This window comes from Artemia sp. Qi Xiang Cuo, chromosome 19, assembly GCF_049724085.1.
Source record: "Artemia sp. Qi Xiang Cuo chromosome 19, ASM4972408v1, whole genome shotgun sequence".
NCBI classification, from domain to species: Eukaryota; Metazoa; Arthropoda; class Branchiopoda; order Anostraca; family Artemiidae; genus Artemia; species Artemia sp. Qi Xiang Cuo.
Genome location: NC_142812.1, coordinates 9,625,085 through 9,697,173, shown reverse-complemented (window position 1 = coordinate 9,697,173; position 72,089 = coordinate 9,625,085). Strand labels below are relative to the sequence as shown.

Below are 72,089 nucleotides of genomic sequence, written 5' to 3'. Positions count from 1 at the left end.
TGGTAGCTTCCTTTTTCATAATGAGCCCTACTCCATGTTCCCATCCTTCCTGCCTGAGTAAATATAATTCTATATCACCTAATTTCATGTTTTCTACTCCTGAAATACAAGTTTCTGAAACTTGTAATAAGTCCAGTTTGAAGCATCTAAATTTTTAGTCAGAATGTCAATACAATAGTTGTGTTTTTAATGCTGTGACATACCAGTTGCAATTTTAATATTCTTTAAATCGTTGAAATTATTTTGGTCTCAGGAAAAGCAATGATCCCAGAACCAGTGCAGGATAGGAACTAACACATCTTTTCAAGTCTACATAAAGCACTTGAGCCAACTTAGAATTGAACAGCAAGAAGTTTCTGGGACCTCTAGTTGAATGGAGGCTTTGCACAATCCTGGGCCCATCTTGGTCAAAGCATGGTTTTCAGCATTTAGTGATGCTCTTCTATCAACAAGAGTCAAAATCCATTACAAACAATCTCAAGCCTATTATCTCTGACTCATTATACATTCATGCCTACAAATATTATGCTACTATGTGGAGGCAACCCACAGTAGATAAATTAGCTACAAAGAGGTTTTTCAGCCCCAAAAAACCTTCCAAAATAGACCAAGCCCATAAGAATTATCCATTAATCAGAATCCAGTGCAAATGATGGTTTTTTACTAGGTTATGATTTCCTCAAGTGGCCCCAAAACCAGAAAGAGTCACTGCTTGTCTAATTAACTTCAGATGGGGTGAGATGAATGCCAGCAAGGCCAAAATTAAAGTTGCTTTGATACATGAATTGAACAGCCTTCCCATTGCAACAGTTACAATTGATAATTGAGCCAAGTTACCAACAAATAAGCACCACAATCAAGCATATACAAATGCATATAATACAAGCATAAGGGTAATAAAGCACAAGCAGGGAAGCATAAGCACAGCCTGATGTTTCATTTTCCTCCTTTTGTCATTGGAACAGCCTGCACCTCTCTTACCCAAGTACATAGCAATAACTGAAAAACAATTTAGCTGGCTTAGAGACTGATGCACTACTTTTGTAAGTAAACGTGCAAAAAAGGGTACTCCTAAAATTCACTATTACTCATTTCTTATCTAATCTCATCATAAATCAACTCTACTTACAGGTTAAGTGAGTTGCTGAGCCAAACTGAGCTGGTTAACCGCTAAGTCAATGTCATACTACTTTTGTAAAGTATATTAAAAAAAAGTTCTAGTCTCACTCTATGCATTTGTTACTGCTCACTTCTTATCTAAAAGCTGAACTTTTTTCTAAAATCTTTTCAATAGTTTTTTTTTCATGTCAACTTCATTGGTAGATTGAGCCTATTTGGTGGCTCAGGTGGCTGGCTTGAGCTTGGTGGTTCAAGTTCTTCCAGTGGATTTTTCACTGGTTCAAGTAAGTTTCTAACACTGTTACAGGTGCTAGGGTTAGGTGTTGGCTCTGAAAGTCTAACAGGCACCCTGGAGCTTTCATAGGGGGTTGAATATATTGTGGTTGGCACCAGTGGCATCTAGGATGAGATGGAACAATTGAGTTTATGCTATGACACTAGGAAAGATGTTGGATCTGTTCCAGAAGGTCTGTTGGGTGACTCTAATTAAACCCCTTTATAAGAAAGATGATAAGAGTGAGTGCGGTAGTTATAGATGCATTAGCTTGATTTCTGTAGGAAACAAATTGCTTAATATGATGATACTTTTTAAACTTAGAGATGTTTAAACTCAGACCAATTTACACCATTTGATTCAGCCAATAGAAAAGCTTTAATGAAGATCCTATCCTTGTATGGTATACCAGATAAATACATCAAAGTAATGAGTGATATGTACAGAAACAACATTGCTGCAGTTAAAGTAGGAAATGTGATTAGCAGCTGTTTTCATATTGAATCAGGAGTTGAGTGGGGTTGTATTCTATCCCCATTTATATGGATCATTTTGATGGACCTTGTCCCAAGAAAAACATCAAAAACCACTGAAGAGCATCAAGTCAATGTGACTCCATACTCCATGTCACAGTGAAGGTGAACCTCTTCTAGATTTATGCCAAAGTATAAACACATACTGAAAAAGTACTGACAAAACTCTCTAGAAGTGACCCCGCGTACCTCAGCGCCTCTAGAGGGGAAATGTTGTACTACATAATTGCTCCGAGCCAATAAATTAAATTTAATACAGCTTTTATGGAACAAGTATAATCACCTGAGGAACTTGAAAAATTTAGGCGCCAGGTTCGCATAGGTATGGAATTGTCTCTGGAGACGTGGACAAAGGGTCACTTTTTTTGTTTGGAGAGGATAGGTTTTGTCAGTACTTGTTGTATGTGTTTATACTTTGATTTATGCTGATGATTTCAGTGGCCTAGATGATATGTTGGCAAAATAAATGATTTTCTGGAAGTTTTAAATGTTCAGGGTGCAAGGTTAGGCTTGAAAATTAATGATAAGAAGAATTTATTGTTTAGACTAAGATTAAATGAGAGTTAAGAGGTGATGTTGGGTAGCAAGAATATCAATGAAGTGGATAGCTTCACTTACCTGGGCAGTAGTATTAGAAGACAATGAATGCAGTGACGATGTTTAAAGTAAAATAGCCAATTGCCAGGGTGCATTTTTAGTTGGAAAAAGCTTGGAACAAATGGAAGATAAGTCTGCAAACCAAGATTGGAATTTTGGAAGCTATAGTGATGACAATAGTCAAGCATAGTTCTGAAATGTTGGTGCTTTGGAAGATGAAGATGAAATATAAAGCATCAAGTGAATCAACACCAAACTACCAAAAATGCACAACCAAAAATGCAATCCCCAAATATATGCTTATTCATTCTAAACTGTAATGCAGTTCAGGCCATGAACATACATCAACTACAGAAAACAAAAATTATTGCAGAATTGGCAAAAATCTACATCCCAGATGATATGCTCATTCAAGCAAAAAAAGATCTTGCTTTACTTTTAACAAAGCTGAACATTGATAAACAGTCACATGAAGAATAAATCAACAACAAAACATATATCAATACTCCAATGGAATGTAAGATCACTCACAGAAAATAAGCTAAATGAACTAATATCATTTATTAATAATAATTCCATTAATATTGCTTGCCTCCAGGAAAATCATTTAACCCAAAATCAACAAATTAAGTCTCTGGGATATACTATCCTGAGAAAGGATTGATCTTCAGAGAGAAAAGGAGGTGGTGTAGCTTTATTAGTTAATAATATTATAAAATTTTGTGGCATCAATTTTCCAGATTTTGAAAATGATGTTGATGTAATTGGTATAAGTGTTTGGCTGAATAATTTAAAAACCTACATAATAAGCTTTTATAACCCTAATGGCCAAACTTCAGATGCCAAGGATTTCTTTAATTATATAAATAATTCTAATATGTTAAAAAACATCATTATTTGTGGTGATTTCAATGCCCACAGCCTTTTGTGGGGGAATAAACCAGCAAATAAAGCTGGTAAATTTATTGAGCATATGATTTCAAATAATAATGAATTAGCTGTTGCTACCCCTCAAAACCTAAATACATATTTTAACCCCAAAAGTGCCAAATTCTCCACAATTGACCTACAAATTGTGTCTTTGAATTTTTTGAACAAAATTTACATAAATAAAATTGATAGTCTGTGTACAGACCACTTTGCTATAGTTTGCTCCCTAAATGAACCTGCTGAAACTTCTTCTCATACTTCCAAATATATCAACACTAAAGCAAATTGGTCTATTTTCCAAAATAAGCTAAATGATGAAATTACAAGTTTCACCCAAAGTTCATGCATTTCTAACACAACAGTTGACACACATGCTGAAGCCTTGACATCTTTACTAATAAATACAGCTAATCATGCTATCCCCAGGACAACACCTAAGAAAACATTCCCTAAACAAATTCCTAAAGCATGGTGGACAAATGAGTGCCTAAATAAATGGAAGATAAAAAAGGCAGCTAGGACAGAATTCATAAAAAAACCAACACCTACTACATATTTAAAAAAATTACAAGCAGAATCTAATCTAAAAAGGACTATAATAGATGCTAAATATAAATACTGGAATAATTTTGCAAATAATCTCTCCAGAGAAATGCATGAGCCAATTATACATAAAGTCATAAGCCACATATATGGGAAAAAGACTTCTCCCAACCCACTCCTGTATGAACTTATACATAATAATACCCATTATGACAATGATATTGAAAAGGCTAACCTATTTGCAACTCTTTTTGTTAATAAGCTAACATCAAACAATCAAAGCAATCTGTCCACAATTCCTATGAACCCTAGTTACCAACCACGCCCAGGATCCGAGTATATAACTAATCCATTTTCAATCCAGGAATTGAATAATGCAATACATCATATTAGGTCCAAAACTAGCAGCAGCTATGACAATATACACCCTACATGGATAAAGAATCTCACACCTTCATACAAACAAGAACTGCTAAATTGTTATAATCACGCTTGGGCATCCTCTAGGTTCCCCAATATATGGAAATGTTCGTCCCTCCTACCAATCCTAAAGAAAAATAAACCAAAAGATAACCCTGAGTCTTATAGGCCCATAATGATTACACCTGTGATGGGGAAAATAATGGAGACAATGATTTATCACAGACTCCTCTGGTTTGTTGAGAAAAATAACATGATCCCACACACTCAAACTGGATTCAGGAAATACCACTCCTCAACAGATGCTTTCATTTTGCTAACAAATGCAATAAATGAATCTTTCTCAAAAAATAATATCCTAGTGGCAGCTTTCCTTGATTTTGAAGGAGCATATGACAATGTGAACCACCAAATCCTTTTAAATAAACTTGCAAACCTTGGAGTACCTCCCAAGCTAGTATCCTTTATTAAATCCTTCATAGAAGTGCGAAGTTTCATTGTTTGTGTTGGTTCAGCCTCTTCACCCCACAAGACAATATCCAAAGGCCTACCTCAGGGAGCAGTCCTCAGTTGCCTCCTATTTGCCCTATATCTCTGGGACATGAACCTACCCCATACGAATCTACAATATGCTGATGATCTGGTGCTATGGTCATCTGGCAACACCTTTCAGATAGCACAGTCAAATCTGCAAAAGTCACTTTTCCAGTTTGAAAAATTCTCTCAACATTCAGATTTACCCATTGCACCCACCAAGTCAAAAATAATCCAATTTCACAGGAAGCGAAACCATGTTAATGCAAAACTAACTCTAAATAAAACAACTATTCCAGAAGATAATATTATTAATTACCTAGGTCTCATGCTTGACCAAAAACTTAATTTCCACCTCCACATTTCAAACACAATAAAAAAATGTTATAGAAAAGCAAATATACTAAAAAGACTTCTTTCCACACCCTGGGGTTGTAAGGAGAAAACCTTACTCCAGTTTTATAAATCACATATAAGACCCCATATTGACTATGGGCTCATTGTCTATGGTGCTTGTGCAAAGACCCAGATGCAAAAAATTGAAACAACACAAAATGATATATTACGTCTCATATTTGGTCTTAGGAAACCCACAAGCACCAAGTTTCTGCTTATGGAGAGTGGATTAACAACAATAAGGGAGAGACGTAGCTTTCTCTTGATAAAACATCTTACAAAAATTGAATCAAATAGCTCACACACATTACATAATTGGTTAAGAAATCCAGCCATGTATAGAGGTATTGCAGATGAGTATGCCAATATTCAAAAGAAGTTCCCTGTACCAGCAAAGTCTATTGCACCTACTTTCCCCCAATCCCCTCCATGGAATTGGTCATTTCCCATAATAAATACTGACTTTTCAAAATGGAATAAAGATTTAACCCCCATTGCTTTTGTTCTGAAAAAATTTGCAGAACTTAATACAATTACCTATAAAAATCACTTCCAAATATTTGTTGATGGGTCAAAAATGAATGAGAAGGTTGCTAGTGGTGTTTTCCTTCCTGACCTGAAAATTGCAATGGGCGAGAGATTATTTAATAATTTATCTATAATGTCTGCTGAGTTAAATGCCATAATCATGGCATTAGAACACCTTAAGCAAAACCAATCTTTGATTGAAAATTCGAATAATATTATCATTTATTCCGACTCTTTATCAAGCCTTGAGTTGCTGGACTCAGCTCCTCAATATAAGTTGGACATTGACACTTATCATTGTCTCAGTATTATTGATAATCTTGCTTCAAGTGGCATAAAAACTTACTTTCAGTACATTCCTAGCCACTCTGGCATAAGTGGTAATCATCAGGTTGATGAAATAGCAAAAAATGCTATAAATATTGACCAGCCAAGTGGGAGACCAATCCCAATTAGAGATATTTACCGATGGAGGCTATCAGATATTAATTTTAATAAGATTAATCCTATCCTTTCCCCTTTCCCAATAAGTATCTTTCTAAAATTTATCATAGAATTCGTTCTGGAACAAATGGACTAAATTTCCTTGCATTCTCATTTAAGCTTTCTAATTCAAGTGGTTCAATTCCCCTGTCCCCTCTTTGCAGACATTGTGATATGAATAATGAAACAATTGACCATTGCCTATTCGAATGTAATATGCTGACGTCTGCACAACATACCTTGCTTTCTAAACTGTTAAAATACTTCAAACACCACAAAATCCCACTATCAGCCAAGAGCCTAGCCAACTATACCTGCACACAGAGTATAGAAATCGACATCTATCATCTTATATTTGAACTCCTAGAGTCGAAAGATCTGCTGAAAGATATCTGAATATATCTAATAAATATGAGGCAATCAAGCCAGTAGCTCTGTAGCCCACAGAGTGAAGCAAAAGGAAAAGGGCTAAATAGTGTTACTGAAAAGCCCGCCTGCTGTTAAATAGAAGAAGATCAACATGAGAAATATACTATTTATGGCTATAACTTGAACCATCAGGGGGGGGGGGGATATAAGAAAAGTGAATACAATATTTGGAAAGGACATAAGACATAACAAATCTGATGTTACAACTTGTTATTTTGTAACAAGTCCAAAAGTGCCTGGAGTCTTATTCACCACTCAGCTTCTTTTGGAATATTTCTAGTTCAGGAGCTTCACAGAAGGACACATCTTAAGAAAAATTAAAGTATGATAGTACCATCAGATTCCCTATTTTATACTCTTTCCAAATATTATATGCACATTTCTGGCAATGAGCCCCCGCCCCCCTCCCTGAGGATCTCCTATAGCCCAAACAACATATTTCTTTGTTGTTTTTCAGTTGGTGATACATTGTATAACAGGTAGTTCTAGTCTTGACTTAATGAAATCCACTTCACCTGAGTGATTACAAAAGAATTATCAACAAAATATTATTTGAAATTAATTTAAAATAGGGATAACAATGGAAGGAGACCTGATAATCTGATTAATAGAAACATGCTACAAATTTTAAGTAAAAACTCCATTGTTTTTTTAGTCTTTATATACTCCTAGGGCAATATATGGAACAATCAGAGGGGGGGCCAAAGCAGTTATGCTTAGATAATCTGCTGAGCATAATTATGTGCCTTCTCCCGAGATATTAGAGCAAGATGGCCACAGATTCAAGAGACCAAGAGATAAGTTGAGAAATCTAGCCAGAAAACTTTACCAAAATCATGAAGCCACATTAGCTAAAGAGAGCAAGCACAGCCAAAAGAAATTTTGGCAATATGTTTCCTGTAAAAGTCCTGTTCAGCAATCAATATCTAAACAAACTACTGCTTCACTAATAGATGTCAAAGATATTGCAGATTAATTGAACTGCCAGTTTCTGTCTGTTTTTAGTAGGCCTAGTACAGCAAATACAGACCTACCCACTATTGAACCCACACAAATCCACCATCCAATGGAACCTATTGAGATTCATAGTTTTAACATCCTAAAATAACTTAATCTGCTAGATGTCAACAAACCAGTTTGACCAGACAGGTTATATCCATGTCTTTTAAAAGAAGTTGCTGAAACCAATGCCAAACATCTCTCCCAATAATTCAAAGTTTCCCTATGTACCAAGGAATTGCCAACAGATTTGAAAACAGCATTTGTCACCTCTTTGCTCAAAATGAAAATGAAGCCAGAGCAGAAAACTACCATCCCATAAGTATAACTTCTGCTTTTACTAAAATCCTGGAAAGAGTGGAACATGACTGTCATGAAGAATCTCCAACTTGACAGAGTACTATTGCCTTGTCAACATGATTTCAACCAGAAAAGTCAGTAGAAACCAATTTGCCAGAGACTTATGATGTAATAACAGATCTGATTGACCAGGCCTACCTGAGGATGTCTGTTACTTGACCTTGCTAAAGCATTTGACAAAGTTCCACATCTGCACCTGAAAATAAAACTAAAATGGCCCTAAACCAGCCTCCCGCTAGATTTTTTGTGAAAAATATGAACTTTTGACCACAAAAATTTGAACTTTATGAACTTTTGATTGCACTTTTTATGAACCTATTATGAACCTAAATTTAAGATATGTGCACCTCAGAAACTGTCCATGGACACAAAAAGTGGCAGTTGGTGTTTTCATCACTGGTGCACATATTCTTCTTGTTTTTTTGTTTTTTTTTTCATGAGTTCACTTAAATGTGTTTAATTTGTATAAAAGTACAAAATACAATAGTAAAAAATAGTCCAATCTACTTGTTCCTTTTTTGGCAAAATATGACGAAATTAAGGATGACTTTCATTTGTTTACCCTGCTCTGTATCTGCTCAACCTCTCTGGCTGCCTCATCTTCTTCACGCATCTTCCAGCTCAAAGCCTCAATCATACTTTGTGCGAGGCTTTTTTCTACAAAGTCTTTGGCATCGATGGCCTTTTTTCAGCTTCTCATTAGCTTCTTGAAGAAGCCTTTCTGCTACTTGTCTCTTCTCCTTTTCAACTGACTTCTTCTCAATCAAATCTTTTTTCAGGTGTTCAATGGTCTTCTTCTCAGATAATATCCTCTTTTTTTCCTCTTCTTTTCTTTTGGACTCCTCTTCAGCCTGTCTAGATTGCTCAGCTTCCAGGTACAGTTTATAGCTCTGGCATGCATTTCACCCCAAATTCAACAGCTCTCTGGTAATAGGGACTATCTCAGGCCTGTTCTCAAATTTCTTTAGAGCATCAGAGACTATCAGTCTAGCATTGAGCATTTTGACTTTCATCAATGATTTTTCCTTGGTCATGATCAGTCCTGACCAGAAAAAATCATGTTCAATGTCTGCATTCCCATGCAACATGCAGAGAGCTGCTTTTACTATCTTTGAAACAAGGGGATATTTTGTCTGTCCTTGATGGTTTTTCAGACTAAAAACCGAGTTCCATAAAACATCAATCCTTGCTGAAGTCATGTTCTTAGGCAAACTTGGTTCCAACTGGAGCAAGTTCCATTTGTCAATGGCAGCATCAGTATTCACATGGAAAGGCATAAATCCAATGATTTTCACAAAGTCACTTGTTCTTGTCTCAGGATTCAAATCATCCAGCCACAGGCACTGGAAATGCTGAAGGGCACTTTGACCTAGTGATTTCTCTTCAATATGATGAGGCCAGGTAAGCAGTTCTGACACTACTTCTGAAGTTCAGAGCATCAACTTTTTGTACCTTTGACAGGCATTCTTCCACACCATCACTGCATGCTACTTTATCAGATTGAAGAAAATCCCCACTTGAATTGGAGAGCTCAGAAAGTTTTTTTTTTCCCTTCTGAATATTAGTCAAAGCACTTTGCTTGACAAAACGGCTGGCAGAAATCATTACTAGTTGATGCATTTCATCATACAGAATGTGGATAAGTGGTTCTTCATGTTGAAACAACTCTGTGAACTGACCAAATAGCTTTCTGAAAGATATGACAAATAGGCTAACGCTTTGGTTGTTGTACAATGGAGATTGCTAGATATCTCTTGGTATCCGCTAGACTTCATCAATTCTGGTCTTTTCTTAGGGATGAATTTCAGGAAATACTCATTGAGAGCATCCCATTGCTCATCAAATCTCTCAGCTGAAACAACAAGGGTTAGCCATTGACTTGGCACATGTTTCAGAAAACAATGTGGAGGAAGCTTGAGATTTTTCTGGATGGTACCAAAATCTTCTAAATGGGCAGGCCAACCACTAAAGAAGTAGAAAATTTGAATTGCAAAATTGGAAACTTTTGATCCATGATGGTCCAAACCTTTCAAAAAAGCATTGTGGACTATGTATATGTTGCATGTCCTAATGTCAGCTAGGCCTTGGTTGCTATGCACAGTTCTAACTTTGGAATCAAATAACCTCCAAACTTTCTTGTTGACATTAGGTCCATCACTTCCCAGCATCAAGACTTGACAGAGATCAAGGTTAGTATCCTTTAGAGCTTGTAGTAGGTGCTGGTGTAAATCTTCTGCTTTTGCCTGTCCTAATGAAAAAGGACTGTGGGGTACAGAGACTCTTTCTTTGGTCTCTGACCAGTATCTAATCATGATATTCAACTCCTTTGCACATTTGGCATTTGTAGTCTCATTGTAAAGCAACACCAAGTAAGAAGATTCAATGTCACATAGAAGGTCCTTGCAAAAATGGGGTTAAAGCACCTCTGTTATGAGGAATGATACCTTGGTCTCTCCAAGGCTGAGTTCTGCTGACACTTCACCAGGGAACATAGCTTCAAAAATGTTTGCAATGCCATTGCAGGAAGCAGCGCTCATATCATGGATGACATTATTCATGGCCCAAATGAGCTCCGCCTGTAGGACCTGGTCCTTTCTAGAAATCAAATTTATTTTGGGATTTGACAAGCTAGTTGTCTGCAAGACAAGCTGGAGCCAGTCCAGTTTCACTCTAAGATTTGAAACATGCTTTTTGCCCTCTGAGTGTTGGATTATAGAGTTCCATCCTCTAATGCACATAAAGCTCTTGTTACACACTTTGCAGAAAGCTTCTTCATCACTATTAACACTGCCTGCACACCAATCACCAACCAAGCACTTAGTATTGTCCTCTTTTTTAACCATGTGCTATTAAACTTGCATCTGCCCATTTTTAGCTCTTAAGCAGCAACTAAGCAACCATTGGCAAAAAACAAAAAAAAGCATTAATATAGCAGCAAACCTTTCCTAAGAAACAGAGAAAAAGCATTAGTGTGAATCCATGTAAAAAAAAAGAAAAAGAAAAAAAAAAGGATAATCAATCAACTTATGATCTTCTGCCAAGAAGTTATGTTACAGCTCATATGCTTAAATCAACTATTTAGGAATATTACTACTAGAAAACTCTATGAAGGTAGCAAAGACTCAAGCCAGAAAAAGGAAAAGACTAAAAGATAGCTTAGTATAAGAATTAATATCTATATCTATGTATACTATATCTTCTTAGAAGATATAGGGGCAATATAGGAACCAAGCTAGATGTAACAATATCTTTTTGAACAGAAGAAAATGTATGTTCACAAAACATGCAGTGTTACAGTTTGAAACGTTTTAAATAAAACTATTGCACAAACATTTGCTTTGCTTGTCCTTTATAAGGAAAAAGACAGCAACCGCAAGTGCTTTCCAGCTGATGACAAGAAAAATATGAACTTTATGAACCTTTTTTCTAAATTATGAATCATTTATGAACCTAGGTTAAAAAAATGAGCTTTTTTCATAATTATGAACCCAGTGGGAGGCCTGCCTGAATCTCCAGCTGTTCTGTATTTGCAACTAAATAATCCCAAACTTCCAAAAAATGAAAATGGAACTAGGCTATTATCATAACTATAACCAAGAAATGGCAAAAAAAAGAAGAATCTTCAGCCAGAAAAATAAAACAACACAGAAAGCAATATTCCAGCAAATAAAATAATGTAAAAATTAAAAAATAACAATAAAGAAAATTATTTGGAAAGTTTCTTACATGAAAAGCAAAGGTCCTTTTTTAAGTAGGCCCATTGAACTTTTACTTACCCCTCTTCTGATTTTCAAGTCTTAGAACTTTGCCTAGCCTGCTTGACAGATCTGTACCTATTGGAATTTTGACAAAATAACATTATAGGCAACCTTAATGTTCAATTTTCAGTTGCTTTTTCTCTGGTTTTAGTTTTGAAAATGTAACTCCTGTTATTTGAGAAGAATTTTTACCTATATCAATGGTTTTTTTTATAAATTCAGGAAATGTGTTTGCAGATCTTTGAAATCTCATTAATTGGGAGTGAGGAAAGTTGTGAAGCTGAAAATATTTTTTTTTGTTCTTCATTTAAGCAGGCAGTCTATTTTCCAAGGTTGTATTTTAAAAAAACAAAGATTTTTAAAGATGATCAATGATCACAGCCCTCTAGAGGGAGGAGTGGAAATAGGTAGGCCTACTTCAAAATAAATTCCTGTGACATACTTCAGTCTTTAGATCCATCCCTGAAAGTTTCATTTCCCTAACCTAAGTCTAGAATTTTACCATTTCATTTTTTTAACCTAACTACTTTCCAAGATAGCAAAAAGGGTAAATTTTTTGCAGTTCATATTATTGACTTATGAACAAAGTAAACATACCACTTGATGCCTTTTTATTTAAATTAGAGGTAAGTTTAAACTTTACCTCTACCCCCCCCCCCTAATGTGCAAATATAAACCCTGAACTAGTATATATAGGGGTGGGGTAAAATTCATTTCCAGCAAATATGATAATAATAATTTTTGTTGGAAATGAGTTTTACCCCCACCTCTATATACCAATTCAGGGCATATATTTACACATTAGGGGGAGGGGAATTTTTTTATTCCTATTATTGATTTATGAATAAAGTAAACATAGCACATGATGCATTTTTTTTACTCTTTCCAAATATAATAATCATTTTTATTGAAAATGAATTTTACCCCCACCTCTATATATACCAATTCAGGGTATATATTTGCACATTAGGGGGTGGTGGTAAATTTTATTTCTGGGGTAAATGGGAGGTAAGTTTAAACTTTCTCCTCACCTCCCTAATGTGCAAATATATACCCTGAATTAGTATATAGGCTATAGGAGCGGGGTAGAATTCATTTCCAACAAAAACAATTATTATATTTGGAAAGAGCATAAACAAAGACATTAAGTGGTATGTTTACTTTATTCATAAGTCAATAATAAGAACAACAAAAATTGGTAAATTTTTACCAAATCATATTATTGACTTACAAATAAAGTGAATATACCAATTGATGCCTTTTTTTATGCTCTTTCCAAATATAATAATCAATTTTGTCAGAGATGAATTTTACCCTCACCCCTATAGGCTATATATCAATTCAGGGTATATATTTGCAACATTAGGGGGATAGGGGCAAATTTTATTTCTGATGTAAATGGGAGGTAAGTTTAAACTTTACCCCACCCCCCTAATATGCAAATACATACCCTGAAATGGTATATAGGCATTGGGGTAAAATTAATTTCTGACAAAAATGATTATTATATTTGGAAAGAGCATAAAAAAGGCATCAAGTGGGGTAAAGTTCTACAAAATCATATTATTGAGTTAGGACTAAAGTGAATACACCATTTGATGCCTTTTTTATGCTGATTACAAATATAATAATCATTTATATTGGAAATGAATTTCAGCCCCCCCCCCCGATATAGGATATACCTAACCTAACCCTGAATTGACCTATATAGGGGGGGGGCTGAAATTCATTTCCAATAGAAATGCTTATTATAGGCCTATTCGTAATCAGCATAAAAAAAGGCATTGAATAGTGTATTCACTTTAATCCTAACTCAATAATATGATTTCATAGAACTTTACCTCAAGTGGTATATTCACTTTATTCATAAGTCAATAATATGATTTGGTAAACATTTACCAAAAAATGTTTATCTGACTTGTAACAAAATAACAAAAATGGATATAGGCCTAAACAAATTTTGTATGCATTTTTTAGGTTTTTTGTGTAACCCTCCCCCTGAAAAAATCTTTGAGTAACCCCCCTCCCCCCCCCAAAAAAAAAAGAAAATCCTGGGTACAGCCTTGCTTCCTGGGACATACCTTAGCATGTAGATCCATCCCTGAAAGTTTCATTTTCCTAACCTAAACCATTTCCAAGATAGCCAAAAGTAGCTAAAGTATAATTTTACCAAAATTTTACCTAATAAGGATTTACAGAGATCTAACTGTTAAAGAAGTTATTAGCTGTTCAAATGCTGGGTATCTTAGGCTATTGTCAGTAGGCTATGCCTAGCTGATAAGTCTAGGCTACTTTGCTTTCAACCAATTAGCCTTGTCGACTTACCTTTGAATCTAAGTTCATTTTCTGCCTCAACTGCAATAAGTGGCAGAGTATGAGACATGTTGTCGGCTTTCAATTAACCTAATCCTAGGACTTTTCAAGAGGTAAATATTTCTTTTCTTTCTAGAACCCCAAGACATGACGGTCTTTAATTTAAGCCCCCAGAACGAAATATAGATGGTAGTAACAGTAGACTAACAGTGTAACAGTAACAACAGTTCTAAAGCGATGCCTAAATACCTGAACCTGTCTGGTATCAGGTCTAGAAGTCCAATTCTTGAATTTTTGACCAATCAGGTTCACAATCAAAATCGACAAAACTTAAAACGACCTTCCAATTTCACTTTTTAATAAAGACCAGAAAGAAAATCAGGAAACTAAAAATTTACAGGGAGAAGATGGGTAGGAAGTGAATGCGTGGACACGGATTTACTTTATTCATCCTGCTTATTATTGCACCAAATCTGGACATTGCTCGTTTTTATTCAAAATCACTACCTAGTTTTTCTCAATGAGTACCATGACAATGAAAAACTCTAAAAAGGGAGTTTTGATAACTATATACACATACGAAAACGGCTTTTTTGCTGATTCCAAATATTTAAAATTCATCAGGTTTAAATCTACACACCCAAAGCTGAGAGCCTGAGAAAATTTGGCTGAATTTCAACACAAGTGAGGAAAACAACCTAAAAAGGGCAAGTGATCTTAATGAAAATTACACCATCAAATTCAACCAGACAGCCTTATTGTAGAAGTTTCAAGCTCTTATCCACAAAAATATGGACTTTAGCTTTTTTGTTCAAGAAGTAAGATCCCGGAAGTCTGCTTATTTGTATATTTCTTTGTTGTTGTTTTTTCTAGCTGGCATTGAATCAGATCAATAGTCCTAGAAAATCATGAGGGGGTTTATTCAAACCAAAATTAAAAGTTTTATTGCTCTGTTTAATTAGCCAAAAAGATCATAGCACAGCAAAGTGGCGTGTTTTGCCATTTTGTATCACAAAACCGAATAGCAGAAAATCGAAAATTCTAGGACAGCCAATCGACTTAAAACTATTTAAAAATTATGTATTGAGCTTCTCAGATTATGAGGCAGCAAGGCCGTACCCAGTATTTTTTTCGGAGGGGGTTTTACTCAAAGATTTTTTTTCGGGGGGGGGGGGGAGGTTGACAAAACCTAAAACAAAATTCAAAATTTTTTAATCCATTTTTGTTACGTTTTTACGAGTAAAAAAAAACAAATAGGGAGGGGTTCAACCCCTTTTTGGGTATGGCCTTGTGAGGCAGTAATGTCGTGCGGTAATGTATTCGTTCCTAAAGACTCGCGTAGTCATCATTCTGAGTCTTAAAAAGGGCACTAGAACTTCTCATTACAAACCTAATGAGTCACCTCCAAAGTTTATACGATCACCCTTTCTATATTCCCAGCTTATGAAACAGTAATGTCATGCGGTAGCGCATTCATTTCTAAGGACTCGTGAAGGTAATGTAAATTTAACCAATTAATTTAAAACTAAGGATTGAACGACGAATGTTTTTTGACAAATGATTATTGATATCGTGAACGTTGATAAAAAAGAAGAAAAACCAAATTTATGGGGATTTCAAAAAATAACTTGAAATCACAAAAGCGGTGTCAGATAAAAAAGGAAAACTGTACTAATGGAATCAACATATACAAAACCCCCACATAGGTAAATTTGAGTCCCATCATGAGCAAAATGGAAAACTCTTTTTCGTGTCTCATTGTATGAGAAGCAGAGATGTGTCCGTTTTCTTTTGTTTGTTTTTTTAACGCTAATGGCGCACTTAAACATCATATAGAGATGTTTAAGGAATCATTTGAAAGGAAGTCGCTATATCTACGTGCTTTGTCAAAGTAACATAAGATAATATTAAAACAAAATCCAATTGTAGACAAAAATTACATCTTCATATACCAGCTAATGTAACACTCGAATATTTTGACAATATAATGTAACACACTTACCTTTTGAAACGTTGCTTCTCTGGGATATGATGTCAGAGAGATCATAAGTAGGTAAGCATACCCTATCAGCAAATTATTAATTGAGGGTAGGCGCCATTTAAAGCTGATTCAGGAGTGGTGACGGTTTTTACAGAAATGTTATTCAAGGACAATGCTTCATAAATGCTTGGAATTTTATCTGCAACTTTTCAAAGATAAGTTCAAAGGAAATAAAAACAACTAGTGCCGCTGACGGCTTAATAGTACCGAGTGGACCGCACCGCAATTTTTATCGAAAAGCAATTTTAAGCATACCCTACCAAAAAACTATCAAGCGAGGATAAGCGCTATTTAAGGCTGATTCAGGAGTGGTAACTGTTTTTATAGATATGTTATTCAAGGATGATGCTTCACAAATGTTTGAAATTTTTTTCTGCAACTTTTCAAAGATAAGTTCAAAGGAAATAAAAACAACTAGTTCCACTGACGACTCAATAGTACTGAGTGGACCGCACCGCAATTTTACCAAAAAGCTTGACAAAGGCTGTGTTAGAATAAGATTTCAATTACAGGTCTAGTTTTATCGGTCTAAGTTGATCTAAAGTTCTAAAATTATTTTTAAAGCACCAGTATTAAAGGCATGATTAATAATATTCTTCAGAATCAGGAAGGATCAGAAATTAATTTCTACCACCACCCCCCCCCCCCCTCTAAAATGCCTTCTATATTTATCTGAAGGCTCAGATAGTTAGGAAAGTGGGGCATAGAACCTTGCCTTCTGAGGCTATCTATTCAAAGATCCATCAGCTCTCCTTCATAATGGCTTATGTGCAACTACATACCACTGTGCATAACTTTATTAAGCCTCAATTGGACAAACTTGGTTACGTGAAGCTTCAAATAAATGTCTGTACTAACTGTTTTGTGTGGAGTATGTGTGCCTTGAGGAAATAATTCTTCACCGCGAGACATTTTTGTCTCTGAAACTGAAATTCTTGGTGCATTGTTTTTTTTTATTATTTTAAGTTGATTGGCCATCTCAAAGTTTTCACTCGATAACATTTTGGCACCCTCTGGGCCAATATTGTCGTTTGTACCACAAAATGGCCAGAAACACTACTTTGCTGTGGCTATATTTGTTGCTAGTTAAAGATTCGATAAGACTTTCAAAGTCCTTTCTATAGAGCCTTCTTCTGATATTATAGAACTATTGGCTGGATACGATCACCCTGAGAAAAAAACAACAACAAACAAACCAATACAGAATTCCGTGATCATCCTAGACACAATAAAATAAATCAAAATCTCACATTTGCAGATTGGGCTTGAAATCACTAAAATATTTATCTGATATGCTGAATTCAATAGTGGAATTTTCATCAAAATCACTTACCCTTTTGGGTGTGTTTCCCCGTTTTTTGTTTTTTTTTGTAAATGGAGCAAATTTTCTCAGGCTTCTAAATTTTGTTGCATTAGAAATCAAAATAATGTGTCGATTGTTTCGATGTATAAAATACTATCAAAACTTCTTTCTTTCAAAGTTCTAATATACTATTGGAATGAGTTGCTTCTAACTTACAGTTCATTGCCATGAACTGTCTAGTACACACAAAAAAAAACTTACAACACAATGTTCTGTTTAAACGAGGAGTTAGAAAATTTGGGCATAAAAATACACTTTTCGAGGCATCAGAGATCCCCTCCCTACACAATGACCCTTCCAATAATATTCGATGCGCAATTATACGTTATAATATCAAGTGAACGAAATTGCTTAAATCAAGCTTTAAGAAAATGTCTATATTGACCGTTTATTTTGTATGTACTACGTGACTCTCCTTAAGAACGAGTGCGTCACCGTATGTCATTTCCATCTTCAAAGCTGGGAACCTCAATATATAGCTTTCTTAAAATTTTAAATCGACTGGGACCTTTTGTGACGTTAAAATATGAATGAAATATTTTATGCTACCATGAAAACATTTTCTCTGAGTATGAGCAAACTTTCACCCTTCAGTACCCATATTCAGACTTATCCCAAGTAAAGAGAGATTAGAGATTAATTTCTACTTCCACCCCTACTCAGACCCTTCTCTGTATTTATTTGAAGGCTCCTGAAAATTTAGAAAATTTGTACACCCCCCCCTCCCCCACCAAAACAATGAGTAAATGCCCCCTTGATAATTGCTGATGCGTATTCATGCATCACACTGCATAATTTTATCAAATATCAAGGGAAACAATATTGTTAAATGAAGCTTTGAAATATATGTCTATGCTAACTGATAATTTTCTATGGGAGCATATAAGGTTTATATAGAAAGGGTGATCAAATAAACTTCGGAGGGGGCTCATTGGATTGGTAATCAGAAATTCTAGTGCTATTTTTAAGACTCGGAGTGATGACTACGTGGTTCAAGTCAATTGGATGTCTCAGAAATTTCAAACTTCGTGATACTCAGCTATGATGGTAACCCCCCACACACCTCGTATTTTCCCGAAATGCATCTGATAGAAATTTGAGAAGGCCATTTTTTGTCGTAGAAACTACGAAAAAGGCTCATTCGATTAGAAATTAAAAGGGCTAGTGCCCTTTTTATTAGTCAGAAATGATTGGAGGGCACCCCCCCCCACGCCCATCAATTGCCAAAATACATCTAATCAAAATTTGGAGCCATTTTGTCAGTGCAGTTGAAAGGTCTGGAAATTATGTCTTTGACAGTCCCCATACCTTCTCAAGACCAGAACATAATATGCACTTTACTAAAAAAAAGCTGTGGATTGTCAGTTTATTCTAAATATACTGATATATATTCCTTAAAATTTTTAATTTATTAAAGTTAAAAAGGTAAAAACATCTTAAACGCATTCTGTTTATTCAAATCACACCATAAATAACCGAGTCAAACTCAAAACGAGCAAAAATTAACATGAATAGGGCTGACAGAACATAATTTGCACTTTACAGAAAACACAATACATTTAAAATGTTTTCACTTTGTTTTTACTTGTTTAAAATGTTTTTGCTGGATATATGAAGGGGGAAGACCTCCCCCTTGCACTGTAATGACAGTGCGAGACTCTGGTGCCCTTATTAAGAATAACAAGAGATTGGAGGACAAATAGCCCTCCCCTCAAGCCCATTCATTTTCCAAACGCATTCAGTAAAAATTTTGAGACTTCCATTTTGTTCAGAATAGCAGAACGGTCCAACAACTATATCCTTAGGGATATTAGGCATCTCAACCCGCACAATTATGCAATTGGTCCATTCTGCTCTTTAGCTTTCTTTGAAAAACTTGTCTTGTGGAATTTTTTTTTTTTTAATTAATTGCTAAAAAATTAGAGTTGGAAAATGACAATTCAGGTCAGATGGACAAAAAAGGCCACCATTTTGTCAAAACTTGAAAAGATGATTGGTGGTATTCAGATTGATCCGTACAAAAAACTAAACAAAGAGGTTGCCTCAATTGCAAATGCACTATCCATGTTCTATAGATCCCCAAAAGTGAAGAAAAGATTCAGATTACGGGTCGATATAATGGATGCTATGCGATAGACAAATTCATTTAAGAAAAATTGAAAAAGATACAAAAGCCAGATCGTAATAGGCTACGTGATTTATATGGAATCATATCCAACTTTTATTTTCAAACAGCCAAATTGAGATCAAACACAAGAAACGTGGAAAAAGAAGTAGAAAAGATGCAACAAGTAGAATTTGGAAGTTCAGGCTTGAATATAAGGAAATTGCACTGTATCAAAGGCCAGAATTTGTACGAGAATACAGGAAAAATGAGACTAGAGAAGAAGGTTTAGATTTGAGTGGAAATAAAATTGAGCCCCTAGAACTGAACGAAGTGAGTCGGGATCAATATGAAGTAAATCAAAACACATTATTCGATTTTCACATGACTGTCTCGACGAATCAAACAGATGTGGTGGAATTTCATCTAAAAAATGGAGTAACCCTATCCTGAATGATAGTTTCCAGAAAACAGCTTTACATTATGCTGCTGATAAAAGTATATTATATATTTGTCAGCTACTAGTTTCAAACGGGGTAATTACAAATGCATTAAATTCTAAAAATCGTACCCCTATACATTTTTCTGCCAGACGAGGCGCATTAGATATTTGTCAGCTACTAGTTCCAAATGGTGCTCTTATAAATGCCTTAGATTCTGATAATGACACACTTCTATATTGTGCTGTGAATTCAAATGCGCTGGTTGTGGTTAAATATCTTGTAGAAAAGGGAGCAGACCCCCATTTAGACAATTGTAGAAAGGTGACAACCTTAGATACAGCTGCTAAACAAAGCTCACTGGCTATTCTACTTCTGAATGGTAAAACCGAAGTTGGCTCTTAGGTAAAAGATATCTAAAAAAGAGCTGGGACTGAAACAACTATTCTGATTACCAATATCTTAAAAATATAAGCGTCAAACTTGTAACTGATGATTGTGTGAAATTAGGCTGGTTGATTTTTCCATTTCTCTTAAGACTATAACCTGATTTCCACTGTAAAATTATAGATGTTTCCAATACACATTGGCTGCAGCAAAATAAAAATAATTTGAACAGTGAATCCAGCTGAAAAGGTTAAACAAGACTGTAAAGTCAAGTTGCCAAAATGTAGACAAGTGGTTCAAGTCAAGAAAATGACATATAGGGGATAAAGTAATTGGAAGTTTTTGTGAAGGAAAGTTCAGGTGTATAGTCTAAAAAGTTATAGTTGTGCATACATCTGTCGGTGTGCCTTACGCAAAATAAAACAAACTCAGAAATTGTTCTTACTCGCTTCATACTATTTCAACTCGCTGTTTATTTATCTTTTTTAAGTGAGGATCAGATATAAAAAAGGAAACAATAGTGATAGTGTGAACGCAATCTTACTTTATAATTCAATTGGCTAATTACTTATAATTACTAATGATAATAATTACATTACATAATAAAAATGGTAGTAATAAAGCCACAATTTCATCAAAATGATTTTATTTGTGCAATTGACATTGCTGTGTTATTAGGTTTGACCCCCCCCCCCCCAAAAAAAAAACTTTTTTGAACAGCTCGTAAAAACATAACAAATAATTTTCAAATATAATTACAAATAAATTAATAAATAAGTTATTTAATAACAAATAATTCATTTTTAAATTAACAATAAATTGACAAATAATTTATTAAAAAGTAAAATAATTAACAAATATAAATAATTTTTTATGCATTTGTCAATTTTTTGTGCCTAAAGAGTCACGTAGTCCATACTAAATAAACCGTAAATATAGACATTTACTTAAAGTTTGACTTGACTAAGTTTATTCAGTTACTATTTGATAAAATAATGTACAGTGACATAAAATTGCGCATCAGCTATGGAAGGGTCGTTATGTAGAAGGGGGGGGGGGCTCGAAAAGTGTATTTTTATGCCTAGATTTCTAACTCCTCGTCAACCTTAACATAAATATAGAAGAGGGTGGGGGTGTATAAATAAATCTATAATTTCCCTGCATTTGGATTAAGCGTGAATATAGGGGCTGCGGTGTTATAGCTCCCTTCTTTCTGCCGGCTTCCTTTAATAATATAATAATAATTTATTTATTACCCACTATGAACAAAAGAAGTGGAGTACATCAAAAACAAAAAAACAAAAAACCAAATTGCACACTAAAGAATTATTTACATAAAACAACATAAATTATGGTGCGCAGTAAGACCTGCAGATTCCGAACGCTTTCCCGCAAGCACAGTCACATTTTTCCCGTAAATCAGGGAGGCCGAGTCGCGATATTAGATGCTGGTTCTTTGTAGCATAAAAGGTTAGACTCGTATACTTACTGGCACAAAAAGTGGAGAGGAGAAGGGGGGTCGTCTTCAGGGAATTCCCATGGAGAGGGGCACCAGTGTAAACGTGAACTTTGCTTTTGTAGACGTTTAAACTGAAAGATTGTGTTCTCAGTTTAATTTTTTATATGCTAAACAGTTCATGGCAACGAACTGTAAGTTAGGAGTAACTCATGCTAAAAGTAACCAGAACTTTAAAAAGGGAGTTTTGATAGCAATATATAAATTTAAAGAATCGACTTTTTATTTTGCTTCTACTCTTAGATGAATAATTGTCAAGTGCCTGAGCCATCAAGCACCTTTAGTTCTAAGTTTTATTACGAGCCAGCGTTTGATTCAGCTAATAGAAGAGCTTTAGCGAAGGTCCTTGTAGAGTTAATGTAGGAAATGAGGTTAGTAGCTGGTTTCGTACAAATCAGGAGTTGCGTTCTATCCTTGTTTATATGGATCATTTTGATGCACTTTGTCATAACGAGCATAGAAAAGGCTATGGGAGAACACGGAATCAAATGGAGAAGCAAAACTCTCCTGGACTTAGATTATGCTGATTAATTGGCGAACATAAATTACAATAAATATTCAAGTCAAACTTAAAAACGAGCAAGAACTACCACAAACAGGAGTATGGCCAACGCCCTCTAAAGACCAGAACATCATTTGGGCTTTACTGAAAACAATTTTTATTTCGAGATGTTTGTTTTTGTTTGTCATAACATCATCAAAAGAAAGAAAATCGCAAGATTGCTGAAAAGAATAACAAAATGTAGATTGGCAGTTTAATATATATTAATATTCATTCCTGAAAGTCCCTGCAACTTTGGATTTATTAATGTTGTAAAAAAAAAAATATTAAGCTATTGATTTCTTTGACCACACTGCCTTTCTATTTTCAAAATTTAACAAATGAAAATATAGAGAAAACGAGAATATACAATAATTTAGAGAATTTAAAATATTTAAATGCATTTCATTTTCAGTAAAAGTGTAGATGACGTTCTGGTCTTTAGAGGGCGTTAGCACTACTCCTGTTTGTGGTAGTTCCTGTTCGTTTTTTAAGTTTGACTTGATTATTTATTCTGATTTATGTTCTTTTTAGGTTTTACTTGTTTTTAAAGTGATTAATATAATTTTATGTATCTTAAGTTTGATGTAGCTCTTTACTTCTCATTGAAAAACTTTTTTTTGTGGGAAGCTTTTTTTTTTTAAACAATAGTAAGAAATTAAACATAAAGCATAGATGAAAGAAAGATAAATTTTATTATAAAGTAAAGATGAAGGGTTACTCTTTCATCTACTAAAGATGAAAGATCAGCGAAATGAAACCATATTTATTGTGTGAAATAAAATCGTATTAATTCCTCGAGGTTTTAGTATATTTCTATTTTCAATATTATAAAAATTTATTAGTAAATAATAAAAAGAAATTTATTCAACATGTATTTCGTTTTCAGTAAAGCACAAACCGAGATCGCTAATTATGGGGATCTAAGGGAAAAAATTGTCCTACTCTTACTTCTAGTAGTTTTTGTTATAAGTTTGACTCGATTATTTAATTGTGTTTTCGTTTCTTTTAGATACATTATCAGCTTTATTTACTTATTCAGGGAAATGTCCGATGTTTTTGCTTTGAATAGACTATTCAGTTTAATTTAGATCTGTTTAAGGTCTCATTTACTAATTCATTGTTTTTGTTCTTTTTAAGTTTGACTTAGAAAGAACCCCCCCCCCTTCGAGAATCAGGTGACATTTTTTAACTTTTATTTTGGGTGACAAACCCTATAGCCTATCTACCTTTAACCCTATAGCCTACAAACTTCATAATTTTTAACTTCAGATCAAAGGGAATGGAAGAGCAACCCGGAAGCATAGCATACGTAAAAGCAGATATTTTTTAAATCCTACCGGACATAGATACTTAAATGGCACACGAGGTTTTCCTTGCAGGAATTTGCCAGAAATATCATGATTTTGCAGTAATTTCATGTTCAAATTTCTTGAAGAATCCCCCTCCCCCAAAATAAACACGAATATGTTCTTAATACACCATCATTCCATTTATTATAAGATTGCCTGATTGCTATAATGTTCTAAAGTGTTTCATTCTTAATGGGATCGATAAATTTCCAAACATTTATTTAATATTAACTTGTATATACATAATTTATCTAGATTTATTCCTCCTTCCATTCAAATGTATAATGAACAACTCCAGGGGTTGGACGTTGGGGTGCCACCTAAAAAAAGAAAGAAAAGATAATAGCCTAAACAAGAACCGACAGACACAAATGATGATAAAACATTGAAGCGTCCAGATAACTATTTTTTGTTTTTAATTAACTAATTGAGTTTTTTAAGATGTCATGGCAGGAAAGTACCAATATTTTGGTGGAGGGGTGGTGTTTCCAAGTTATAGATGGGTAATATTGTCACTGTACAAGAATTGAATAATTTCCAATCCATAGATAAACAGTAAATGGTTATAGCAATTGTACTGATTTGATTTTTTGAACCAAGTTCCCACCATTGCAATTTTCCACATCTATAACAAATGTATTATGTTTAAATCGAGGAAGACCATTGATAATCAATAAATCTTTTTTTTTTTAATATTATTGACAGGCGTGTCTATTGTGAAGCTCATGTATTAGTAATAATACACGGTTCCTTTGGTCTTGGGTAACGAGCTATGATAAGGAGGGTAAGGAAGGTCTGGCATGGTGAGCTGTGGGTAAGAAGGAGTTTGGTAACAGTATTTTCAAACTAAAATCGGTTTTTCTGAATCGACAGAGCTGTAATTTGTGTCACAGATTCATCGGTTTATTGCAACAAGTTAACCCTGAGTAACTTGGAAATGGAATAAAATACAGGGAAGCAGAATAAACCAACTGAGCCAGAGGGGTCAACAGAACTGAAAAGGGCGTAAACCCCTATATAATATAAGTGCGGTGCTTTCAGTAGCCCTGTGGAAGCACGGTAGGATTGATCTCTACTTGGTAATTCGGGACCAGGGGATAAATCTCAACTGCAACAGGGCATGAAGTTGCATGAAGATTATGCATTAGCACCACCAAATAATCAAACAGGAAAAAGTATAAGTTTTTCATTTGGTAAATATATTCACTGTTATACGGGAATTGTTTGTCGAACCAAGTAAATTTTTCATCAGCAAAACCCATGACTAAAAAAAAAAAAAAAATTATCCATAGCTTGTTAGAACCAAACATATTAATGTATAATTGCAGTACATAATACCAAACAGGTATAACGTGGTATAATATCTTGTAGGTATAATAACTTGTTAGTATATAATATCAAATATAATAACAAAGTATAAAATCAAAGTATAAAAAAAGATCATGGTGTCAAGAGTAATGTGTAATATTCCTTGTATCTTATAAGCAAAGCTTACGAGACCAAAGTCTTCCAGTTCTGGGAGAAGGTTACATTCACTGTTACTAGTAAATTTTTTATCCACACAAAGTTCCATATAGCACTGAGCCAAGGGTTAAAATAAAAATACCATCAAAAGAATAATTTTAATACTATAATATATTGTAGCATCCAGTGTCAAAATCAAAAGGAAAAAAAAACTATGGTATCAGGAATATCATCATCAAAGAAATTTATCTACACAGTATACAAAGGTGAGGATACGAAAAACGTAGGAAATCGTTGGGTAACTGTGATAAATCAGGCCGACCCGGGCCTGGAGCCCCACTTTTGGGGAATATGCCAACCTCTGAGCACTTTGAGGAAGAATTAAGGTATTTAAAGCCGAAGTAGACATCTTATGTAGAGGGCTTCACTTGGGAAAGGAATGTACATCTCAAATTGGCCATATATTTCGAATAAAGCAAAAAACTATATACTCAGAGACAGATATAACCCATTTTACTTCCAAACGCGAAAAATAATTGCGTCCATCTTCTTCTTCTTAAAGAAGAACATGGTCTAGATTACCTAAATTTTGCATCGTTCATAGAATTTTTATGGGGGCATTTTGGAAATTTGTACCAGAATCTTCCTTGTGTCAAGTTGAACAGCATCACTACAGGCTTTCACGAATTGTACTTGACCTCCTTCGCTTTTAGACAACGCCTGCTGTTTGGGGGATTTCTACTTCACTCTGGAAGCCTTCTTAGAATTGACAATGAACCAAGATTTATATTCACATACCAGCTTAGACAGCATGAGGCATTCAGTAACATCTTGATGTGATTCGCTTACATGTGTAGCTTGGAAGCCTTCTTACGATAGACAAAGAATCAAGATTTATATTTGTTTGAAATATTTATTATGTATCAGCTTATATAGCATGAGGCATTCAGCAGAATCTGATTCGCTGATATAGATCCACAATTTTTCAGAACCATCCTTAAGAAAAGCTTCATAATCTTAGAAAGCGAGTGCTGCCAAGAGGATTATTTTGCAGGCCTTGACACGCCAGGTGACCCACTCATACTTAATCGGTGGATGAATCCGAGGGTCTCTACAGGCACACTGTTCCTTGAAAAGGCACAAGCAATCAACTTGAAAGATTCAGGAGGGTCTAATACGAATAGATCTAACAAGCCCAATTGCTTCCTGATCAGTAGCTTTATTAGAAAGCCAGGTTGGAGGTGAAGTAACCCCGTGGATTGATGGTGGATTCGGGAAATCTTTCTCTGATTTATTCGTCAAAATCATCAAGATAAGTGGTTATCCTATAGCTCAGAGAATTATATACCATCACCGACGGATTTATTCCTAAGGTTCACCTTTGTGTCCAGCGTCTGTCAATCCCCAGAATATATTGATTTTCCGTTGATTTTTGAATTAAAATCAAATTGCCATCAAACCACTAGCCAATTGGAGACAAAGCCAAGACAGGTAGTCTGAGTGAGAGGCAAAGCTGGCATTAGCCTTTTTCAGGATTGCATAAAAAGTTATGTAATTTTCACTTGTTGTTAGATATTGTCTATCATCCTTCCATCCAAGGCCGTACCCGGAGAGAGGCTAGGGGGGTTTCGAACCTCCCCCAAAATGTTTTTTTGACTCGTAAAAACGTAACAAAAATGGATATAAACAAATTTTGTACGTGTATTTTGAGTGTTTTTTTGTGTTCCCCCCCCCCCCCGAAAAGTCTTTGAGTAAAACCCCCTCCGAAAAAAAATCCTGGGTACAGCCTTGCATCCATCGATCCTAGGGTAGAACCAAGGTAGATAGCTATAGAACTAAGGGAGGAGGGAAGAACTGTGGGAAGAGAGACGAAAGTATAAAATAGAGTTGTAATTATAAACACTAACAGTCACTATCACTAAGAATTGTCTTAGTGACGCATATTACGATTGACTTTTCTCTATTGGCCAACGGAAGGTATTCAACAAACATCAAGAGGAGACATTGTGCATTCCAGGGGGCCACAGCAAGCAAGTTAAAGCAACTCCTTATCGGCTTATAAAGCGACATAAAGATACATAAAGATATAAAGATACATAAAGATATATATATAAATATACATATCTGAATGTAAGATATTACCACCACCACCCTTGCGCCTGATTTTGAAAATTAGCCCCTTAAGATTTTTGAACACTGTTGCATTGTTAGGAGACTAACACTTTTTCCTTTACTCATTCCAGCTCTTTGTTTGTATCTCCTGTTGAACACTGTTGTACTTCTTAGCGAAGGATACTTTTTCCTTCTCGTGTTCCAGGTCTCTGTTTATATCTTCTGTTGAACACTGTTGCACTGTTGCGTGACTAATACTTTTTCTTTCTCCTGTTCCGGCTCTCTGTTCGTATCTCCTATTGAACGCTGTTGGGCGAATAATACTTTTACTTTACCTTGTTTCAGTTCTCTGTTTATATATCCTGTTGAACATTGTTACACTGTCAGGTGACTAATACTTTTTCCTTCACTCGTTCCAGCTCTCTGTTTATATCTCCTGTTGAACACGGTTGGGCGAATAATAATTTTTCCTTCATTTGTTCCAGTTCTCTGTTTGTATCTCCCTCTTTGATTCTCTTTAATTCCGTAGCCAAACGAGCCCCTGCTATAAATTACAGGCTCTTTTCTTCCACAAACCCCTAAAACAAATGAAAGCTGAAGATGAAGCAGGGAGTATGAAACTTCCCAGACAACCGACGATCTAAAATTTGAATTATTTTAAAAGGAAGAGATGGGGGCTAAGTTGATTTGTAGCAAAGCTGTCTGGAGGCTCTAGTTTATCACGCAACGAAAATGCTGTCTTGATGCCATAATAAAATGCACAGATTTATTTGGAAACGACAACTTCTTTAGCGTACGAACTTAGTTTCTTAATATTTACTATAAATATATAAATTACTTACTATAAATATATAAATTATTAGTACTATAAACAATAAATCATTATGTGCAATATTTCATTCCAGTACTGTACAATCCAATCGTAAAGAGTTTTTATGTTTGTTTATTTTAGTTACGTTTTTCCTTCTTTTTTTTTGAAAACCTTTGCCCAGAAATTGAATATTATATTTAGTTGACCTTTAGTTCCTAAAAATTCATAAATAAAAACTGAAACTAGAGGTCAACAAAAGGATCTTACTACTTTTGGTATTGGGCCATACTTAACATTTTTTCCTAAAATTTATTTCTAATTTTTTTTTTAGTTCTTAAAAATGCACAAATACAAACTGAAACTAGAGGACAACAGATGGATCTTACTAGCTTTGGTGTTGGGCTATATTTGACATTTTTCCTGTATTTTCCTTCTAAATTTTTTAGTTCCAAAAAATGCATAAATACAAGCTGGAACTAGAGTCAACAGAAGGACCTTACTAGTTTTGGCGTAGTGACATACTTGACATTTCTTCCTTAAAAAGGACCTTACTAGTTTTGGTGTAGTGACATACTTGACATTTCTTCCTTAAAAATTTTTTAGTTCCTAAAAATGCATAAATACAAGCTGGAACTAGAGGTCAACAGAAGGACCTTACTAATTTCGGTGTAGTGACATACTTGACATTTCTTCCTTAAAAATTTTTTAGTTCCTAAAAATGCATAAATACAAGCTGGAACTAGAGGTCAACAGAAGGACCTTACTAATTTCGGTGTAGTGACATACTTGACACTTCTTCCTTAAAAATTTTTTAGTTCCTAAAAATGCATAAATACAAGCTGGAACTAGAGGTCAACAGAAGGACCTTACTAATTTCGGTGTAGTGACATACTTGACATTTCTTCCTTAAAAATTTTTTAGTTCCTAAAAATGCATAAATACAAGCTGGAACTAGAGGTCAACAGAAGGACCTTACTAATTTCGGTGTAGTGACATACTTGACATTTCTTCCTTAAAAATTTTTAGTTCCTAAAAATGCATAAATACAAGCTGGAACTAGAGGTCAACAGAAGGACCTTACTAATTTCGGTGTAGTGACATACTTGACATTTCTTCCTTAAAAATTTTTTAGTTCCTAAAAATGCATAAATACAAACTGAAATTAGAGGCGAACAGAAAGATCTTACTTGCTTTGGCGTTGGGCCATATTTGACATCTTTTCCTGTGTTTTCCCTCTTAAAATGTTTTAGTTACTAAAAAATGCATAAATACAAAGTGAAACTTTGGTGTTGGGACATATTTAACAGTTCTTCCTAAAATCTTTTGATTCCTAAACATGTATAAATACAAATTAAAATTAGAGGTCAACAAGGATCTTACTAGCTTTGGTGTTGGGCCATATTTGAAGTCAAGACAGAGCAATCCTACAAAGAACCCAACGAAGCCAAGAAACACAGCGCATTGCTTCCACACAGAAACGCGCAATCTTGAGGTATCCATACGCTCACCCACGTACATATTGAAGTCTTTGTGAATCTGTCGAAAAAAAAAAGAATTAGATAATAAAAATAAAATATATCACTTGCTACTCAATTAACAAAAGGATAAGAAAAATCTAATCGAGAGGGGATGCCCCCAACCCTTAGAGGGGATGAGAGGCAGGGGCGAATCTAGAGCCAAAACCTGGAAGGGGTTAATGTGACAAGGGTGCCAATGACAAGGGGCATTTTAGGCTACTATTTTCGTAATTTTCCATGGGATACTCAGAGCAATCTCAGAAAAGGAAATACCTATGAACGCCCCCCCCTACTCCAAAAAAGCAAACTGTATATATATATATATATATATATATATATATATATATATATATATATATATATATATATATATATATATATATAGAATATAGGGGACAATATAGGGAAAGGTAGGGGAAACCTGCATACCACAGAATGTAAACTCTGAATAGAAACATCGTTGATTCACAATACCAGCCAATTTTGTAATTCAAGGAGAGAAAAAAATTAACTCAGAATTATTTATGAGAGTTTGGAGTATTATTGACAGAATTTGCTCTTCACTTACTGTTCATCATCATGAATCATTCGAAACTTTAGTTTTGATTATAACCCTTCCATATTACCCTCCTATTATTGAAAACTCATGGTAGCACCAAATCACCTGAGACCAATTTAGGTAAGCACACTCCTTCTCAACTCTATTGAACAAATATACAGTTATTGAACAAATTGAGAAAAACGACAAATTTGCACCTTCCCCCAAGATTTTGAAAAGTACATTTGCCCCCCCCCCCCATTCCCTTAATTTTCGCGAACTGATATAAAAAAAAAACTTAATTAACCATCCTAACTGTTTTATATTTTTATTTATAATTGGAAACTACTTCTTTACGTAAATCTGCTATTACAAGTGTTAAGTCAAGGATATGTATTCTACTCAGCCAAATAATGGGACAAGAAAACATGAAATGTCTGCAATAAAACCCAATAAAACATTGTTTTTTCGTCTCCAGGATGAGCCCTTAGATACTGATCTGAAAAAATTCCTTTCCACCATTGTATAGACCCCCCCCTTTTCTAAACACTCTTGATTATTTAACGTCTCTCAACTTCCCAGTTTTTTGCCCTTAGACGTAGAGACCAAAGCCCCCCCTCTCCCCCAACTTTTTTGGTATTCGGAAAAATTTTCGCTGACGGCGAAAATTTTTCGCCTTCTGACTGAAAATTTTCGCCTTCGGCGATAAAAGTCCTAGAATATCGTGAGAGGGCTCATTCGAACGGAAATTAAAAGTTCTAGTGCCCTTTTTAAGTGACCAAAAAAATTGGAGGGCAACTTGGCCCCCTCTCACGCTCATTTTTTTCCTGAAGTCACCCAATAAAATTTTGAGTTAGCCAATTTGTTCAGCATAGTCAAAAATCTAATTAATGTTTTTGAGGATTACTTAATCCCCCACAGTTCCCAGGGGAAGGGCTGCCAGTTATAAACTTTTCCCATTGTTTACATATAGTATTGGTTATTGGGAAGTATACAAGCGTTTTCAGGAGGATTTTTTTTTCTGGTGGGAGGGGGGGGGGGTCGGAGTAGGGGTTACGGGGAGAATCTTTCCATGGAGGATGTTTCCTTGGGAAAAGGGACATTTCTATGAAGGGGGCGCCAGATTTCCCAGCATTATTTAAAAAACGATCAGAAATTTAATAAAAAAAACAAGTTTTTTTTAAACTGAAAGTAAGGAGCGACATTAAAACTTAAAACGAACAGAAATTATTGCGTATACGAAAGCTCTCCCCTCCTCGACGCCTCGCTCTTTACGCTAAAGTTTGACTCTGTCTCACAACTTTATTTTTTAAAACAATAAAAAACTTTAAGCGTAAAGAGCGAGGCGTTTAGGAGGGGACAGTCCCTTTCATATACGTAATAATTTCTGTTCGTTTTAAGTTTTAATGTCGCTCCTTACATTCAGTTAAAAAAAACTTGCTTTTTTTAGTTAATTCAACGAAAAAAACAACAACTAAACTTATCAGAACAATTAAATAAAATAAAAGACAAAAAAAAAAAAACACAGGCGAAACCCAAAAAAAATCACAGCTGACATATTGAATAATATTTATATCTGAGTTTTTTTTTTGGTTTTTGTGTGTGTTTTTGTTTTTATTTTTGCCTTTCATTATATTTATATCTTCCGTTTAATTTAGTTGTTTTTTTTTCACTGAAAAAGGGTGCTGGACGCAAAGTCAACATATTTGGACCTTTTTTATTATTAAAAGTTTGTTTGTTTTTTTTCTCTTTTTTTGTCCACTGTCTTCTTAAAAATATTATACCCGTTTTTCTATATATACTAGTTGTTTTTAGTTGTTTTTTTTTCTATATATAAAACTAGGAGTCATCCTAAGAGGCAAAAGCCTCATCCCTGACGAGTCCATTTTGTATCAGACCAGTCAGGGAATATGCATGACCTCTTTTGACTAGCACCCCAACTAGCCATATCGCTCCTCTTTAACGTCCAAAACTGAGCAGCTCGCGCAGCAATTTCTAAAAACTCTGATGCCAAACCCCTGCAGTCGATCCAGAATCGATTTGACGTGGCTTCAATGTCGGTGTTCTACAAATACATGCATTGCCCTCCATGAGAGGAGGTATCAAGACTTGTTCCAGATAGAATAAAGACTTTGCGATTAACTCACAAAAGTACAGCTCGATAGGACCACCTAGTGTTGGGCATACCCCAACAAGAATACTTAGACATGTTTCGCTCAACGACACGCTGCCATATGGAATGGTCTACCAGGAGGGATAATCCCGGAAAATCCTTCTCTTGAGACGCTCAAGAGAAGGTATAATAAGTATCTTAAAACCAGGACTAGCAGCATATCATCACTTGTGAAGAAGCCGTGAAGCCTGTATATAATAAAAAAGAAAAGCTGATCTGGTTACCTTTCATGACTAAAGAGCACAACTTTGTTTACATTTACGTTATACGTTACAACTTTGTTTACGTTCTACCAAAAGTGCTCTCCATAGCCCCTGAACAAACTTGTCTTTCCTTAGTCATTTTTCCCTCCTTAGACCTTGCCTCTCTTGTTCTGCCTCAGCAAGGTCCCTCTACAAATATTCCACAGAAGTATATAAGAAAACTTTTTTCTCCTATATAATTGAAATGTTAAATAAACCCTTTTATTCCTATTTTTTTTTACTAGATTTGGACATGCTTGATTTGTTTGCAATATTTAAATGATTTCTTGTAATAATATAGACCATTTTGTGCATAACACATTTCGTTTTAAATTGGTTTTTGGAGTTTTTTGTTTCTACTTTTTTTTCAGCATAAGAGCTACCTTAGCTCTGTTAGAGCTTATGACAGTCTTTTTGAAAAAAAAACAACATTATTTTATGTGAACTGTGGCATAGAGTAGATCAATTAAACAAATTTTAAATTATAGGGGAACAGTTAAACTATACTAAAATTTAACAGGGACAAACCGGTTCTCCCCAGTTTCTTCTCCAGTAGCGATCATCCCATTGTTCATAACCACTTCTTTCATGAGTGCCAACAAGAGGAACCTCTGGATAGTCACCACCTATTTCGGGATCAGGCTTGTAATCAGCTGGAAGCAATCCATATTTCTTTGCTGCAGCTGCAATCTGAGCTGCATTTTTGGGCACCTGAGGAGCAGGTTTCCAATCTTTGTTCCATCCTAGAACAAAAGAAAATAAAAGTTTATAATCTATAAATCAGCTCATCGAGAGAAGAATTTCGATCTTTTAACGGGTATTCTTGGCCCTGGGGGGAGTCCTAACAACAAATCTTGAAATTATCGGCCCCCTCCATGGGCAGATGGGGCAGCTTCAAAATTTGGGAACCTTTCTAAGTCTTTCACAGAAATGACCACAAAAATATGTAATGCCAGCGCCCTCAACGCATTCTAAAGGCCAGAGCATCACTTTCACTTTACTGAAAATGATCTGTAGTTCAAGCATTGTTGTCATAACTGTTTATTACTGAGCGTTTTTATGTAATCCAATCCACATATATCTTTCTTTTCTCTTGCTTCATTTTTAAGGATTTCCATGGACTCTTAAGTATTTCTTTGAATTCTGAACTACGAAAGGAATCTTGTTTCTTTTTCTCTTAGAAATGACATGAATATTTTTATTCATAAAACTAAAACCATACGATCAGATTTTAATCCAGTTGTACGTTATACCTCCATGTGGAATTCCCTACCTATTAAAATTCGGCCTATTAAATTGTCATTCCTATGGACAATTTAAAAAAGAGATAACTGACCACCTCCTATGCCTAGATAGTTAGTTCTCTCCTCTCTTCTCTTTTTCCCCTCTATCTTTCCTGTTCAATTTGTTTAATCCATTTATTTTGATTGGTATGGTATTTTTAACTTTTTGTTGTTGTTGTTTAGTTATTTTTTTCTTTTTTTTCTTCATCTCCTTCTGTTTGATTTTAGTTCTATTATTCAATGTAATGTTTAGTATTTTAGTATTTATGCTTTCTATTCTACTTAGGTGTTCAATCATTAGCCAATTGGATGTCCTGTAAAAATTGAGACAGGAAAAGAAATAAGTGTTGTATACGTGAATAGTAATTTCTGATAGTCTGATAATAATATAGGACCAAAACTTTCAAAGACAACCTTTTTGGGAGGGGGCAGGGCTCGGTGGTAAAATTCACAAAAAAGTGGAGGAGAATAGGGCTAATATATTTCCCATAACCTATGGGGGGGGGCAAATTTGTTGTTATTCAACGATAGTGTTAAAACAGGCATTTTTTTAGATGAAAACACTCTTCCCCCAAAAACGTATTTTTCTAAATCCAAGGGAAAGGGCAAAACAATCAGAGGAGGAGGTCAATGCCTACTTAAACCCCCTCCCTTTAAAGACTAAAAGTTGAATTAGGCGCACTTGAAGTCACCTTTTTTCAGGAAAAGTCAACACTGACAATTAAAAGGTTTTTTCACTGACACAACATACCTGCTTAATAAAAAACAGCAAAGACCAATCATAGTGCAGTACATTACTTTCTTAGTTATACAATAATTACGTGCTGTTTGAAATAGTTAGGGCTGGACGATATGAAAACCGAAAATTAGCTATACAGAAGAGATTTTACTGCGCAAAAATGGGGCGGTTATCTTTTGATGAATACGAACGGATTTAGAAGGCGGTCCTTAACTTGACTGCAAAATTTGAATAGCAGGGCTTCAAGCTCTCACCTGATTTTAAAAGACAAAATCGCGGAAAAAGGTAAAAAGCGGACAGATATGTAGAATTTTGTTTCCCTCTCAGTATTAGCCTTTAATCAAATTGAGAAAACTAGAAATTTAAAAAAGAAGAAGGATCAATTAAAGAACAACGTAAGGACGTTTGATAAAACGTTGACAGGAAAGAATACACTTATTTAGCAAGGGCACCGGCAGAAAATATTCCAGGGGGGCAGAAGGCAAAATACAAGGGGTGGTTGGGGGACAGGAAATATATTTCAGGATATTTATTTTTGTAGGAATAAGTTTATTTTTAAATACTTTTAGTCAAGGGTTAATTTAAAGCTGAAATATTGGAAGGGAAACTACCTCCCGGGAAGTTATGATGTTGGTAGACTCCAGGATGAGAATTTGAGAGAAAATTTCAGGAACAGTTGAATACTAAACTTCAGAGTTTAAAATTTGATAATGTGGAAGATGGTTGGAATAATTTTGGAACAATAGTTTGTGAAGTTTCTGAAGGTGTATTAGGGAAGAAAGCTAGAACTGCAGCTAAGAATATTAGTGAAAAAGCTTTATGTTTAATAGAAAGGCGAAAGGACTTGTACAAGAAATATCTGAGTGATAGATCGTATGAAAACAAAAGAAATGTAAAGAAAGTGGAGAAAGCAATAAAATATGAAGTAAGAAGGTGTGAAGTGGAGGCAATGGATAAAATTGCCGAGGATCTGGAAGATGCAGCTAGACGGCATAATAGTAAAATATTGTACTGGCACGTTAACAAATTGAGAGGGAGTAGTCAATCCGGACTTATCCCAGTTAAAGATAGGAATGGGGTCGCAATTAGCGATAAGGAAAAAACTAAAGAGAGATGGGCCGAACATTTTGAGAACTTGCTTAACCGAGATAGAGTTGCAGGAAAAGATATAGAGGAAAATGAAAAAGTTTGTGATACCTTGGATGCGAAGGAAGATTTGTTTTGTGAGGAGGAATTAGCAACAGTACTAAAAGGATTAAAAAATAATAAGGCTCCAGGTGCTGAGAAGGTGGTAAATCAGTTTCTTAAATATGGTGGCTCTGAGGTTTGAAATAAGTTACTGAAGATTATGAATATGATTTTTGAAAAAGGGGAAGTACCTGAACTTAATTAAGCCACTTTATAAGAAAGGTGATAAAAGTGAGTGTGGTAATTATCGAGGCATTACTCTGGTCTCTGTAGGTAGCAAATTACTTAGTAATATGATACTTTTTAGACTGAGAGATGCCGTAGACAAAGTTTTAAGAGAAGAGCAGTGCGGTTTTAGAAAAGGTAGAGGATGTGTCGACCGAATTTTCACTCTTAGCCTAATAATTGAAAAGTGCCTGAGTTGTCAAACACCTCTGGTCCTCAGTTTTATAGATTATGAGCAAGCGTTCGATTCTGTTGATAGAAGAGCTTTAGTAAAGGTTTTATCCTTGTATGGTATACCAGAAAAGTACGAGAATAACACTGCTGTGGTTAAAGTAGGAATCGAGGTTAGCATCTGGTTTTGTATTAAATCAGAAGTTCAGCAGGATTGTGTTTCATACCCCTTTGTAGGGATTATTTTGATAGAATTTGTCTTACGGAGCATTGGAAAGGCAATGGGAGTCCACAAATTCAAATGGGAAGGAAAAACTCTCCTGGACTTAGATTATGCTGATGATTTAAGCATCCTAGATGAAAGTGTGAGCAAAATGAATGAAGTTTTAGAGGTTTTGCGAGTTCAGGGTGCTAGAATTGGTTTGAAAATTAAGGTTAGGAAGACCAAGTCACTAAGGCTAGGAATAAGTGAAGATGAAAAGGTGACGTTGGGTGATGAAAAGATTGAGCAGGTGGGCAGCCTCACTTACCTTGGTAGTATTAGTAGTAAATATAGTGGGTGCAGTGAAGATGTTAAACATAGAATAGCCAAGGCTCAGGGTGTTTTTTCACAGTTAAAATAAGTTTGGAAAAACAGGAAGATAAGTCTGCAAACCAAGATTAGAATATTAGAAGCATCCGTAATTACAGTGATTAAATATGGCTCTGAAGTATGGACGCTCCGAAAAGAGGGTGGAGATTTGCTCGTCGTTTTCCGGAAATATTGCTTGAGGATTGTTCTGGTTACCCGGCTGACTGATCGTATTTCAAACAATAGGCTGGACGAAAAATGTGGCTCAAGACTGCTTTCGAGGGCTATAATGAAAGAGTGGTTGAGGTGGTAAGGGCAAGCTGTGCTGACTAAGTATGAAATATTGCCAAAGGTACCTCTTTTTGGACAGCCATTTAGAGCCAAATAAAAAACACGTCATTCGCGTCTGGGATGGGAGGACGTCATAAAGAAACATTTAAAGGAAATGGGCGGGTGTAAAAAGGGAGGCTTTGAATAGATTGGGGTGGAGGAGGAGCGTGCGTAGCTGTGTTGGCCTCAGGTGGCTTGGTGCTGCGGTGAGTTGCTAGTAGTAGTAGTAGTAGTTTAGTGAAAAACTCTCAAATAAAAAGAGCAATTAAATTCCATATTTAGCCAGTCATGATTCATTGCTCAACCGGTTAAGACCGTATTGCTTGCTATCGCCCACTCTATGAATCACGTAATGAAGTGAATGACGATGGATTATTACTAAATTATCTATATGCTGTGATATAATGAAAACTTTGTACAATCTGAAAATACAAGCCTTTCCCTAAATAAAACTCAACAACAGAAATCTTTAGCTATTATTCCTCCAAAGTGATTTAAGGCTCAAAATATTCGTGATATGAGATTAAAGGAATAGTACGGTGGATAAAAAGGACTGAATCAGAACTGGTGGCCTCTTCTTTTGCCAGTAAGTCAATTTTAGCTATTACTAAGTTAAGATAGGCAAGAAAAAAAATAAAAGGAGTCGTCCAGATATTGATTCTAGCGAGGATATTGCCACAAGTACCCCAAATACGTCAGGAAATCCAAATATTCGGAAGCCAGTGACAACTCAGGTTTCGTTAATGACCCTATCAGAGGACTTTGCGAAGATGATGGACATTATGCGTGAAACTCATAGCTCAGTCCAATCAATTGAACAGCGATTGATTGTAGTAGAAAATAGAATAAAAGCAATTGAATCAGAGCAATTAGCCTTAAGGGCTGATTTCTCCGGGATTAAGTCTTGTACAAATGCTGTAGAAAATGACATTTCTTTGTTGAAAAATGATAATTTTAACCTGCAGTCAGAAGTTAAATATTTTAAAGAAAAGACCCTGAGTACGTCTGATAGGCTTATGGCTGCAAAATATCAGCCTAATGAAAATAGTGTGGTTGTATGTAATGCACTCTATGAGGATGAAGATCAAGCCGAAGATATGTTTACCGAGATGTGTACGGATGGACTAAATTCACCAGTGATACCCCATTTTTCAGTTGTTGCAATAAAAAAGCATAAGATATTTTTTAAGGTTAATGTAAAAAACCGTGGAAACAAGATTGAAATCCTTAAAAATGGGAAGAAGCTTAAAGGAAGAAATATAGCAAACCAGGGAAAAATTTATGTGAGTGATGATGCCCCATTTTCTGTGAGAGAGGCAAGAAAAAAACTATATGAAAAAAAATTGTGTCTTAAAACGATGGGTATCATTTCATGGGTATCAAACACAGTTCCACCATATCTTCAGTTGGAACGTCCGGGTGGTACGAAAGTGAAGTTTACGTGTGATGAATGGATTGAGGAACTACCACATAAGCCTCCTCCCTCCACAGCTTCCAGAGGTGCTAAAAAATGAGTGTTTTATTGAATGTGTTTAGTTTACTTATTGGTTAATTATCTTTTCTTTTTCGCTTGGGCTAATCAAATAGATATGTAAAAGTCAATAGTGATGAATTTGAAATGTTTGGGTTAATGATAATTTTTATTTTTGAGTAAATAATTTAAAATGTTTGTTAATGTGAAATTATTTTGAGTGGGTGGTAGAGGGCTGATGTATTTTTTTGAATGGTTTTGCCTTGTGCCATGAAGCTTGCAATAATGTGTTATTTTAAATTGTATGTCCGCTTTGCCGGAATATATTTTGTTATTTTTTTTTGTATTTATCTAGGTCTAGATATATGTTTAGTACATAATGATTTTTTTCGCCACCCTCTACCGTCACATACATTAACTTTTATTGATGATGGTTAGAGATATCGTTTTTCCTCCTGGGAACAGCAATGTCCTGCATCTTGAAAGTCGAAGGGTTGATTTTTCCAGCAAGTTTAATGAAAGGATAAATAGAAATTTAGATATTAATGCCACTGAGATTTTCACAAATGAACCATCAAGGTATATTTTTAAAGAAGGGGCACTACCCTTGTATTGTGATAGGGGCCATTTTGGCCTTAACATTTTTCATTTGAATTGTCAGGGATTGAATTCTGCGCATAATTTTTTATAAGAATTAATAAATGCTAATGTCTTTCAGGTGATCGCTTTAACTGAAACGTGGTTAAATGATAGTAACTCGCAATTACTACATATCCCTGGTTATAATTTATATGTAAGGAATCGCGAGTATTACCAACATGGAGGCCTAGCAGCTTACATTCAGGCTGATTATAAGGTTTCGATAAGAGATCTTACAATATATAGAGAGAAAGTTTGCGAGTGTTTTGTTTTACATATAACTAGAGAGAATTTGAATTTTTGTATTGTTGTAGTATATAGACCTCCACAGAGCCTGCTCCAAGACTTTATGGACCTATTTGAAGAACAATTAATGAAACTTCTAATTAACTCTATGCCATGTTTTATTATAGGGGACTTTAATCTTGACCTTATAGATTAGTCATCTGCTAGCACTGAATTTATTAATAGAAGTCTTTCTACTGGGTTTCATCCTTGTATAAACATCCCTACAAGAATTACGGGAACATCAGCTAAGCTTCTGGATAACATCCTTTCTAATGTACCCCTGAGTCGTCCCAGGGTCCTTATCAACGATGTATCTGACCACTTTGGGGTTTCAGCTAGCTTTAGAACTGTCACGAAGGTGGTTAAAGGCAAAACATCAAGGATTCCAGTGATCAGTAAAAGCGCGATGGTAAAACTTAAAAATGATATAGAAAAGGTGGATTGGTACGATGTTCTAGGCGATGATCAGGACGCTAATTCAAAGTTTGTTTTATTTTATGAAAAGTTGCAGAGTTTGATAAGCCAAGTAGTCATATTGAAACCGATTAATAGAAAGCACTCAAGTAAAAAACCTTGGATTAGTCCTGTGATTTTGAAAGAAATAAATGTAAGAGATAAATTGTTTAGAGCTCAAATAATTAACCCGACACAAGAAAATAAGCAATTATATCAAATTTATCGAAATAGGTTGAATTCAATTTAAGAAATGAAAAAAAGAAATATTTTGAGAAAAAGTTTAAGGAGGTCGAAGGATGCACTAAGAAAACCTGGGGACTAATAAAAGAAGTGATTGGATTAAAAATAAATAGTGTACCTGATGAATTAGTTAGTGTAATGGGAGAGACATTGAACTCTGAAAAGGTCATATGCAATAAATTTCAGAGTTATTTTTCGAATATTGGTCTGAATTTAGCTATGTCAGTTGTACCTGAATGTGGTGATCCAACATCCGAGTCCTTACTGAGGGACCCCATTGATGTGTCTCTTCACCTTAGACTTCTAGCAGTTGATGAAATTAAAAAAACTATTTATGAGTTTCGTAGTAATTCTTCTGGTAGCGACCATATTACTCTAAAAAACACTTAAATGTATTTTTCCTGTTATAGCTGAAGTTTTATGTGGGTTAATTAATGAGTGTTTTCGTCAAGGAAAATTCCCAGACTGTTTTAAAGTTGCCCGTATAACCCCAATTCATAAGGGTGGTATTCAAAATGACCCAGGAAACTATAGACCGATATCTGTTTTACCCATTATTTCCCGTGTTTTAGTATTAGAATGATGAGTTTTTTGGAGGATCATAAGTTACTGGTAGAGACACAATTTGGGTTCCGTAGAAAAAGGACAACGGAACAGGCGATGATTTATTTGACAACTATTATTAATGATGTATTAGATAAAGGTTTCAAAATAGGTGCTATATTTTTAGATCTGATGAAAGCTTTCGACACTGTGGATCATGAACTTCTACTTAAGAAGTGTGAGGTGTATGGTTTGAGGGGTAAATCATTAAATTTTTTAAGAAGTTTTTTTAGTAATCGTTATCAGTATGTCCAACTAAATAATTTTTCTTCCGAAAAAAAGCGTATCGAAATAGATGTTCCGCAAGGATTAGTTCTCGGTCCTGTATTATTCTTGATATTTATTAATGATTTACCAAATTGTCTAAATCATTTTTTCTATAGAGTAAATGAAGTAACGGTAAACCCGACTAATGAAACAGTTTTACTTTTTGCTGATGACACAACAGCCATTAACACAGCTAAGACAGCGGAGCTGCTACAGATTTCCATTAAGGAATCAGTTAATAAAATTATATCATAGCTGAGGGTAAATAAATTAAAGATTAACATGGCTAAGTCTAACTTGATTATTTTCTTGCGATCTTCAAATTTTTACCAATGGATCAACGAATGGGATATGTCCAATGGCGTTATAAAACGGACTGCGTCTTTTAAATACCTTGGGATTGTAATAGATGAAATTCTATCTTTTAAGGAACATGTTACTTTAACTAGCAAAATTCTGGCAAAAAATCTCGGTATAATGAAGAAACTCCAACATTGTTTTCCCAAGTCTGTTCTTCGCCATCTTTATTTTTCTTTGATACACCCGTATATACTTTATTGTTCAAGTATTTGGCTCTCTACTTTTTCTTCTACCCTAAAACCAATAAGAGTTCTACAAAATCATGCAGTAAGAATTTTAGCCGGTATATCTCCACGTATGTCTGTTCGAGAAATTTACCCAACTTTAAAAAATTTGCCGGCTGCAGGCCTTCGTGAATTCTACGTATTGTGGTTTATTTTTGGACTGAAGCAGGATTTTAAGCCTCGTTGTTTTGGTGATATATTGTCCATTAGGTCTACTGTTCATTCTCATGATACAAGGGTTAGCGCGGACTTCTGTGTACCTAGAGGTATATCTTCCCATTCATGTTTTTCTGTTCTTTATAGAGGTACAAGGAAATGGAATAGTTTGAATAGTGATATTAAGACTATTGGTGACCCCAATATTTTTAGAAAAATCATTAAGGAACTGCTTTTTGCTGAATATGAGTTTTGACTGATTAATTGATTTATTTATTGTGGGGGTTTTGTTGATATGATGTTCCCAGAGGATGTATAATACATTATATTATTTTGTATTTATTGTTTAGTGTGATGGTATTAGTGGTGTCGGTGGCCAAGTGTTCTTTGTTTTAAGGATTTTGTTTTCTCTACCTCCCCCACGGACAAGCTTTGCTTTTTAGGGGAGGCAGCAATAATTTTTTGTTGATATGTTTTTTTTTTCAATAAATCCTTCTTCTTCTCTTCTCCCATACAAAATTAAACAAAATACAGTAAATTTTAAATAAAAGTTCCTGGCAAAGGATTGCTTTTATTTAACAAGTAATATATGTAATTATGATGTATTTAATCTTAAAAGGAAGTCAGACTCAAACAAAAGTTACATAAAGATCTATTGCTTAAGTATATTAGTACAGATATGGACTTATCTTCATACAATTTTCCACTCTTTAAAATAGTTTACAGAAAGAGTAGAGAAACTCAAAAATCATCCTGCCTGCATAGATACCATGTTTCGATTTTATACCGGCCATGTAAAATGTACCTCATTCATAACAGGACAATTCTCCACCTCGAACTTTTATATTCAGACATTTCCGAATCCCTTTTATATTCAGACATTTAAAAACTTACAGAAGAGCGAAAGAAAAAACTAAATTTAAACTTACTATCCAGCTGTCAAATTGATCCTCTTTCTTTTTATTAGCCTATTCAACTAAATAAAATGAACAGGTTTTAAAATTTTTGTCACAGGAGAATCTTATCAAATAGTTTGTGATAAAAAAAAACTGGAAGTAAAAAGTGACTTGGGCCAATATCCACCAAAACTAAAAATGAAGTTCCCTTGTCAATTGCTAAACAGACAGTATTGGCTTTTTGTGCTGATTCTAAATATATATAATTATTTCAGTATATTGTAACCCACCCACAACAAAAAATTTGAGAAAATTTGCCTAGTTTTTAAAAAAAAGGGGAACCCTCCCAGAAATGTGAGCGATCTTATTGAAAATCCCTTAATAAGAAAATCCTGTCAGAGAACTCTACGATAGAGGTTTCAAGCTCCAATCTTCAAAATGTGGAGTTTCGCATTTTTTTTTTCAGAAGAAACATCGTCGATGCATGTTTATTTGATTTGTTTTTCTCCAGGGGTAATTATATTAAAGCGAAGGTCCAAGATAATTGGAAGGGAGCTCATTCAAACGTAAATTGAAAGCTCTTTTTTAAGTTACCATACACGCTGGGCCAGATGAAAGTCTAGTTTTCTGCCATTTTATGGCACCAAACTACCACTTTACCCCAAAGAGGACACATTTGCAGTCAATTTTTTCCAATTGATTCCTAAAAAAGTAGATATTAATGAACACATTGCTTACTCTTCATGAGGCTTCAGATAAATGTTAAAAGAGGTAGCGAGGAGTCGGAATTAATTAAAATGTTTCTCTATACAGCTAAAATATTAAATTCCCATATCTACCAGCACAGAGGGGGGGGGAAAGCAAGGCAGGCCATCATCAGCCCCGCCAGTAAATTTCTTTGGGGTGACAAATACTGCTAGGAACTTAGTTTTCAGCAATTTCAAATTGTAATATATTTCTTTTTTCTATTTATATGAAGTACTTCAATGTATTTAAACAAATGAATGCAAACTATTTATCGATAAGAAATCCTATTGCAGAGCTTGTGATGGCTTCAGTTATGTAAAAGATCAAAATTCTGTCTCATCCTGAACTCCTTACTCTTTACTGTGTAGTATGGCTTTTGTCCAAATTTTTAAAGAAAATTTGCAATTGAAAAAAAAGATTATTCAAAGCACTAAAATACTTTTGTTTAATGAGCAAGTTGTTGAAAAGGGGCAGTCTCCCTTATATACAGAGTAACATCAATCTGTTATGAGTTTTAAACTTGCTCCTTACTTTAGTTGAAGAATATTTTATATTTATATAAATACATTTCATGAGATTGTAAAGAATTAAGAATGCAGTGCCTTTGGTTACACAAGATGAAGATCAACATTCCAATTATGTCTGCTTGGATTTTGATGTTGATCAGACAGTTTATGATAACTTACGGTAAGGATAAACTAAAACGTGTGTGCGGGGATTTACCCCCTCCTCAACATCTCGCTCTTTAAATTGTGTCCCAATTCTTTCCATTTTGGAAAGAAAGTGCCTAATTTTGATCAAATGTCTTTGGAAGAAGGGTAGCAAAAAAAAAAGGCTTGGGAGAGAAATGGGTTGGCATCAGTCCCTTTGACTCTTATAAAAAGCACTAAAACTTCCAATTTTCAGCTGAATGAGAACCTTCCAAAGTTTCTACGACAACTCCTTCCATGCCGAAAAAGATTAATAAATTGAAACCCTATTGCTCTCTACTAATATTGCTTTTCATAAATTCTTATTGAAAACCACCAACAGTTTCATCATTTCAACACAAAATTTAAAAAGGGCTAATTAAATGGTAATAAAAGGATTTATTCTGGTACGCAAAAATTGAACACAGTGAGTGGAGAGAAACGACACACCCCATAGAAATAAAAATACGTAAATCAAACATACTGCGCAAAACACATCTTATACCTCTTTCCCTACATAGCATGATCAAGTAGAAAAAAATGTTGGCAACTTAAAAGAAAAAGAAATACTTTGTTAGTATTAATTATTCGGTATGGCATGAAAAAAAGATATAGAAACAGTGCAATTCATCTTTTCTTCTAATTTAAACACTTTACCAGGAAAAATCTCATTACACTTCGAAAATTTATATAGGCCTATACTGAGTTTTTAGAGTTGCTTCCAATTCAGCTCTGTCCAAAACAATGTGAAAATAGGGGTACGCAAGGATTCTACAGTTGAAAGTATCCCAACAGAGTTAGCTTTGGGAAAACATATGAGTAAATATAAGTATTCAGCAAAAAATATGCTTTATGAATGATGATGAATTAAAAGAATGGTTCCTCCCCAAGGGCACAAGTTCTTTCCCATTCTTGGCCTTCTTGAAAGCTTTGCCTCCCATGAAATGTTAGTGTCTCCTGAGGTAAAATTCTGTTAATGTCCTCAAGTGAGACCTATCTATTATGTTTATCCTCTTTTCATACTGAGGATCAGGATAAAAACTAAAATGTCAAAGTTGGCTGTGAAGATAGCTTAGTTATTAGGCTTTTAGGTTGAAACTTTCAGGGCATGATGAGGGGGATGTTCAACTGATATAAAGGCAATACTTAGGCTACATACAACTACACTTAAAAAAAAATGTTTGAGCTTCGACAAATATTGTTGTTATGATCATCAGCAAATATCGCACAAGGGTTCTCGGTATTAGTTAGAAAAACATTGGATTCAGAGAGTAAAATATGTTGAGAATTTGTATTTTTAAGGATAGGATAGCAGCTTTAAAAATTTTCTAGTTAAGGAAAATCACAAAACAAATGTATTACAAAACAAAATCGCCTATAAAAGTTTTATGCAAATATAATATTTATTGACAAAATTTTTGGGTAAGCACTTTCTAGACGTGTAAATTAAACTTTTTACAACTCATATCAACCCAAATTTTATACTCTCTTTTTTACACAAAAAGACAATTAGCTTCTTCTTTTCTGTTGTAATTCTAACCTTTGATTTGGATTACTATATAACATACTAATTTAAATGTTACCTTAATCAAATTCAATATGATATTTTAAAAAGTTTGATCTAGCATATAAATCCAAACAATATGGATTAATAAAACCTATTTTCGTTGGGAATTGCATTTTTTTTCTGCTGAAAAATACATAAATCTTAGTAATTTCAAAAATTTGATGGACCCAAAACACAAATCAAAATTTCAACGAAAAAATTGACCGGTTTAAATTCCAGCCAAAAATTAGTTGGAAATCAAATTTATTTTATAGAGTGTACTACCACTCCTACTGTCGCTACTCCTACTAATACTCCTACTGCTACTAATTAGGCTATTACGGTATTATAGTGGTATAAAGGTATTACGGTGAAAGTTTCAGGGAATATTGAGAAAAAAGATTGAACTAAATCCAAACACACTATTTGCATGCAAGCTGTCAAAGGAGCCTATCAGTAATATCACGAGACCGATGTCGTTTATTTAATTAAAAATTTATGGGATATGTTGAGGGAGAGGTTTGACTTACTCAAGAGCACTATGTACATGCTGCAACTGCTTCTTCTACTGTTATTACTATTACGAATACCAACTCTTCTACTACTACTGTCAACGTCTCCTGATCTTGTACATAACCTCCTTTTACCCTCTTCCCCATTCAGGAGCCCTGTATATGTGTGAAAAATAGATCCCTAATATGTATATGCGTTCGATATTCCCTTTTAATAGTTATATTAATCATTAGAAAAAGTGTACTGAACTGCAGCCTAAAGCATTGTTAAAAAAAAAAAAAAACTACAAAGAGGTACGCGATACTATCATTAATTCAAGCTGATAGTAAAAATGCTTTATATGATAGTAAAAATTGATTCAAGCTGAATTCATTGAACAAAAAATCATTTATCTATACAAAACTAAGTTAATTGCTTCAAAGAAATGGTTCCCGAATGTCCATGCTTCTTAGAACTCTACCATAAACTATTTCTGGCAGATATGCTTCAAAGAAGAATCTTTCTAGCTTTGGTAGCATTTTCTGTGACCAAAACTCCTTGCCACGAATTATTCGCTCCGTATATATTGAACCTTTACCAAAATATAAAACAAAATATGCAATTTCGATGTCTGAGCACTCAAGTTGCATCTGAATCTGGTAATAATAATTTTGGTTTCTCTTTAGTCTCATTTCACTGCTGTCAATGATTTCAATACAATGGACTTCTGTGATTCCAACCATTCAGTGATACATAGCTCTTTGGCGGTTATGGGACATTTAACCTCTATTATGGCTTTTTCACCAGATGGGAACAGTACTCAACCGTCAGGACTAGCAGCCAAAAATTAAAAAAAACTCGTGTGGATGTTTAAGCCAGCAGAAATAATTTTGTAGTCAAACTTTATTTCAAAAGATAACTTTGCCTTTGGTTCATTGGTATGACCCTATTCCATTGCTTTAATTCCGTATTGTTTAGGATACAGAAGTTGTTTCACTACTGGAGCTACTGTCTTAACACGCCGCTTGCAAATAAGCCCTGCTACTGAAGAAGTAATTCTATTTCTTCTCTGCAACTGCCAACTATTCTCGATTCAGAGTCCCTGAAGGTGTGGGGTTAATTCAATCTGGCAAATCTCTGACTCTGAACACTGTAAGCGCTGCAAAACAACCGCTTTGGCATTTTCAAAAGATTCTGCGTCAAGATCTGGAGCAATGGCGTTGGGACCATAGTTTTTATCTCCTCGGCTAGCAATCTTTCCTGAAACACTGCCAAATAGGCGCTTTTTGGCTTTGCATTTTTTTCCTTAAGCTAGCCATAATTCTTTCACGTGTAAGTTTTTTCAATTGACGAGTTGGGGTTGCTCCTATGCTTTTTCTAAAAATTTCTTGGCGACCTAAATGCCCCTTTGCATACCGTATTCCTGCAGCAGTAACACGGGTGTTAGAACGTCCGCTTTTGCTTACCATTATATTTTTTCCGCCTATAAACCTAGCAACAATGGACATAAAATACTCCGCCAACTTACTTGTGCCGTTCCGATCAGTAAGCGAGCTGGTCAAATGACGGTGTCAAACGCTTCATATATATGGCTAATGAACGCACTGCTTGGGATTTTTTCAGTTTCCAGTTCCACGATTTTTCCGGATAACTGACAACAAGATGGACACTGTCTGTGTTCCCCACGAAAAAAATGTAAAGGAATTGCGTTTAGCTCTCTAATCAGATCTTTTGACGACATGGTATTCGTAGTGATTCGCACAATTGCTTTTCTTGCAAAATCGCACAATTTCTTTATTACTGGACCACTGAGAAATGTCCTAAACTCTGCGCTTTCTTTGCATTTGTTATAAAGCCTCTTTTTTAAATACTTACAAGCATGATTGGCGCATTCAATTTTTTCCACTATCCTACCATATGAAACCTTTGTAATAATTTCTGAATGGGTGCTTGAATCACCATCGGCTATAAACTTTGTATATCTTAGTTTATGCATAGCTGGTGCAACACGAAAGGCCTCTACCAGTAGGCTATATCTGATTCCATCTCAGTGCTAGAACCACTCCAATTCATAAAACATCTATGTTCAGGAACTGAAGTAGATTCTTGCCGTCGATTTGCCATGCATATGCAGCAATACTTGTTTCTAATTACTACATGAAGGAGTCTTTTTGAATAGAATCCAATTACAACACCACAACCAGATAATGCAGTGTATCTATTACCATAACTTCGTGTGCACCAACTTCCATCAACTATAACACACGTATCGACTATTCCGTTGGAGTCAATCTTTCCATCAGCCTTCAATGCCATTCTGCGCTCTATTTTACTGTTTTATTTTTTTAGCAAATAATCGTGAAGGATTTTCTCTATGGACTCCCCGATAATGCTTTCGTACTTGGTAAATGTTTTTTGCGATGGGCAGTTAATTCCAATTGTAGAAAAAAGTTCTTGAATCTGGGCATGAGTCATACTGGCGTTTATAGCAGCAACTACAACTTCTTTGTTGATATTTCTAGACCCCGTTTCTTTGTGTTGCCTGTTTTTGTCCATACCTCTAATTGACCAGTCGATTTTTTGCCGTTTTAGGCTGAGCGGTGGTTTATTTGACAGTTAGTTTTTTTCCTCTTGTGTTATGTTACTTCTGCTAGCTTTCGTATACTTTTGTAATTTAACTGGAATATCAGTATGAAGCGTAGCTTTTTCTTGGCAAGATTCACGTTTGAAGATAAAGCGGGAGCGCAAACCAACAATGCACTCTCTGTCGAACATTATTTTTGAAATAAGATTGAAGTCTTGACACCTACAATAAAAACACAAATCATCGGTACAAGCTCCTGTAAATTAGAAGTGCCCAAGCATTCTAAGGCTGATAATCATCCCAACCAAGTAAGCTATGGGAAAAGTTTGTGTAAATATTTGCATTCAACGGAAAACACGTTTTACAAATGATTATGATTTAGAATCATTGTTTCTGTCCACGATTACCTATCATTCCCCTATTTCTGTTATTATCGGAGTCTCTGCCTCCCACGATACATCACCCTATCCTGCGGTGAATTTCTGTACCCGTATTTGAGTGGTACCTAGCTATTTTGTTCACCTCCTTTTATACTAAGAGCGGAGAAGATCCCTCGGACAAAAAATCAAGAAAAATCCCCTCCCCCCTCCCGCGGCGGGGGGGTTCGACACTACTTTCGACTTATAAAAAAAAGACTAGAAATCTCAATTTCGGATAAAATGAGCATACTCCAAAGTTTCCACAACCATGAGGCGGAGGAGGGAATGATGAAGGGGCAGTCCCCTTCCTATAAGGAAGAAATTCTGCTCATTTTGGGGCTTGATATCACTCTTTACTTTCATAATAACAGAGTAGACGGAGGTATCCCCAGAAATCAAGAGAGATTAAATATAAGTTTCACATTTTTGATGTGAAATTTTTTTTTTGGGGGGGGGGGGGGAAAACCCCCCCCCCCCCCCCCCAAAAAAAAATTGAGGCAATATCCAAACAAAAGTCCTGAATACGGCCCAAGGGATTATACATCAATCTCTACCCCCCTTCCCCTTGTCTCGTTCTTAGAACTAATGTTGTATTTATCTGAAGGCTCAATGAGAGTTGGGATCTTTTGGCATCAGAAAACATCCTTTGAGGCATGTCCCTCTATCCCTAACTAGCCAAAATATTTTTGAGGTCCAATTTCAAATTTCAACACAAATTTCACCGTCTTAGGTAAATTCTCTGTTGTTTTACAATTCCACACTCTATTTTAAGGTCATACAATATCATCTCCCCCTACTTTTGATAAATAAAAGATTTATTTAACCTAGATTTAATACACTTTCAAGCTTGTTTTGACTAGCGACCTAATGAGAAACCGAAAGAATTGTAAGTTCCAGGGCTATTCCTACGTAATATTATTTGTGTGTCTTTTAAATTCTGACAAAAAAGAAGTTTTTTGTTTTAATTTCCCGTCTCTGTTCATTTTTAGATATGTTTGTTGAAAAGGCTATCATTTGAATGACGTTAAAAGGAGAGAAATGTGTGGGAACAAATGGTGTATGAATTATTCGTGAGTCCAACCCGCCAGCGCTCCATGTCAGTTTCATCTAGAAAAGTTCACTAGAAAATCGAACAAAATTTATCTATAAAACAAGTTTGCAAATCTTCGACAAATCATACAGCACTTGTTTTCAACTCCCCGTAAAAAAAAGAAGAAAAAAAAAGCTATGCATTAGAAAATATATAGCAAAACTAAGTGACGAAAATTGTGAGCAAAGATGTTCATAACATTTTATTTGTACTTATGAGCAAGAATTTATCCTGTATTTTTGTTTGGAGGGGGGAGGTAACAAAAACTTTAAAAATACCAAAAAAAAAATTTTGCGCATTTTTGCTACAATTTTTGGAGGGGGCGGGGGGTTCAAACCCGGTATATACCCCTTCCCTGGATACAGCCTTGCTTGTATAAGACTCGAGTTTCTGTTGTTACGACTGCAAGAAGTGTAAGGCCTTAACAGTAGAAACAAAAAATGTGTCAAACGACACTACAAAACTAATTAAGCAACACCTATGAAATACTACCATCGCTTTCTTCACTTCTTGTTACGACATTTACTTTTTATTTACCAGATTAAATAGGTCTACACATAAAAATTTTCTTTGACCTCTCTACATTTACATTTACAATAAAACAAAATAGAAATAAAACCCTTTTTAAATTTATTTTCGTTTCATTTTATTGTAAATTTTTTTTTTTTTTTTTTTTTTTTTTTTTTACAAGGGATGTGAATTGAAGAAACTAAACTCGCTGCTTTTATTTTAAAACTATCTGTTGAACTTTACGACAAAAAGTCGACGACCTGAACAGTTTCTAATAATAAGAATGAAATTTATGGCATATAAACCTAGTTTTTGTAACTTCAACCCCCCCCCCCCTTCCCTCACACACTCGCATTAATTTTACTTCCCCGTCAAAATGTTAAGTGAAGCTATAAATAGTCCTGCAAAATGTTATATAAAACAATACATTAAGATATATAAGGCAAAAGAAAAAAAACTATATGGAAAAAATCGTTGATATCACTAAGCGAACGGTCATGAATCATGGTCTAGTTTTTTTTTAAATTTAAGAAACAAAATATACTGAATGAAAGTTGCATGCCTAGAAAAAGTGTTATTCGTTAGGAGGCTGCAATCCCCTACCCCTCTTCTTGCGACAAAATAATATTTTACTTCCTATCTTTATCCCGTATTATTAAAAGAAATTTCTACTAGGACTAAGTGGGATAGATATTAAAGAGTTATAAGTTTTGAAGCTTCAATAACCCCCCCTCCCCCGTCATTTTTTTAATATTTATTGTCAAAAGATTATAGAGTCTTATGTATATTCCGGTAAAATTTTATTTAAAATTATTAGCTAAAACATATAAATCAAAAGTAAAAAAATACCTACATTACATAACAAGTTATTAGGTACTTTATTTGCCCGTACGATAGCAGGCCCATCCCTGGATCTGCCAGTGACTAAGTAGAAGGTCATAGATCAAAGTCTTTTTTTAAGATTTACGCTACAGAATAGAATGATTTATAGTTGTATGCCTAAAAATTACGCTATTTATTAGGGGGCTACAATCCCCTGCCTTTCTCCTTGCGACAAAAAATTTGTATCTTTCTTGATTTATCCTACATTCCTAAACATTTTTTCTACTAGGGACAAAGTGCGATAAAAATTGAAGGGTTATAAGTCACATGCTTTTTCATAAGGCACATTCAGTGTGTTTTAATTTGAAAGTCTCTAGTTGAGTAGAATTGAAAAAGAAAGAAAACCATTAAATAAAAATAAACACATAATGTGTATTTGCCTTCTCCGCTGTTGCCTGTATTGGTTTTTTTATCAGGTTGAATATATCAATTCAGCCGAACAACTTCCTAAGAGAAGTTTGAAAATTCAGATCTAAGCCCCTAAAAGCACACAAACCTATAATAAGTCTAAGGTCTTTGAAAGGTTCATACTACAAAATTAATCAAGTGGTACTTACATATGTTTGATTACGAGTTCTTCGTAGCTCTTTAGAAAATAGGGCACATTAACCACCCAGCGAGAATTTTTTAAAATATCCGATTCTAAATTGCGACCCGCAGTTATAACTTTAAGTATTGCGATTTCTGCTGCAGGATCTTCTTGAAGAGATGCTTCGTTCAAGTCGAATAAATGTTTTGGAAGTCGTGGTCTTCCAAGCTTTTTGTATATTTGCTTAAGTTTTTCCCTGTGCTTTTGTACAGTAACCAAGCCAATGCCTCTTTTATTACGCTTCTTTACCATCTTTCATAAAGCACTTTTGTGAACTAACAAGGCTAAGTTCTTTAATTGCCTTTCCCATCCTTCAAAAACTTTGACCGCAACCTAATTTGACGGAGCATTCCTATTTGCACAATATGTTGAAACAATCCCCTTTGATGTCAGTCGATACAAGTCGAAACCCTGAACGTTTTATCACCTGAAAACCGGTAATTATTCCCGCCTATTGAAACTAAATGTGCAACAGTTCAGGAGTTACTCATATAAAACTGATGGTAACAACTTTTAAATAAATTAATAAAAATGTCTTTTTGGAACTAATTAAGAAAAACACTTAAAATGCAAGTTGTTACTTTTCAAATCCTATACAAATCTGTGTTAAATTTAATAAGCTCGTATTTACCGTTTGCTCATACAAGTTGAAATGGAATTGGCAAGAAAAAGTCTAATTTAGAAAGCCAAGTAAAAAATATTAATAAAATAGCAAACTCAGATTATATTGCTAGATCAGGGGAACAGATAGCAACCAAAATCGATGCCTTAATGCGTCTGTTGTCGCCGTACAAGCTAAAAATATTTAACATGGAAGAGATAGCCGGGATTGTTTCTATTCCGTCCCTCCTTAAGACAAAGATCAATGTGAATGAAATGGCAGTTATAAGCATCAAAACTGTTAACAAAGAAAAATAAAGCATCAAGAGATGAAAAACACCGTGAAACAAATTATCTAGGGCTAAATCTGGGATCATTAGGGGAGAGGGTGCATTGTCAGAGTAGTGCAAATTACATTTGGAAAGAGCATTAATTTGGAAATCTAATAGGGTAAAATTCTAGATTAGGGGCTTCTTGCTATCTTGGAAAGTAGTTGAGACAGGTAAATGAAACCTTCAGAAGTGAATCCAAGGCTTACAACAAACACTGTGGGGTTATTTGAAGTAACAAGGTAAAATATATTGCTCTGCTAGCTCACTTAGTATACCTATGTGTTTTATTTATAGATAGTGGGTTTCCATTAAATTATTATATTCAAACTTGCAAGTCTGACGAGGGAATAGGTTACAAGGTGTCAGAACAGACAGTACACCCTGCCTCACAATCAATTAGTTGTCAGCAAATCTCAAAGCCTCATGGAAGCAATTTCGCCAACATGCTGAACTGATGTGTATAGGACCTTCTTCCAGAAAGTGTTAAGTGCTCATACTTGTTGATGTGGGTTGAAGAACAGAGGTGAGATGTATTCAACACATTCCAAATTGCAGAAACAGAAAAGAATGAAGTGTATGTATACCTGCAAAAATTCAGTGGACATACTGGAGTCATTTCAAATCCCATGTTTTTATTCACTTTTCATAAACGGAATCAGAAAGAAGGAGACAATTAAATAATATATGACAGCTCTAAAGTTACTGGCCTTAGAGATAGCTCAGATGAAATGGCAAGAGATCGTTTGGTATTCAGTGTACAAAGCAACAGAATAAGAGAAAGACTGTTAAGTGAAGGCAGAACACTTACGCTAGCAAGAGCTATTGAGACAAGTCAAGCAATTGAAACAGTGGCGAAAAAGTAAGAAGTGGAAGTCATATGCAAACAAAAGGTGTTGTGAAAGACAATGATGTCAAGCTGTTATTTCTGTGGAAACTGGTACTCCCGTGAACACAAATAGGTTTGCAAAAGCAGGTCAGTCAATGATATTGATGATTTTCAATTTCAGCTGAAAATGAAGGAAACAACCAAAACTGCACTGAATCTATTGACTGTAGAATTGATTTAGTGCAAAAGCCAATGATTAGAGTTAGCCTACCTGATTCATGTTGTGGAAAAAAAAAACAAAGATCCAATAGTTAGGAACCAATATGGTTTCGATCAGACCTGGAGTGCAACAGATCTTTGAGGAGATTGATGACATACTCTACAGTATTGGAACATTATCCAGAAAATATCACATTTGGGCCTACTTGAAGGAAGAATTGGTACCAACTGTGTAGCTACCTAGAAGTTCCCTATACCCTTCAAGCAAAATTAAAAGAAGTACTCAACAGAATAGAAAGCCCTGCCATCATAGAGAAGGTGAAGAAACCAGAAGACTTGGTAAAAAAAGACGGTTCAGCAACCAGATAGTACAATCTTGTTGAAAGCATTAACACTGGGCTGATTATTAACAATGTCACTGGAATGGCTGGTAGTATGAAAGATCATGATAGGAAACCAGGGACAGTTGTGGGAAGCCCTTGTGAGAAAAGCATCAAGTTCAATAAAGATAAATCTCTCTTTGACACTGAAGATATTCCTTACTTTTTGATACTAAAAGTGCTGCAGTAGAAGTGATAACAGATACACTACAGCATCGATTCAGTGCTTGATGCACCACAGCAGTAGCCTCTGCTTCTAGGTCTCCGAGTGATACAGAAAATTCTCAAATTGAAAAAGAGCACCACCTAGATTACAAAGAATGATTTTAGTGTTCCAGCAATATGAACTGCCATTCCAGTACCACCCTTGCAAAGAAATTCCCACAGCAGACAATTTATCACAGGTGTATTTACCAGATCAAGACCTGAAAATCCAGATTGAAGGAGAAAAAGCAATTCATGTATTCTTTAGAGATATTTCTGTAAGCAGAAACAAGCAAGAGAAAATCCATCAGGAAATGATGAGAGGTAGCAAGCTAAAAACACTGTCAGATGCAATTGAATCTGGGTGGTCTAATTATAGAAGCAAAGCACAAGTTGGTTACAGACAATGGTATTATACTAAAAGGCAAATGCAATGTATTGCCCAAGACACTACATAAAGATAAACTGCAACAGCTTCATCCTTCACATATTGGAATGATGAAAAAACTCAGAAAAAGCTAGTAGCTTAGTATTTTGGCCTAAAATCACAAAAGATGTTATGCAAATAGTATCTAGATGTGAAATATGTCCAAGACATCAGATGAATCAACAGAAGGACTCATTAATCTCCTCAGAAGTCCTCCAGTACCCACTCCGATGTGTGGGCATGGATATTTTTAAATTCAGCAGCAGGTAATATCACTTGTGATCTCAAAATTCTAAATGCATTTCACAAGATATGTTATGCCCTAGAAAATCAATTCAGACAATGGGCCACAATTCAGCTCAGAAAATTTTCAATTTTTAACAGATTTCTGGAATATCAATCATGCTACATCAAGCCCCCAATCCCCCCAGTCAAATGGGATTAGCAAAAAGGCAGTCCAGACTGCAAATTGGATAATGACAATAGCTTCAGAAAGTAAAATGGTTCCATAAACCACATTGTTTGAGCACTGAAAGCACCCCAGTCAATGAATCATATTCACCAGTTCAGCTGCTTATGAGCAGGAAAACATGGTTCATGGTCCAAGTGCTACCATCACATCTGCATTCAAATATAAACACAAAACATATTGTTGAGAAAGCTAGAGAGAAAGCTCAGTTAGACAACATAGTGCTTACAACAAGAACACAAAGAAGCTAAAAGAATTGTGTCTAGGAGAGAAAGTGTGGGCGGATTTTGATGAAAGAAATAGATGGCGTAAAGGTGTAGTAGAAAAAAAGCAGCAAGAGTGTTCATAGCTGGTATGTCTCGAAGACAGCAGCTTCTTACATAGAAACAGGCACCACCTGCATCTCAGGTTGGAACCAATCACAACCAAGTCACACGACCATATTCATCAAAGGCTAGCTGTTTTAGCCAGTACCCAGAATGAGACATATGACAGTGATAGATGGTGATGGTGTAATGCCTGTTCCAGTGCTGGAATACATAGTAGTAGAGATGAGGCTGAAATATCAAATGTTATGGGGGAGGAAGAAAGGGAAGTATTGATTCAAAGAAGTGAGCCCCCTCTAGGTGCAGGATTAACCCATGTAACTAGAGCTCAAGCAACGCCATCTGAGGGAAGAATCACATACTCTGGTAGACTTTCCGAGCCACCTCTTCATATAAGCCTGAACATAGATTGCAATGATGACAACCACCTACATCCAGTCTGCCCATGATCAGAACCATTTCTACATGCAAATAAAAATGAAGTATGTTGCTTTGTAGTATGTTTTGCTTTATTTAGTATGTTTAATTATTTTTTTTTATACCTTTATTTAGTATGTTTTAAACATACTAATTTTTAAACATACAAATGTTTTAAACATATTATTATGTTTATTTAGTATGTTTTGCTTTATTTATAAATAGTAGGTCTCCATTAAATGATTACATTTAAATTTGAAGTCTGACAAGGGAATACATTACAAAGGAAAGCATTTATTCACTCAATCTTGCCTTGTATCTTCACTCAATCTTGACTCATAAGGGCACTTACATATTAATGCCTTTACAGCAGAAGTTGTGCTACTTGTGCTACATTACAGCAGAAGTTGTGCCAGCACCAATAAAGAACAATTTTGTTGTTCTTCACACAGTTATCTCTTGGATTCCTTGTTGTTTGCTGGATTTTTACACCATTTTTTAGTGCTATAAAAATGTGTATTTGGGGCTTGCCAAAAAATAATTCAATGCTATTTTATTTTTTTCAGGAGTAAAATATTTTACTGAAGAAATGTACCAATGCATGTGTACCACAAATACCAATGCAAATGTACCATGACAATAAAATTTATTTTTGCAAACATAAGTTTTGGAAAATTAATTTAAGACTATTTTTGAATCTATGGTATACTCTCTATTGCCCCATTTTCCACTGAAATTTGATCAGTTTTTTTTTTTAATAGTGTTTTGTTTCATGATTTGTTGCAAAATTTTAGATGTAGATTGGCAACACTTAAAACCACCAAATCTGTAGCAGAGGATGGATTAATTCATAAGTGCTCTTATAAAATTATTCTTTAATGTAGGAAATAAACATTGATAAGGTTTAAAATCCCAGGTGGAATGCTAGGAACTACATAAAAATAGAGCCTTTGAAAAACATGCTAAAACCCAAAATTAAGGTAAAACATTTTTTTGTAGTAATTTAAATGAGTATAGATCTGTCAAGTATGCATTCTTCTATGCTCATGAAATAAGGACATGAGTAGGGGTAGTAGCTTGGCAAAATCTTCCCATGATCAAATGGTTTGTGGTAACAAACTGTAAGTAAAGAATGACCTTGCTCAATAGGAACCAAAACTCTAAAAAAAGAATTTTGATCGGCTTTTAATGCTGATTTCAAACACTTAAATTTCATTAACTTTGGTCTTACCCATCGAAGGTTACGAGCCTGATAAATTTTTTCTGATTTTTGAAAAAAGTAGGAAACAGCCTCAAAAGTCAAGTAATCTCAATGAGAGAAGCCTACTGTATAGGTACCAAGATCCCATCTGCAAAAATGTAGAATTTTGCATTTTTTGCCTGAAGAAAGATCATGGATGCATGTTTATTTGTTTGTTTTCCCTAGGGGTCATCGTATCAACCCAGTGGTTCTAGAATATCAGGAGAGGGCTCATTCGAACAGAAATAAAAATTCCAGTGTCCTTTTTAAGTCCTCCCCAGCCCCCTTTTCCCAAAACTGTCTGATAAAAATTTTGAGATAGCCATTTTGTTCCATCATAGTCGAAAGGCCCAACAACTATGCCTTTGGGTATAACGTGATCCCCAAAAGCCCCAGGGAAAGGTCTTTAAGTTGTAAAATTTGCTCATTGTTTTCACATAGTATTTGTTATTGAGATGTGGGCATACATTTTCGGGTGGGGGAGGGGGACAAATTTCCTGTTGGGGGGTTTTTCCACAGAGGACTTTTCCAAGGGGAGAGAAGTTTCCAGGGAGTGAACTTGTCAGGGGAAATTATACACTGGGGGAATTTGCCCAAAATTATGCCTGGGGGAATTTACACTGGGGGAAATTTTTTTTATATGTCCTGCTTTCTCTTTTCTGTCTCAATTTTACATACAGAGTGGTTAAGAGTAATTGTCCAGGGTAAATTTTCACTGGGATAGAATTGTCTAGAGGATATTTCTGTGGGGACGGGTTTCTCCATGGAGGTGGGGCCTGATTTCCTGGCATTATTTAAAAAACTTAGAAATTAAATTAAAAAAACAAGTTTTTTCAACTGAAAGTAACAAGCAACATTAAAACTTAAAACCAACAGAATTTATTATGTGTATAAAGGGGTTGCCCCCTCCTCAACACCTTGCTCTTTGCGCTAAAGTTTGAATTTTGTCCCAATCCTTTAATAATGACTCCTGAAACACAAGGGTCATTTAATTAGAACAATAAGAGGCTTTTTTTAAAAGTAGGCTACTAAAAAAACTTTAGCATAAAGAGTGAGGTGTTGAGGAGGGGGCAACCTTCTTTATATACATAATAATTTCTGTTCGTTTTGAGTTTAATAATTTCTGTTTGTTTTAAGTTTTAATGTTGCTCCTTACTTTCAGTTGAAAAAACTTGTGTTTTTTATTTTAAGCCCTGAATTCATTCCTAAAAGCTTCATTCATTTAACCTAACTAGTTTGCAAGATAGCAAGAAACCCTTAACTTAAGACATTTGATGGGTCCAGCTAATTGTTAACAAAGAAACACAAAGTATCAAGATATAAAAACAACAGAGAAGTATACTATCTGGGCTAAATCGTGTTTAAATTTATACTTATTCATATAGTTCAGCTGTAGTTTAGATATAATTTGTCTATACATTTAGGGTAAAATTCTAGTTTAGCTACTTTTTGCTATCTTGGAAAGTGGTTAGGTTAGGAAAATTTGACAAAACAAAATGTTACCTTAATTTTCAGTCATCACCTCTTTTTCTCTAATTTAAGTTCTGAAAATGCAATTCCTGTTATTTGAGTAGAATTTTAAGTCATATCAATGGTTTTTTTTCTAAATTTAGGATATGTATTTGCAGAAAAAAACAATTTTTGAAGTTGCTGATAGTGTCTTAGGGAAGAAAGTGAGGACTATCCTTAGGAATATCAGTGAAAAGGCTTTATCTTTAATAAGAGGAGAAAGGGCGTGTACAAGAATATACTGAGTGATAGAACATATGAAAACAAAAGGAATGTAAATAAAGTGGAGAAAGCATTAATATATGAACTAAGGAAGTGTGAAGTGGAGGCCTTGGATAAAATTGCAGAGGATCTGGAAGCTGCAGTAAGATGGCATAATAGTAAAATATTGTACTGGCATGCTAATAAATTGAGAAGGAGTAGCCAATCTGGACTTGTCCCAGTTGAAGATAGGAATGGGGCCACAATTAGTTATGAGGAAAGAATTAAAGAGAGATAGGCAGAACATTTTGAGAATATGCTCTAACTGAAATAGAGTTGCAGGAAAAGATAAAGAATAAAATGAAAAAGTTTGTGATACCTTGGATGTGAAGGAAGATTTGTTTTGTGAGGTAGAATTTGCAAAAGTGCTAAAAGGGTTAAAAAAATAAGGCTCCAGGTGCTGATAGTGTGGTAAATGAGTTTCTTAAAAATGGTGGTTCTGACGTTAGAAGTCAGTTACTGAAGATTATGAATATAATTTTTGAAAAAGGGGAAGTGCCTAGCAATTTTAGAAAAACCTTAATGGAGCAATGTACAGGAAAGGTGATAAGAGTGAGGTTGGTAATTATTGAGGCATTGTTGTTTGGGGTTTGACGCGTTCGACCAATCGGTCATATGCGTATTGATGCATTAATCTGGTCTCTGTATGTAGCAAATTACTTAGTAATATGATACTTTTTAGACTGAGAGATGCTGTAGACAAATTTTAAAAGAAGAACAGTGCAGTTTTAGAAAAGATGTGTTGACCAAATTTTCACTCTTAGGTTAATAATTCATAACTGCCTGAGTTGTCAAACACCGCTGGCCCTCAGTTTTATAGATTAAGAGCAAGCATTCAATTCTGTTGATAGAAGAGGCTTAGAAAGGTTGTATCCTTGTATTGTATACCAGACAAATCAGAGGCAACGCTGTAGTGTTGTCTATAGTAAAGGCCATATGGCTCCAATGTTTTATTATTGATTTTTTTTTTTACCCAGAGGTGCTTCATACGGAAGGGGTCGTCGTAGAAACTTCAAAGGGGCTCGTTCGATTGGAAATCGAGAGTTCTAGTGCCCTTTTTAATAGTCAAAAATGATTGGAGGGCAACTAGCCCCCCCACACCCATCATTTCCCCAAACACATCCAATCACAATTTTGAGATAGCCATTTTGTTCAGCGTAGTTGATTTCCAGATAGAAAATATGTTTTTGAGGAGGACACTCCCCACAACCCTCAGGGCAAGGGTTTTACAACCCTGGTTGGGGGGGGGGACACCCCCCCCCAAACCCTCAAGGCAAGGGTTTTAAGTTATACCCTGGGGGCATATAAGGTTTTTATAGAAGGCAGTGTCGCGGCTAGTGCCCTTTTTAATAGTTAAAAGTGATTGGAAGGCAACTAACACCCCTTCCACGCCCACCATTTCCCCTAACGTATCCAATCAAAATTTTTAGATAGCCATTTTTTCCACGCAGTTTAAAGTTCAGGAAATTATATCTTTGAGCAGGACACTCCCCCCCCCCAAAGTCTTCAGGCAAGGGCTATGCCCTGGGGGCATATAAGATTTTTATTAAAATCTTTGTCGTAGCAACTTCAAGAAGGACTTATTCGATTTCAAATTTAAAGGGCTAGTGCCCTTTTTTATAGTCGAAAGTGGTTTGAGGGAAAATAACCCCCCTCTCACGTCCACATTTTCCCCAAAAACACGCAATCAAAAATTTTAGATAGCCATTTAATTAAACGTAGTTTTAAGTTCTGGAAATTAGGTCTTTGAGGATGACAACCCCCCCCCCACAGCACTCAGGGCAAGGGTTGTACGTAATGCCCTGGGGGCATATAAGGTTATGTATAGACAACATTGTCATATAAACTTCAGAGAGGGCTCATTTGATTGGAAATGGAAAGTTCTAGTTTACTTTTTAAGCGTCAAAAGATATTGGAGGGTAACCAGCTCCCCCCCCTAAACCCATTTTCCCAAATGCATCCAATAAAAATTTTAAGATAGCTATTTTGTTAAAAATAATTCAAAGATCATATAACAAAAATTCTGGTGCCGACACAACGCACCAGGGCCCGGGGGCAGGCGTTGTAAGTAATACCCTGGGGGCATATATGGGTCTTATGGAAGGGATGCTCGTATTAAATTCAAAGAGGGATCATTTGATTGGAAATTCAAAGTTCTAGTTCACTTTTTAAGAGTCAAAAGAGACCGGAGGGCATCTAGCCCCCCCTCCACGCCCTTTTTCCTCAAACCCATCCAATAAGAACTTTGAGATAGCTTTTTTTTTAAATAGATCAAAGACCATATAACAAAAAGTCAGGGTTCAACACAGCCTCCCAGGGCCCGAGGGCAGGTGTTGTAAGTTATGCCCTTGGGGAATACATGGTTTTTATTGAAGGGATGCTTGTAAAAAATTCAGAGATGGCTCATTTGATTCGAAATTGAAAGTTCTAGTTAAGTTTTTTTTAGTCAAACTAAAACTGGATCTGTTCTATTTGCAAAGCCGCTACCGAATTTTCTAGTGACCCAATAGAGAGTGAGCACCCAAATTCTTCAATAAATATGCTGACGCCACTGAATGCCGTAACCCCTGCGTCTCAAGACCCTCTCTTGGCTGTTAGCCAGGAAGCACCTGTGATTAACGATTCGACTGATAATCATTGCCCAAATGAACAGGTAAAGCGGAATAATTTTGCCTGCGATGATTCTTCTGATTCATTCTGTGATTTTTCAAAAACCTTCGTAATTGCAGATGGGATTTCTCATGTAATTGTGAACTCTGCCCTGTTTTTTATTTGCGATGCATTTGCGAATGGTATTCCAGAAACGGAGCTTATTGAAACTGTGGCGAACTTTTACAGCCTTGAGGCTTTGGTGAATGCGAAAAATCTGCTTTGGAAATTTTCTGGAATTCCTATAAAGAGAGTAATGAGACGTGGCAACGCTGCGGAACTTGCTACAGCAAAAGATATTATGAAGATGGTCACGGATCTTGACCAGAAAGGTTTCAAATGGCCTGTATTAGTGCCTCGTTCATTCAGAGACTGCCCTTTATTAAAATCTGATTCCAATGTACGTTTGGATCGACTTGTTAGTGATTATGGCAGAAAGCTGGAGAAATCCATTACTTCTCTTGAAAGAATTGAACAAGACTTACAGTCCTCGCTGTCGAAGTGTTCAGCCAACTTGGGCTCCCCCTCCCTCCCCTTTAAATTCACCTGATTGGCCTCCTCTCCCCATCAGCTCTGATTCAGTAGAGACTATTACTATCGCTAATCCGCCAGCCTCGTTACGTGACCCTGTTTCCAGGAAAAATGAATTGGATAAATTCGGCTCGGGCTGTATCAAGCAAATAAAAAAGACCAATGATTTGATTTTTATCACTGTGGCGGCTGAATCTGGGAAAAAGTTTTCTTGTGATCTAAAGGATTCCTTCCCTGATTGTCTTATCAATACTAGAAAGCCTAAGTTTTTCGGAATAATCCGTGGTGTGGATATCGAGTTCGACATTGAAGCTCTAGCAGCCACTTTGCCTGGGATTCTGGAGTTCAGGCGCCTTGGAATGTCGAGAACAATAAAGGTGTCGTTTGAGTCCGAAGCATTTTTAAAATATTATATCGTCCATGGGATTAAGTTCGGTTACGAGCTCTACAGAGTTGAGAAAGACAAGGTGCTTCCAAAACGATGTTTCGCATGTCAAAGTCCCTCTCACACCGAAAAAAACTGTGATTCTTCTACTCTGAAGTGTGCTCGTTGCAGTGGAAATCATAGATCAACGAAGAATACTCCATGTACTAACCCCATTTGTTGTGCAAATTGCAACTCAACTAACCACCCGTCTTACAGTTTCAGTTGCCCTGCTATGAAAAAGCTTTTTAAATGAATATTGGTTCTACGATTACGTCCTTTAATTCGAATGGAGTCATTGGCAAATTTGTAGTGCTGAATGAATTTGTTTCTGAAAATAGTTCAATACTATGTTTGCAAGAGCATCATTTGTTGGACCATTCTTTGAATATGTTAAGTTCCCTTTCAAGTCTACATGATATATTTACCGTTCCTGCGAGGCCTACCGGAGGCCGCCCTGCGGGTGGCATTGCTACATTTGTTCCTAAAGAATTTAGTGCTATTTTATCTTGTGCTGATGAGTCTTTTCTTGCCTGCAAACTTTTTGATTGTGTTTTGGTCAATTGCTATTTGCCTACTGACTATCATGTTGATTCGTCTTTTGAAGCCTTTACGTCAGCTTGCCATAGACTTAGTAGCTTTATTGCCCTATTAGATTCGAGTTTACGTATTTTTATTTTTGGTGATTTTAACTGTGATCTTGAGAGTGTAAATGAACGTAGCACAATTTTATTTTCGTCTTTACCAAATTTTAATATCTGCCGTAAGACACTTGATTTTACTTATTCTCATTGGAGTGGGAGTACGAGTAATATTGACCATGTACTTTTTAATTTTTCCCCATCTTTTATAGTAAAAGTTATCCCGGATTTCCCGATAAGTGATCATTTACCTATTCAGTTTTTGACATCGTTTTCTATAATTCATGATTCTGTTTCTGCTTCTAATTTTATTCCAATTCGCCCTAAATATTTTGAGAGAATTATCTGGGATGAAAAACTGATTCCGGCTTACCAAGATAAAGTTGATTCTTTAGCTCGAAAAGTAGTTGTACCTGATATTCTGAAGTGTCATAAAGATAACATAGAGCTTGAGCTTAACTGCATATATCTTCAGTTATTACATTGCTTAAAATATGGTGCTAAAGAAACTTTTGGAGTTAAAAAGTGTAAACCCAATGTTGAAAAACCTTTTTGGTCGTCAAATCCGTTTCTTGTACATGCTAATCATGAATCTAAATTAGCTTTTAGACATTGGAAAAATAGTGGAAAACCGCGTGATCTTCATCCGGCTTTTCTATGCATGAAAAAAAAGAAGGCAATTTTCCAGTCGGAGCTTCGTCGTCATAATAATATCTTGCTAATGGATGCTTCGTCTGAAGTTGATATGAATAAAAAGAAACTTTGGAAAGCTCTACGTTCAACAAAGAGAGTTAATGAACCTTCTAAAAAGAATGGCCCTTCTCTTGTTGAGTGGGAAACTCATTTTGCAAACCTTTCGAAATCTTGTGATGATCCTGAACAACTTTCGCATGTTGATATAATTTTAAACAGTTCTTTTAATTCGCATGATTTTTCTATTTCGTTTGATTCTTTGTTGGGTGCATGCCGTAATTTAAAGCCACAATCCTCTAAAGACCATGATGGGATTTTTTCAAATCATGTGAAATTTGCTCCAACTTCTTTTCTTCTTCTTCTTTTGACTTTTTTTAATCTTATTCTCAAGTTTGGTAATGTTCCTCCGTCTTTTAGGATTGGGGTGGTAACTCCTATTCTAAAATCTGGTAAAAGAGATCTCCGTTCTTGTGATTCGTATAGGCCGATAACGAAGGGTTCTATGATTGGTAAACTTTTTGAATTATGTATAAAGGATCTTTTTGATTATTTGGATGTTGGTCTTAATCAAGTAGGGTTCAAAAAAGGAATGGGTTGCGACCATGCGCATGCAACGTTTGATACTATAATTAAGGAGTCAAGATCTACTGGCTCCCCACTTTATACACTTTTAATTGATATAAAAGGAGCTTTTGACAATATTTCGCATGCTTCCGCTCTTTCAGCTCTTATTTCTGGTGGGATTCCCCTTTCTGTGGTTAGAGTTCTTAGATCTTGGTATTCGGGGCTTAGGATAAAAATTTTTGCACATACTTCTGATTCTCTTTCTAATCCAATTTCCGTGGGTCGGGGCGTGAGACAGGGTGGGGTTTTATCTCCTTATATATTTAACGCATGTCTGGCGGAGTGTCTTCGTTCTTTATCTACAACCCTTATTTCTTGGGGACGGGATGTGTCTTTTCTTGCATATGCTGATGATATTATCCTATTGAGCCGTTCTAAAGCTAGTCTAATTAAGAATTTTAATTCCCTTTCTAGTCTGCTTAATGTTCGTGGCCTTTCTATTAGTATTAAAAAATGTCAATATTTTCCCGTTAATGTTAATGACCGAGCTGAATTAATTTGCGATAGAAATATATCATTTCCGGTTTCTGATGCTGTTGTTTATCTTGGGTTACCTTATTCTGCTTCAGCTCGTGAATCTAAGTCGATGCTAATTTTACATATTCAAGAAAAAATTAGAAAGGCGTTTGGTTCCATAATACGGCTACGTGGTGTTTATCGTCGTGAAATTCTAGGTTCTCTTTTTAATGCAGTAGCCCTCCCGCATGTTCTTTCTCCTTCCCTTCTTCTTCGAGATTTTAAAATTTGTGATTTTTCAGCAAGTCGCGTTTGTTATTTTAAATATTGTAAGTTTTTACTTGGTTTTCCAATTTCCTTTAGTAATACTGAATTAGTTTCAAAATTTAAAATTAAAGAGCCGTTGGAAATAGCCAAGGTAAAAATAAATAATTTTTACCGTAATTCTGAAAATATACTTTATGTTCATAATCTTTTTCCTTTTTTTTCTATAGTTTAAAAAGTGCATGATTTCATTATTACTATTTGTTGCATTTGATTAAGTTTTCTTTTGGGCAACTTGTAAATTGTTGCTATGTTTGATGGTGTGTTATTTGGATTTTTGATGATTTATTTAATTATCTTTTATACTCCTCGTTTTTGAGGGAAATAAATAAATAAATAAATAAATATTGAAATCCAGCCCTTTTTAAGAGCCAAGAGTGATCAGAGGGCAACTGGCCCCCCAAGCCCTTTTCCCCCAAATACATCTGAAAAAAAAATTTGAGGTAGCCATTTTGTTAAAAAATAGTTCAAAGATCATATAACAAAAACAGCTTTACATATGGTCATTTCGTTAAAAATAATTCAAAGATCAGATAAGAAAAACTCCTGTGTCAACACAACCCCTCCCAGGGCCAGGGCAGGCGTTGTAAGTATTGCCCTGGGGGCATATATGGTTCTTATGGAAGGTATACTTGCATAAACTTCAGAGAGGGTTCATTTGAATGGAAATTAAAAGTTGTAGTTCATTTTCTCAGAGTGAAAAAAGATCAGAGGGCATCTAGCCCCTCCCGCCCTCCACGCCTTTGGGCGTATCAGATGGATAAACCCATCCCACAAAAATTTCAGGTGACCATTTGTTAAAAATAGTTCAAGAATCAGATATTGAAACTCCAGGGTCGACACAACCTCCCAGGGCCAAGGGACATGCGTTGTAAGTTATACTCAGGGGATTTATATGGTTTTTTATAGAAGGGATACTTGTATAAACTTCAGAGAGGGCTCATTTGATTGAAAATAGAAAATTCTAGTTCACTTTTAAAGAGTTGAAAGTGCTCTTTTCCCCCAAACCCATCTAATAAAATTTTGAGATAGTAATTTTGTTAAAAATAGTTCAAACATCAGATAATAAAAACTCCAACGTTGACACAAACCCATTTTTTCACTTTGATATTGTTACTTTAATATCAGTTTTGATACTTTGATGAATATTTGATTTTTTTTAAATCTGATTTTGAAATAAGGAATTTTTAAAAACTCGAAATTTTTTGCAATCAAAAACAAACAAAAATTAATTAAAAAAAAACTTTCTGAAAAAAAAAGTTTTTTAAATAAAAGTAAAAGAAATTTTAAAATTAGGCGCAGCAGATACAAATGTATTTTAAAATTCAAACTCGAAACGACCAGAAATTACTATTAAAGAATAAATGAAACCCAAAACGAACAGAAATTAAATAAACAATCATGGCAAAACCATACAACAAGTAATGATATAAATGAATAAATAAATCTTAAAGCGAGTAATGCTTAGATTGAATATGAAAATCAAGCTTAAGACAAAAAAAATATTTTCCTATTGAAGTACAAATGAAACTTAAAATGAACAGAAATGAAACAATCAATGCAAGCAAGTACACAATGGATATTAATTTAGATGAATAAATAAATCTAAGAACGACGAAAACTTAGATTGAACATAAAAATCAAGCCTGAAACAAACAAAAATCACCGCAGGCATGAGTTTGGGTAACACCTCATTCTCTCATTACAAAAGTTTAAACCCTACTGCGTCATTGGCGCTTTACTGAAAACCAATTTTGTGACAAATATTTTCTTTTGTACTTATCTCTGAAAATAAACATTAAAATCCGTTGCCATTAAAATGCAACATTTTGATGGCAACAGGATACCATGAAATCAAATGGGGAGGAAAAACTCTCCTGTACTTAGATTATGCTGATGATTTAAGCATCCTAGATGAAACTGTGAGCAAAATGAATGAACTTTTAGAGGTTTTGCAAGTTCAGGGCGTTAGAATAGGTTTGACAATTAATGTTAAGAAGACTAAGGCTAGGAATAAGTGAAGATAAAAAGGTGACCCTGGGTAATGAAAAGATTGATCAGGTTGACAGCTTCACTTACACTGGTAGTATTATTAGTAAAAACAGTGGGAGCAGTGAAGATGTTAAAATTGGAAAAGCCAAGGCTCAGGGTGTTTTTTCACAGTTGTTAAAGGTTTGGAAGAATAGGAGGATAAGTCTGCAAACCAAAATTAGAATATTAGAAGGTACAGTGATGACACTGGTCAAATACAGCTCTGAATCTTGGGTGCTCTGAAAAGTGGATGAAGGTTTGCTAGATGTTTTCCAGAAAAACTGCCTAGAGATTGTTCTGGGTACCTGGCTGATTGACAGTATTTTAAACAGTAGGCTATACAAAAAGTGTGGTTCAATCCTGCTTTCTAGCATGGGTGCCTGCAGGGGGGCCATGCCCCTCCCCTGGAATTTCGACCAGAGTAGGAAGAAAATAGAGCTGTAACAACTAATAAAAGAAAAAGAATTTCTTATTTTTGTTTTGTATTTGAGAATTGTTATGAAACTTGTTTAGAATCATCTCTCACTTTAATTTAATTCTTAGATTAACTCAACATAGGCCATTATTTATTTATCTCAAGGAGACAGAAACCAGAACCCGATTTAGGGTGTAGAGTAAGTACTTTCAAAGGCATTGTTATGCCCTAGCAATAGTGCAACAAGCTTGATAAAGCTTACCACATTTTGGAATTAATAAACAAAAGAAGTTTTATATATATACAGTGTTGGGCCCTACCAGGAGTCAGTTTGGTCTTGGTTTTTGCTCATATTTTGTCAAGCTAAAAATATAAGTCTAATTTATTTATTCTTTTCCTTAATTTTTAAAATATAAATTCTAATTCTGCTTAAGTCTATAATGATCATCCTGTGTCTATTCCATTGGTTGCACCCTATAAGTTCTTATCCTAATAGGGATTTCGCTTGCTTTTCTTTCATAATAATGAAACTTAACTTTTAGCTTAAACCTGAATGGGAATTTAGTCAAGATACCAGAATTTGTGAATTAAAAATATTGATCTTTTAATAAATCAACAAATAATTCTAAATAAGTTACAAATAAATGGCTTAAATTGAGTAGTAATTAGTAAAAATATTAGTAAAATAGTAACCATTCTTTTTTTATAGTAAAACTCTTGGTTTTTCTATACCAGTATAGAACCACATTTTGTACCACTCACTGTTTGAAATATGATCAGTCTAAAGGTATCATGATCAGTCTGGTGGCTTGCATTTACCCCCCCCCCCATGGAAAAAAAGGCTTTCCAAATTTGAGATTTAAACTATTAATTTGAGCAATTTAAGCTATTAATGCATTGAACATGCCAAACAGGGCATTATCAAAAGTTGTCTTTTTTCAATGGTTCTATAGTGACAACAGCTTGTCAACAAGTTTGACATAGTAGCTAACTGGTTAAAACTCAGAAATGATACTTAACTGATCAATATTATACTTCTTTGTATTTTTTAACCACAAAATTTATTTCTCTTCCAATCTCTGCTATCTGCCCCCCCCCCTGAAAATTTCCTGCAGGCACCCTTGCTTTCTAAGGTTATAATGAGAGAAAGGGTGAGATGGCTAGGGCACATTCTGCAGATGAAGGATGACAGATTGCCAAGGATTGTCCTTCTTAGCCAGCTGTCTAAGGCTAAGCAGAAAGCAGGTTGTCTGCAGTTGGGGTGGGAGGATGTCATAAAGGAAGATTTAAAGGAAATGGGAACTTCCTGCAAGGGTGTGAAGAGAGAGGCTTTGAATAGATTAGGCTAGAGGAGGAGCATGCTTAGCTATGTTGGCCCCAGGTGGTTTGGTGCTGTGGTGAGTTGTTAATAGTATTTGCAGATCTTTGAAACCTCATGGATTGAGCAAAGTTGTGAAGCTGAAAACAGTTTCGTTGTGCTTCATTTAAGCAGATGATTTATTTTGCAAGGTTTCACTTTTATAACAAAAGGATTTTTAAAGGTCTTCAAAGATCACTGCCCTGTAGAGAAAGAAGGAATTGAGGTAGTGAAGGGTGTCAAACTACCTTCCCAGGACATACTTTAGTCTGTAGACCCATCCCTGAAAGTTTTGTTTTCCTAACCCAACCAATTTCCAAGATAGAAAAAAGTAGCTAAACTAGAATTACCTTAATTTGCAGTTTGGATCAAAATAAGGTTGATGCTGAAACTGTTCTGCTCTGCATCAATGATGGTAATTTGGAACGTCATTGTGATATGGACCCAGTGATGTTGCATTAGTTGCCCTCTGAGAGGGATGGAGTGTCCCACTTATATTTAAATGGCTTGTTGTTCAACTCTTTGTCAAGTCTTGAAGGAGGCACTTGACTTGAGTGCAGTCATGGTTTTGTCTTGAAGGTTGTTCTAGTTGTTGGAAATATGCTTGGTAAAAAAGTTTTGGTGCATTATGATCTTCACTCTTTGCTAGCTTCTGCAAGTGTCCTCTAGTGTTGTGTTGACCTGTATGTTTTGTGAGGAGGGTGTTGTTTGGTTGACTATTATATCTGTAGGTCAGCATCATATCACATCTGTGATTTGATGGGAATTTCACCATTTTTAGACTATGATGCAAAGTTAAAAAATTAGCTAAAATCAAATTAGATACAAAAATTAGTTGTTAAACAAGACATTAAACAGCTCTCTTTGATGTTTAAGTACCCTGTTAGTAACAAAGAAAAATAAACAACAACAAAAAGAAAAAGAGTATGCAGCAGTGCTACCCATGCAAAAATGTGAAATTTCTTTGTTGTATGGGGTGGGGAATGTAAGTTGCATATTAAGGGTATGCAATAGTGTTGATCCCAATGGTACCTTTGTTTTACTGTAATGCCTTTTTTGAGGGGTATCAGGGTCTTTTTGGAAATTCTAGCAAATTTATCCTATTTTCAAAATAAGATTTTACTATTAGAACTAATGAAAATAAAAATTACATCCTGAGTAGCCCATAAATGAAAATTTTTCTCACTAGAAAAGTACTCTTAGAAACACATTTTTAAACTTTGTACCTCTAATGGTAGGGTACTGCTCTTGGTAAAGTTCTACCAAATCATATTATTGAGTCAGGACAAAAGTGAATACACCATTTGATGCCTTTTTTTATGCTGATTACGAATATAATGATCATATCTATCAGAAATGAATTTCAGCCCCCCCCCCCTATATATGCCAATTCAGGGTTAGGTTAGGTGTATATAGGGGGGGGGACAGAAATTCATTTCCGATAGAAATGATTATTATATTAGTAATCAGCATGAAAAAAGGCATCGAATGGTGTATTCACTTTATTCCTAACTCAATAATATGATTTGGTAGACCTTTACCCTGCTCTTTTGTATAACCTAGTATTTCCTCCAGAACAGGCTGAAAATATGTGCCTCCCCCCGGAAAAAAGCTATTGTTCATCATCTGAAGGGGGCAACTATTCCCTATACTCCCTTAAAACACCTTCTGGGATACAGTTGACCTAGGATAATGATTTCAGTTGGCCCTAGGCTACTAGCCTATTCAAATAGAGCTATTCTAGCAATAAATACCATACCTGATACACTGCGTACGGAGGTGTTATAGGACGCTGAAAATTTTATCAATTTTATAGCAAGATCATTTTTATTCATTTTTAAGCTTAAATTTTTTGTTAGAATCAAAAAATGGAAAATAAGTACATAATTTTTTAAAAAAGAGATGGCGCTAACATCAATTTGAACGATCCTTCAACTGAATAGTAAGGCTTAAGCGCCCTATGAAACATTGATGAAACCTGCAATGTCGTGACAAGCCTGCAGCTTTAGGCACCAAAAACACATTATACTTATATAGTTTTAGGTATACCCATTCATCGCGCCAGAACTCTTTTATTTGTTAAATTTTCCTATGAGAACGATCTAAACCTTCTTAGTAAGGAAAACTTTTCAATTTTCTCGAAAATTTTCCTATTGACAACGTATGGTGTGCGTATAACTGAACCACCTTGTAACTGAATCTCAAGCAACTAAACCCCTGTAACTGAACCACCGTGTAACTGAACCATCGTACAACTGAACC

At 35.2% G+C, this 72,089-nt stretch overlaps 1 protein-coding gene across 1 annotated transcript; it reads right to left on the bottom strand.

Annotated features, from left to right (window-relative positions):
• Positions 1-24,158: 24,158 nt before the first annotated feature.
• ND-ASHI (NADH:ubiquinone oxidoreductase subunit ASHI) lies at positions 24,159-71,721 on the bottom strand. Its single transcript, XM_089104830.1, has 4 exons — positions 71,587-71,721; positions 33,346-33,560; positions 29,728-29,883; positions 24,159-24,280 (listed from the first exon to the last, which is right to left on the bottom strand). Exons 1-4 carry the CDS (start codon positions 71,660-71,662, stop codon positions 24,218-24,220), a joined length of 510 nt encoding a protein of 169 aa, XP_088960956.1. The 5' UTR covers positions 71,663-71,721; the 3' UTR covers positions 24,159-24,217.
• Between the last annotated feature and the right edge of the window lie 368 nt (positions 71,722-72,089).

Excerpts from the sequence above, each read along its gene's own strand:
- ND-ASHI (XM_089104830.1), bottom strand. The coding sequence starts at position 71,662 with ATGAATAAAAATGATCTTGCTATAAAATTGATAAAATTTTCAGCGTCC. Across the intron at positions 33,561-71,586 it reads CTCCGTACGCAGTGTATCAG|GATGGAACAAAGATTGGAAA; the intron begins GTATGGTATTTA and ends CTTTTGTTCTAG. Across the intron at positions 24,281-29,727 it reads ATGGCCCAACACCAAAGCTA|GTGGCACCCCAACGTCCAAC; the intron begins GTAAGATCCTTG and ends TTCTTTTTTTAG.